Source organism: Oryza sativa, chromosome 4, assembly GCF_034140825.1.
Source record: "Oryza sativa Japonica Group chromosome 4, ASM3414082v1".
NCBI classification, from domain to species: Eukaryota; Viridiplantae; Streptophyta; class Magnoliopsida; order Poales; family Poaceae; genus Oryza; species Oryza sativa.
In genome coordinates, this window is record NC_089038.1 from 10,206,740 (window position 1) to 10,278,828 (window position 72,089).

General features: G+C 44.6%; 2 protein-coding genes, 2 long non-coding RNA genes, 1 other non-coding gene and 1 pseudogene across 5 annotated transcripts; 3 read left to right on the forward strand and 3 right to left on the reverse strand.

The window, feature by feature from the left end:
- The first annotated feature begins 18,029 nt into the window (after positions 1-18,029).
- On the forward strand, positions 18,030-34,900 carry LOC107280732 (uncharacterized; annotated as a pseudogene).
- Positions 34,901-38,698: 3,798 nt separating this feature from the next.
- LOC107280610 (uncharacterized) lies at positions 38,699-39,550 on the reverse strand. Its single transcript, XM_015779266.1, has one exon. It carries the CDS (start codon positions 39,548-39,550, stop codon positions 38,699-38,701), a length of 852 nt encoding a protein of 283 aa, XP_015634752.1.
- Positions 39,551-43,881: 4,331 nt separating this feature from the next.
- On the reverse strand, positions 43,882-43,987 carry LOC112938869 (small nucleolar RNA R71). Its single transcript, XR_003242189.1, has one exon. It is a non-coding gene; the product is annotated as a small nucleolar RNA R71 (small nucleolar RNA).
- A 5,988-nt stretch (positions 43,988-49,975) lies between these two features.
- On the forward strand, positions 49,976-53,249 carry LOC4335317 (4-hydroxy-tetrahydrodipicolinate synthase 1, chloroplastic). The gene is made up of 3 exons (XM_015777990.3): positions 49,976-50,185; positions 51,402-51,482; positions 52,088-53,249. The coding sequence occupies exons 1-3, from the start codon at positions 50,052-50,054 to the stop codon at positions 53,013-53,015; spliced, it is 1,143 nt and encodes a 380-aa protein (XP_015633476.1). The 5' UTR covers positions 49,976-50,051; the 3' UTR covers positions 53,016-53,249.
- Positions 53,250-56,686: 3,437 nt separating this feature from the next.
- Positions 56,687-61,023, forward strand: LOC112938574 (uncharacterized). The gene is made up of 2 exons (XR_003241700.2): positions 56,687-57,288; positions 57,639-61,023. It is a non-coding gene; the product is annotated as an uncharacterized lncRNA (long non-coding RNA).
- LOC107280536 (uncharacterized) lies at positions 60,983-63,269 on the reverse strand. The gene is made up of 3 exons (XR_001545056.3): positions 63,025-63,269; positions 62,836-62,950; positions 60,983-61,038 (listed from the first exon to the last, which is right to left on the reverse strand). It is a non-coding gene; the product is annotated as an uncharacterized lncRNA (long non-coding RNA).
- Between the last annotated feature and the right edge of the window lie 8,820 nt (positions 63,270-72,089).

Below are 72,089 nucleotides of genomic sequence, written 5' to 3' on the forward strand. Positions count from 1 at the left end.
ACGACTTCACCGCCGGCTTGCCTCCGTCGCCGCCGACTGGTGTCCTCGCCTATACGGTTGGTTGGTCACACCACCGTTCATGGGCGTCCACGTCTTCGCCGACCGGCTGGCCTTCGCCGCCGCCGACTGGTGTCTCTGCCTACACGGCTGGCCTATTATGCCGCCGCTGTTGGGCGTCTACGACTTCACCGCCGGCCTGCCTCCGTCGCCGCCGACTGGTGTCTTCGCCTATATGGTTGATTGGTCACTCCGCCGCTGTTAATGGGCTTCATCATCTACACCACTGGCTTGGTTCCGCTGGCGCCGACTGGTGTTTTTGTTACCATTGATGGACTGCTTTATTCCCACATCGGCTACTTTTGCTGTCATCGAGGGAATACGACAAAGCTAAGTCATCATTTATTTTATTCTTTATATGATATTTTGCCTTTTCCTTTGCCTCACTACCTCAACTGGTTCGCCGTTGACTAGTGAGTCGGGGGCTATAGATGTTATATCGTATTTTTTAAACAATTTTCATAATATTTATCTTGATTGCTTGCGACATAATCTGAGTACAAAAGTACCTATCGAGTTATGGAGTTCTATCTTCCTATGCTTTCCGTTTGGTTTGCCAATGGATGGTTGCCTTTGGGCCGATTCCTAGCACCCGGGGGCTCGTTGGATGGACCGAGTAACGCAAGGTGCTAAGTATTACTCGGAAGAAATCAAAAGCATAGAGATAATATAATTTATTTTCTGCTCTTAATAATTGCAAAAGTACCTGAGTAGTAAATTCTGATCCGTGAAACTTTGTTCCATTAATGACGAACTCATGTCACTCATATGCATGTTTGGGAAATGCCTAGGCCGACTCCCGATGCTTGGGGGCTATGACTAGTCGGACAGAGTGTTTAAACGTACAGAGTCATCTGCTCGGGGAAATCAAAATTGACAAGAGGAGAAATATATATTTATAAATATTTTAAAATACCTGATTTTTTTTCGAGTATTATATTTATATCAGATACTACTCATCCTATATGTTTGTTCTGCAGGATCCAGATCCAGATATGCATAAAAGGGATTCATGGCTTTAAGCTTATCTCTTACGCTCCAGGAATGGATCAGTCAGAACACCACCACCGGCTCGCCTCGACCGCCGCCGACTGGTGTTTCCGCCTGCACGGCTGGCCTATTATGCCGCCGTTGTTGGGCGTCTACGTCTTCACCGACCGGCTTGCCTTCGCCGCCGCCAACTGGTGTTTCCGCCTGCACGGCCGGCCTATTATGCCGCCGTTGTTGGGCGTCTACGTCTTCACCGACCGGCTTGCCTTCGCCGCCGCCGACTGGTGTTTCCGCCTGCACGGCTGGCCTATTATGCCGCCGTTGTTGGGCGTCTACGTCTTCACCGACCGGCTTGCCTTCGCCGCCGCCGACTGGTGTTTCCGCCTGCACGGCTGGCCTTTATGCCGCCGTTGTTGGGCGTCTACGTCTTCACCGACCGGCCGCCTCGTCCGCCGCCGACTGGTGCTTCCGCCTGCACGGCTGACTTATTATGCCGCCGTTGTTGGGCGTCTACATCTTCACCGACCGGCCGCCTCGACCGCCGCCGACCTTGCCTTCGCCGCCGCCGACTGGTGTTTCCGCCTGCACGGCTGGCCTATTATGCCGCCGTTGTTGGGCGTCTACGTCTTCACCGACCGGCTTGCCTTCGCCGCCGCCTACTGGTGTTTCCGCCTGCACGGCTGGCCTTTATGCCGCCGTTGTTGGGCGTCTACGTCTTCACCGACCGGCCGCCTCGTCCGCCGCCGACTGGTGCTTCCGCCTGCACGGCTGACTTATTATGCCGCCGTTGTTGGGCGTCTACATCTTCACCCACCGGCCGCCTCGACCGCCGCCGACTGGTGTTTCCGCCTGCACGGCTGGCCTATTATGCTGCCGTTGTTGGGCGTCTACGTCTTCACCGACCGGCCGCCTCGTCAGCCGCCGACTGGTGTTTCCGCCTGCACGGCTGGCCTATTAGGCCGCCGTTGTTGGGCGTCTACGTCTTCACCGACCGGCCGCCGCATCCGCCGCTGACTGGTGTCACCGCCTGCACGGCTGGCCTGTTATAACGCCAACTGATGCTATCTTCTTCACGACTGGCTACATCGCTGTCACTACTAATAGGCATCAGTATCTTCAACACAAGCTGCCTACGTTTGCCATGGCTGCCGACTGGTTTCTTCACTTCCATGGCTGCATGATTCTGCCAGTGTTGATTGGCCTTACCATCTTCATCGCCGGTCGTCTCGTCTGCTGCTGACTAGTGCCCTCGCCTCTACATCTGGTTTATACAGCTACCACTACTGATGGACATCATCGTCTTCCGTTGCCGACTGGTTATGCCGCCGCCGACTAGTGCTTTTATCTTCACAACTGCGCGTCTTCGCTACCAGTTTGCTTCTGTTGCCGCCGACTCGTGTTCACTTCATCACGGCGATGCAACTTTGTCATCATGGTGGAGCGACTTCATCTTTATTATCTTCGGCACTGGCAAACTCTATTGCTGCTACTTCGCAAGTTTTACTACTTCACCAACCACGACGTCTTTGTGAACCTCGACATCTCGGCATGCAATGCCATGTTATTTTACTACAACAAGTGACTCTCCAATATTCAGGATTTCTACTTGGACATCTTCAACACATATCTTCAATCAAGCAATGACTACTCGACGACAAGAAGCTATAATTCTCGACTCTATGTTCAGTTGTTTCCCAACTAACCAAAGAGTCGGGGGCTACACAAATATAAGGCTCAAAATTTGACAAATTTTATGTCAAGCTGAAGAAATCAATTAATCAGCCAATGAGTCAACTCCAGGAGTCATTATCTTCATCTTTGCTTCGGAACAGACATTCTACTTCAACAACTTCAAATATTTCGGTTTAGACGAGTTGGGCAACAACATCAACTCTCCTCCAATTATTTGTCTTCACGGTTGGCCTACTACGCAACTGCCGATAGAGGATCTCATCGTTATCATCGGCTGCTACATCGCTATTGACTGGATCACCGACATCGTCATCTTCATCAACATCTTGTCAAGCCTCTTCAACATAGCCTACTCTGCTGCCGTTGATGGGAAACTTCGTCATCATAGTCGGCTATCTCTGTTGCTGCTAATCATCATTACCGTCGGATGCGTTTGTCGCCGCCGATTATTTTCTTCATCTTCATGATTGGTGGATTTCGCCATCACCGTTGATGCGCGTCTACGTCTTCATCGTCGGTTTGCTTTTGTCACCACCGACTGTTCTTTCGTTGTTGTTGGGCGCCTACATCTTCACTGCTAGCTGACCTGACTGTTGCCGACTGGTTTCTTCGCCTCCATGGTTATGCAACTTCATTACATTTGATTGGTGGCATCTTTACTACCACTGACATCTTCCGTTACTTCTGATGAGCAATTTCGTCTTCATGTTGGTCATTTCATCTCCATGCCGACTGCGTCAGCTATTGCCAATAGACAATTTTGACTATGACAGAAGGACAAGCTATATGCTCAGGGGCTCATCAACTCAAGCGTGAGGATTATATCTCCAATTTGGACTTGTTCCGGATACATTCCACATGGATTCATAGTCATGAGTCTATTTTCTATGCTCAAAGACTGGACCAATTATTATTCCCCGTAAGGGCTATCAACTGAATACTTGCGCCAGTCGGGATTCAATTATTATATTTATTTTGGAGTATCCCATAAGGGATAATCATTCAGATCAGAAGCTATTCATATGAGCTACACTTGGTCTATATTACCCAGAAGATTTATTACTCGGGAGCATGTTACATGCGTCATCCTTTAAAGGGTGTCGAAGGCATATTTTTTGGCCTAGGCCTAATATGTCTGCAGCCCATATTTTCAGGTGTGGCCTGTCACGTTCTTTTAGGGACTTAGGCACTTTTTGCTTAGGCCAAAGTGCGCGTGATCAAGTGCCCAATACCTTAAAATCCTTTTATACCGCAGTTACTTAACTTTTTAGGAGTTGGTACAATGCATCTTAAAAGGTGTCAAACAGTAAAGCTTTATATAGCTGTCCCGCTGACTTTTTTATATAGTCAAGGTGCTGTTTGGGTTTATCAAGCAATTGATTGGATACAATATCATTGCTTTTTGCCACGTAAGTGTGCATTTTTATTGACCAATATTATGGCTTAGGCTGATTATATATTATGGTCATTTTTCAGGCGGTTGGTAAATCCTTTATGAGTTTACTTACTCGGATGTTATACCACATATGCCATATATTTCCAGGTGTGGTGAAACCATGTGTCTTTTAGGGACTTAAGCACATCTGTTGAAGCAGTGTGCGCATGGCGTATGCCCAATACTTTGGAAATTTCTTTATTCACAGCATTCAAGCTTCTTTATAGTTGTTTTGCTATGTGAACTTTCAAAGATGTTGTCAACTTTAGGTTGTACGCATCATATTTTACAAAGCAGTTGGTATATCACTCGGATCATGTTATTTGGAGGGTTCACACCGCATATGCTATATATTGATATCAAGTCACTTGGTTGATTACGATTATCAAAACCACTCGGTTGGTTGGATTATTTATTCCTTGACTATATGCTTGGTTTGTTCAATTAACCACATTGTCGGGGGCTACACCTATTAGGTGCATCTAGTCGGTGCACCTGACTTTATTTTCCAGCCCTCCACAGTCTTCAGATTTGGTAAAAGTACTCGGGAGACCATGACAAAGATGATTGAAGCACTCGGCTTTGGAGTAATCTGGTTCGAGAGAAGATTATCTTTTCGACTGCGAAGGTCTCAGGGGCTACTGTGGAGATTATGGGTACCCCATACCCACACGGTATGGTTATCCGACTAGTTATAGGGGATAACTTATATCTATGTAATATGTAACAGATCATGACTTGGGTGTTATGTTTCCTTGTATATTACGGAACGGCCTAAAGTCCTGGTTTGATAATATTGTAAAGTAGATTTAGGAAACCGATACCGTATTGGTTAAGGTTTCTATCTTGTAATCCTGCTCCCCGTCCTATATAAGGTGGGCAGGAGGCCCTCTAGGGGACAGATGAGACAACCTGATCGTCAGATCAATACACACTCGGTGGATTCAAATCCCCAAACAGGAGTAGGGTATTACCTCTCATTGAGAGGGCCTGAACCTGTCTAAATCCTTTGTCTCCACATCCATCCACTTTTAGGTCTCGTGCGCTACCCCGTTTTATTATTGCCGAATTCATGTTTCGACAATTTCATTAATGCTCTGCTTATGTGAAAACTATGTCAAAATAATATTTGTCAGTGATTGATCGAGTCGTCTCCGCCATGTTGCTGCATGCATGCACTTCGCCACTCCCGTCGTCGGCCGTCCATGCTTTGTAGCACGAGGTGCCGTACAATTTTCATCAAATACTGCTGCAAGCAAACAAAACCCTGCACATATAGAAGCTCATTGTTTAGTTAATTTAGGGCGCTGCTACAATCTGAAGAAAAATGCATCTGACTGAACACAAATGCAAGCAAATGCAGTTGAATTAACAATTGGTATAGGCCAGTAACTTTTGTGACATCCATGTAAGTATAATCCTCAAATTATATTTGATCAGTATATTCGTAGAATGAGTATCTGATTTGACAAAAGTTAATTTCAATCTAGGAGAACAATTCTCAACTGCCTGGCCTGAATGATCCTGAAGCTGAGAAGCAGCAACAGCTATGATGCTTAGTAATTCTGAACTTCTTTTCAAGCAGTATCACAATTCGTTGAACTTCTTTTCAAGTAGTATCACAATTCATTCAGGTGTCACGCCTTAACATTTTTTTTCTGTATTTTTCCGAATATCCAGGAGCTGTTGATCAAGTGCATATCTGAAGATCTGGGTTTCTCTATTGGAAGGTCTATTGCTGCATACCTCATCTACCGTTGCCTGATCCACTAGAAATCATTTGAAGAGGACAGGACAATAGTTTTTGATCGCGTTCGTGAACACAAAGTTTTTTCGCGAACACGATCGCATTATTCAGAAGATAAGTGCTGCAATTGAGGTATGTGGCAGTGATTTGGGAAACAATTTTTTTTCTTATCGGGCGTGATGATTTAAGGGAGGAGCTTTGCATCTCCATCAAAAAATTGGGAGATATCCCTATGAACTATACCAAGTGATGGCTGTGTGGGGGATTGCCAGTGTAGGAAAATCAGTACAGGAACTTCAAGCTTGAAAACAATGTGGCGCGCGGCACCCTGGATTGGGAAGATCCATGGAGAAGAAAAGAATAAAGTTGTTTCTCTGAAAATACCTCGAAGTGAATCAGTAAAAGCGCATGTCATCGTCGAGGCAACCTGGATGGACGGTCGACGGCGAGGTGGTGGTGCCCTGGACGGGCGGCCGGCGGCGCTGCCCCTGGATGGATAGCTGGCAGGCCGGCGGTCTCCCGGATAGGTAGCCGGCGGAGCCCTGGACGGACGGCACCTGGATAGGCAGCCGACGGCGCTCGGGACGGAGCTGGCGCGAGGAGCCCCCAGAACCCTAGCCTGGCGGCGTGGGCACTGTTTCTTGCGAGAAAGAAAACGCCGCGAGGGAGGCGTGAGAAGGAAAAGGAAGCAGGCGTAAAAAAAATTGGCGCGGACCGTAAAAAAAATTGGCGCGATTAGTGGGATTGGGAAGGCGTACCGCTTCCCAAATTCCGATGAGATTGGCACCGATTTTAGGAGGGGTAAATTTTAGGACTGTGATTGACAGTCTGTTGGAGGCCTAGTTTTAATCAAAATCCCAAAAACTAATATTTAGAAACTTGTTTGGGCCTCTGTTGGAGATGCCCAGCGCCTAGCCAAATGTCTCCAAATTAAAATTTGGCTAACTTGCACAAAAAAATTTACTCCAACAGACTAGCCAAATGCCTCTCCATGTCATCCGGCTGGCTAAATTCCCCATCAGACTAGCCAAAGTTAGCTAGCCAAAGCCGGCTAGCCATATGTGGGACCCACGCCTGTTTCCCCCTCTCTCCACACGGCAGTGCGGCTCGCACCTGCGACGAGGGCGTCGTTGCCCCGTCATTGTCGCGGCCGGCCCCCGCCGTCCCGTCGTCGCGCGGCCGGCCACCGCCGCCTCGTCTTCGCGTGGCCGGCCACCGCCACCGCCACCGCCGAGCTCCGCTGCCACCCCCCTCTAGATCCGCCGTCGAGGTCGTCGCGAGCTGCCGCCGCCGAGCTCCACCCCGAGCGGCGTCGAGGTCGTCGTCGCGAGCCGCCGGCGTCTCGCCTCCCCCGCCTCCCCGCGTTGCTGCACCACCGCGCGCGGCCGCCCGCCTCCTCGCGTCGCCGCACCACCGCCGGCGAAGAGAGCGGCACCGGCGGGCGGAGCCCGAGCTGCGGCGGCGGCGGTGGATGGGGACGCAGCCCGAGATGCGGTGGGGATGGGGATAGGGCAGCGGTGGCGGATGGGAGAGGAAAGGGGGGTTTGGAGAGAAGGGGAGAAAGATGAGGGAGAAGGATGAGGTGTAGAGGCTGACATGTGGGCCCAATTGTCATAGAATAGAGAGGACGAATGGAGAGGCTGTTGGAGTAAAAGACAGTTTGACTTGCTAAATGAAATGGAGAGTTGGCCAAATGGACATTTGGAGAGTCAAATTTGGAGAGACTGGTTGAGATGCTCTTACATGTGGACCCGCTCTCTCCATAATTATCCCCGCAGCCGGTCCACAAGCGCCAAGACAATAACTAGTTTGCCTAAATCTATTATTTATGCGTGGTGAATTATTGGCATTGCTTAGCATTGCTTGTATAAACGATTATACACTCCATGCTTATTATATGGATGTGATGGAGGTGATCACTCATGAGTGAATGTCGGAAGACGGGTGGAGACATTAGCGCCACCCGTAAAATAAAACCTTTGCGAAAACCGAAAACCTAATAAAACAAAATGATTTCAACTGGGGCGGCATGAATAGAATATGGGTAGTTCTAGAAATGGCAAGTCACCGACCCCGATCAATTAAGGACCGAGTCAAGAAGCTATGCAGGAAACGAAACGAGTACGACTGCATTTCTCGAATAGGTATAGACCCGACGGACTAAGAAATCCTTGTGGGGCAGCACCGCAGTCGTGGTGGTTCTGAAGTGGTGACGATTGTGTCGGAAGTGTGATGGATCGATTGGATCGATCGTTTGGATGCCGCGGCAAAAACCTAAAATGCACCTAAGTATATTATCATATATTATATAAGCCCCTAGAATCTCGGGAGCGCCAGGACTCCCCTCACTGCCAGCTTGAGGTGGTGTGTTGTGCCAGGAGTGCAATGGGGATTCATAGTTCTTGGAGCGGGTGCCGCAATGCGAGGATGACTGAAAAACCGGGCCGCGACAAGTCTCATGTGTTGGGACTAGGCTCATGTGTTGGGCAAGTCGCGGAGTGCAGGATTAAAAGCGTACAACCACTGCAGTGTGAGTAAAACAAATCTATTCGAATAGCCGTGCTCGCGATTAATGAGCGCCGGGACTTATACTACTCTTGGCTAGCCTCATAGATTTTAATCTTGCTTAGATTAGGAAATGAGGTGTGACCTTGCCCAATGAGTGGGAAGGTCGTAGTGAAGGAAAATGTGGGAAAACTGGTTGCGAGGGTAAACCGGACCAAGCGGGGCTTGGGGAAGGTGGATGAACCCTCGCAGATTAATGACAACTTCAACAATAATGTTGTTTTCAGTTAAAGCTGCTAAGTCATAGGTTTGTGAAATGATTTGTGAAATCTAGCTTTATTCAAAAGAACCAAGCCATCCTTGAATCCCTGTGAGCACTATATGCATTGTGCAGTGGTGGCTTGCTGAGAACGATTGGTACTCACCCTTGCTTATTTAGAAGGAGAAGTCGGAGCCGATCTGTATGTGTGCCATGCTGGTGAAGAGATGTCGAAGACGGTGGAGTAGGGACCTAGGTTCACCAGTCGCTGCCTGTGGAATAAGATGGACCGTCGCTGCTTCGATTCGACTACTGTGTCTACTTCTTAGGATTTGTGGTCTTGTAGATGACCATGCTTGGTCTATTTGGGTGCCACTCGGGCGACCCTTGTACTATTGATGTATTGTAAAGCCTGTATAATGATGTCAGCTTTGTGATATACAACGTGGCCATGTGTATGCCATCTACTGATACAGGGAATGGTATTGTAATCACATGAGGTTTTTGGTGTACAAAACTGGGGGCCTACATGGCGCGTCATGCCTCGGCGACACCTAGAGGTATCTGTCACACCCCAATCTGGTACCGCCGTACAACGGCACCTGACAGGAGCGTGTCGTAGGAAAAAGGGCGCGAACTGCTTCCTATGAAATCGCGATCTCAGTAGCAGTCCCAGGACATAGCGCTGGTACCCACGGTGACAAACATGAATCATCGCAATCCTTAAAATAAATAGAGGACTTATTTACCTTAATTTAGGTTGCAGCTCAGAACAGCCCGAGAATGCAACCGATGACACGGACGAGGCAAACACCAACAACAGCAGTAGGAGCGGAACCAACGGACTAACACCCAACACCTCAGGCGACAGCTGGGAACCAGGACGAAACCCTAATCTTTACTTCACTTCATCTTCAACTTCAGGGGGGAGGAACTATATATATTTATATAGAATAAGGGTGAGTACTTTTGTACTCAGCAAGTCACGGGAATTTAGGTGTTTAATGCAAGCTTGGAAGAGAGGCAAGGTTGTTTTGAATCCTTTGTTTGAAATCATTTTGGAATCACTAAGAGCAGGTACAATAACAGGCTATTAGCTAGCTGTAAACATATTTTAATGAGATAAAAGATGAGAGAGAAGAGGAGCGGGCTACAGATCTGTAGCCAGCTGCAGCACGGATTTGAAGACGCAGTGTGTGTATGACAGGTGGGACCATATATTAATAGTATAGTAAACAACTATTGTATGAATTGCCTATTAGATTGGCTATAGATAAATTGGAGCTAGTAGTGGGCTATACTATTAAACTTGCTCTAAGTGATTTATTTCTTTTCAGGTTTAGGTCGAAAAGGGACTTGTGTCTCGATTCGATTTTAAGAGATGATTTTCAACAACTCAAATGGTAATGTACCGACCTCCCGGGTCAGATCATTACTTCTCGGCTCCTAGAGCCATTTCACTTGATTAGAGCTTTGTTCATTTTCTCGGACTCCTAGAGTCCAGCTGCCCAGCAACACAACAATCTGCTTCCACCCGGGAAGCCTAATCTATGATGCCTGCAGACATCCCGAATCACACAGATCCGTTTCTGACCACTCAGGTCGTCCATCTACCACATAGGCTGTTTCTGGTTACGATTCCCAATCCACAACAACTTTTCACAAAGCACAGGCAAACAAATCTATGCAACGGGAAACACCTCACGTTCGCCCATGTCCATGGGCACGACTGTTCGAACAGTTAGTTAACATTTGCAGAGGGGTACACTTTATCCACAAGATACGAACTTATTCCAAACACCCGTCGGTATCGGAGGTTTGCAACAAAGCCTTTCCCAAGCCGACCCAGGGTTACCTCATGCCACATAGAAGGATCAAATCCTCACATAAATATAGGCCATTTTAGGCTTTCACAAATCAACTCCAACCACCTCGATCGGTAATTTAGCAAGTTTCTCGTCCTTGCCTTACTAGGAACCCGGTTTGGCTCCAACCGACCCCGCCCCGACGTTCCCCAACCAATGGCATGCGAGATTTCCCTAAACCGACTAGTTACCTAGCTAGGGTGTCCCATTCCACCTTGTGGTTGCACTTTGTTATGCTCGATGAATTTTCCATATGAATCGGTCCTTACATGCGAATGTGTGTAGGCGCCACGCAGGCACAGCACCCGCATCGCGAGTTTTCACAAACTATTTTATTTTCAAACACGCCGACACCACGTGTCGGGTTTTTCAAGGCTTCTCAAACCCATTTCCCAAGTTTTCGACAACCAACGGTGTATGTGGGATATTGGGTATACGCGCTTAGAGAGCACGAATACCTAGGTACCACAAGGGTGGAGCGACAAGGAATCAGGTTATGTCGGCCTACATGAATAGTGCGACTACTGGGTAGGTCCGTCGGTTTGGCACGCAAACCGAGGCCAAGCAAGTTATGTGTGTGATTCTAATAATGCAAGTTGCAGACAAAATAATAATGATTTTCCAATTATAGGAGAAATTGGTCAAATGGTGACTTGCCTTGCTCAAGGTCTTCACAAAGCTTCACGAATCTTCGAGAAATTCTTGATTGACGAAAAATCCGGTAGCCAGAATTAGGCTAATTAATAGTGACATTTGATAGATCTCAATTTTGCGGAATTACTAGAAGTGGAACGAGGTCAATCGGAGCTACGGATCGATAGATATGAATTTTGGAAGTTTATTTGAATTTTTTGGACAAGGAAATGATTTATCGGATATATCTGGAATACGAGAAATGGTTTATGGAATTTATAGAAATAATATTCCCAAGAATATTATTTACAGTCACTAACGTGCGGGACCAAGGGAAATAATTCATGGAATTTTGAAATAAGGAATTGATTTATGGAAAAGGGAAACAGGATTTATTAATTCCTTTGGTAAAGAATAGGAAGGAGGGATGTCATTCAAACTTCCATTCGGGCGGCTTGGCGCGGCCCACTTGATTTGCGCGGCGCGGCCGAGGCAAGCGGGCCGGCGCGCGAGCGAGACGGCCCAAGGCCGGGCGTGGTGCGCGAGAGGGAGCCGGTGGACCTCAGGATCCCGGGATGGCGCCCACTGGTCAGTGGCGAGGCTCACGGAGGAGAGGACGCATGCGAGATGCGACGCTAGGGTTTGGTGGATGCGGTTCGGCGTGAGGTGCACCGAGAAGGGGCCGACTGGGCTATTTTGACCCGGTCGCGCCGACGTGGCGCCTTTGTGGCAGCCACGTGGGCTGGCAAGAAGAGAATGAAGGAGGCTGGCAGGAGAACAAACGGTGGGCGGCGGCGGCTTCACGGGGGCATGACGCGGCGACTACAGCCAAAGAGGAGCACACTGGATCGATGGTAGGGACGAGAGGGAGCGAGCCAACGGCTCGGATTCACCGGAAGGAGCCCAACGGCGGCCACCGGCGGCGAGAAAAAGGGAAAAACACGAAGAGACGACGAGGGTCCGATTCAAAGGGGTGGGAGCATCTCCGGGGTTCAAGGAATCCGTTTCCGGTGTCGGATTGGGCGGAGCAGCACCAAGAATGGCTGGCGACGAGAGACGGCCTCTAGGACAGAGCAAGATGGCTGACGAGCCTAGGCGAGTGGCGGCGGGGTGCGACACAGCATGCGGCAAGAGGGATGGGTACAGCGGGGAGCTCACCGGTGAGAGGAAACAACGCAAGCGGTGGTGGAGAGAAAGGAGAGCCAGCGGCGGAGCGCGACCAACTTTCATAGAGGCGGCGCTCCAGGGACGGCGCGGCACCGAGAGTGCGCATCGGCAGAGCGGCCGGGAAGAGGAGAGGGAGTGCGCGGACGAGGCAGTCGGCATGGAGTTCCATGGCTCCTCGCGCTTGTCGGCAGAAAGAGCGGCGATGGCGGCGAGCAGCTAGGCGGCAGAGGCGGCAATGGCGTGGTGGGTGAAAATGAGAGGAAAGGCGGTATTTATAGGCGCCAGGCGAGGCTTCGAGGATAAGGAAAGGAGCATGGGCGCGGTCAAAGGGACGAGGCGGCATGGTGGTCACGAGCAGCAGAGGAGCTGACGCCGACTGAGGGGGAAAAAGGCAGAAAAGGGGAGGGGAAAGGAGCTCGGCTCCTTGCCGATTTTGGGTGAGTAGAGGGAGGAGGGAGAGCGCGTGAGAAGGAGGAGCCTAGGCTCTACGTCCGTCTCTTGAACGCACGCGCAGAGGTGGGGGCGGGCGGCAGCGCGGGCACAGGCGGGGCCAGGGCTAACAGTGACCGAGGGTGACGACGGCGACGTCCAGGCGGTCGGCCATGCGCGGGAAGCGACGGGCGCGCGGGTTCAAACGACGAAGGCAGCACGGTTTCAAGAGGCGGCGGTGGAATTTTGGTGTAAAACCCTAGGTAACCACATACCTAGAGTGCCACACTAAAAAACACTCGAAACCACTAACTCTCGAAATTACTATAAATTTCAGCAGATTCTCCCCAATAAATACGAATATCCACGACGGGCAGTTATGTGACATCCCGGCCCAGGGCTTAATAGGATTACTAGATTACTCATATCAACAATTTGCATCTTCTTTTTCGGAAGCTGATATCGAAAGGACTCCAGGGTTAAGCGTGCTTGGCCTGGAGCAATTTGGGATGGGTGACTGACTGGAAAATTCTCCCGGGTGCGCACAAGTGAGGACAGAGTGTGCAGAAAAGACTTGTGTTGGTCTGTGAGGACAAAGTGTGCAGAAAAGACTTGTGTTGGTCTGTGAGGGAGGCGGGACGTTACAAAATGGTATTAGAGCCGACTCTCGCGGTTTCACGGGCGCGTGTATTGCAGTTGCGCAGGCATGGTGTGCATGGATGGTGTGGACCCGGAGTGGTCACACAGCATGGCACATGCGCCGCTGGCATTGGATGCACGGACGTGGCCAAGAGGGGACGTTCCTGGCCTGGGGTTGACCGACGAGGATGTCGGTGTCTTAGGGGGGTGAGGATTGTGACATCCCGGTCCAGGGCTTAATAGGATTACTAAAATACTCATATTAACAAGTTGCAACTTTTTTTCCCGAAGCCGATCTCGAAAGAACTCCAGGGTTAAGCGTGCTTGACTGCGAGGACAAAGTGTGCAGAAAAGACTTGTGTTGGTCTGTGTGTGAGGGTAGTCTATGACCTATGGAAGCTGCCAGATGTAAGCGGGCTTGGCCTAGGAGAGGCGGGACGTTACAAGTTATAAGATTAAAGTAATAACAATATCATTCCCACAATACGATCCATCCTTATAATCCATGGGGAAGAAACTATTAGAAATCTAAAAGATTATTACGAGACCAAACCAGGATATAATTTAAGTGTCATTATGGACCTAAGCAAATATAGTTTGATAGTGTGCAAATAGATGTGTATATAAGGGTGCTACTTCCCGCCCATGCATATCGGTCTCAATGCGTACTTAAAACCAAATAAAACACAAGGGTGAGTATAAAAATACTCAGCAAGTAAATATGGAACTAAAAAACACATATACACATCATTGGCAATAAAGCATGAACATAAGGCTTTCTTTCTTTGATAGGAAACACATTTTCAAACACCAAGTCAAATAGGATAGTACTCCCTCCGTTTCATAATGTAAGTCATTTTAGCATTGCCCACATTCATATAGATGGTAATGAATCTAAACATATGTCTATATCTAGATTCATTAACATCTATATGCATATGGGTAAGGCTAGAATGACTTACATTATGAAACGGAGGAAGTAGTTCCCATCTCGGGCAGGCATGAATTGAAATAGTAGTTTCCATCCCGGACAATAGTGAATACATCCTAGCATTTGCTGGTAAAGCCGAGTAAGCGCGATCAGCGCTTACCCACAGGATCATGAATAGAAAACCAGATAGCACATCCATGACTCGCATGGCACCTGAATAATTGAAACAAGAAACAAAGAACCAAATTAAAACCATATTACACATCCATGTCAAGCATGGAACTTGAATTATTTAACCAGATCCAGAATACGGAATATTGAAACAAGAATAACATCGTAAACATAATATGAACTCAAAATGTAAATATCGTGAACAATAATCTGAACATAAGTAATCACTTATCACATAGAAATATTTCGGAAATGAACAGATAGAGTAAATAATCTATGAATCACACAATTAGTTCGTCATGCACTTGCCTTCAACGAAGGATTGGTATCATGCACGATCTTATGGACCACCACCTAATCACAAATAAAACCTCAGAAAACACATTCAAACATGCATATAAAACAATGAAAAAGGTGAACCTACTGCTCCATCCCATCAAAACTCAATAACAAGGAACGCCACTTGGACTATACACAGACTGCTGCTTTAAACCTTTATATCTTGAAATATGAAAAGGCTATGACTGAAAATGTATACATTTTGAAAATCTACAAAACAATACCTACAAGTTAGATGTAGAATGCATATTTTTATTCAACCATTTAAATGGTCTAATTTGCGCTTGAAATCAGGCTTCAGAATCAGTCCAGAATTTCACCACACTAAAACAACCATAACTAGAGTTTTACTCGCCCAATCAGGGTGTACTTTACCAGTATGGAAAGCTAAGAAAAACCTCTACAACTTTGTCTATAGGCGGCGTGGCTGATTCCACTGTTTAACCCCTCCAAAAATGGTTCAATCTACTACTATCCAGATTATGACAAAAAACAACACTCATAATAAAAAACATTATATCTCCTAAACCACTTGAGTTAAAATTGCGCCCTTTGGTCAGAAGATATATCCAAACATTATCTACAACTTCCTATTTATACAATTTTGCAGAAAATAACATTTATAGCCCCGAAACATCGAAACACTGAAGCACTACAAATCTGCCCACATGCAGAACTGCAACAAACCAAACCGCAACTACCCAAACTCCTTCTCTAGCCTTCCCTAACCACGAATTAAAGCACTAAAGCCATGCTAGAACAACTGATACTAAGCCTCACCTAGGGTTTCTTTAGAGAACTTGTGAGGAGAGAATAAGGGAGACTCCGATCTAACCCCTCCTTTTACTCCTCTCCTCCTCCTCATTCCCTTTTTTTTTTGCTACGCTTCTTGATACAAGCTATGAAGGTAGAGATCTAGGTAGAGCAATTTGCTGTAGAGGGGAGAGATGCGAGCATAGGAGGAGGGGAGGAAGGAGACGCCGGCCAGGGAGAGGGGTGGCGGCACTATGGGGGGAAGTGGGATTCGGTTCCCTCTCTCTAGGTTTTAGGGGAGAACTAATGGGCTGGGTTTATGGGCCTTCTCATGTTGGCCCACTTCTAAAGTTTTTATCTATTTATTTATATTAACATCTTTATTTTAACAAGTCAACCCAAACTAAAAAAACCTAAATATATTTTAATATACGGGGTATTACATTTGGCACTGAGAAGCGGGAAAATTTAACTATTTGCCACTCTTATGAGTGCCAACTCTCCATATGCCACTATTAGATTTGGCCTAACATATTTGCCACTAGAGAGAGATTACATCCTAATTTTTTTGCCACTTTCGCTGAGTTGGAGCGCCACATTAGCATGCCAACGTGGACTGGCCTGGCGAAATTACCTTTGTGCCCTTGTGTAGAAACGAGAAAACAGAGGGAAACAGAAACGCATCGGCATCCATCTCTCTCTCTCGACCACAGCTCCTCAAACCCTACCGCCCCCGCCGTGAAACCCTACCGCCGCTGCCGCCGCGCCTGAAACCCCCGCCGCTGCCGCCGCGCCTGAAACCCCCGCCGCCTCCGCCGCCGCCTGGATCCCTACCGGTGCCGCCGCCTGGAACCCTACCGCCGCCGCCGCCTGGAACCCCACACGCGCCGGCCGGCCGGCGAGGCCGCTACTGCGCGACGCAGAGCAGAGTCCCGTCGCGGCCGGCTGGAGCCTCACGCGGCCGCCCCGCTGCCGGCCCTGACGCCACTGCGTCGCGGCCGGCTCTCACGATGTCGTCTCGCGCCAGCCCTAGCCGGCAGCGGCAGGGCGAGTCCCCCCGCTAGCTCCTCCCCTCCCCCGCGCCTGCACGCGACGCCAACGCATCGGCCGGTCATCGGGGACGTATAGCTGGTGGCGGTGAAGTGGATCTGGTCGTGATGAAGCCCTCGGAGTGTCCTCCTTGGTAAATTCATTCCCCTTCTCTTTATTCCCCTTCTCTTGACTTTGTGTGAGGTGTGCAGCATGCTGTTAGAATTGATCCTGGCTCCATTTTTTTTTGTCAGGATTGATCCTGGCAATGCTGTTAGAGTTGTTGTTAAATGTGCTTCATATGTAGCAAACTTAGAGTATGGACTGCTATCAATGTCAGAGCAAGAGCATGATTGGTGGGTTGATAAATGCAAAGGTTATAGTTTAGATAAATTCTGTGATGATATGACTAGCAAGGTAATATGGGGCCCTAGCCAGGAAATTGTAGTGTGGGGATTAGACTTTGATAGTGGGACTGAATGGAAGGTAACCAACAATGAACAGTTTGAGAAGTGGTTTCAGTCTGGGTGGAAAGAGAAAGTGGTATATCTTGGGGTAGAAGTGGTTACTAAAAAGGGATACAAAACTGCTGAAAGCTATGTAGATCGAGTTGAGTCAACAACTCAAGTTGTCACTAGTGTTTTAAGTGTAGATCTTGATGTTCCATCAATTGCTGAAGGTGGTGTGATAAGTGCAAAACCAACTGGTCAGTCAATTGCTAGATGTGGTGTGATAAATTCAGATTCAATTGATATTTGCTCTCCAGTTCAAATGACCAATGAAGAAGATACTGGTGACACTTGTAACCATGCACCAAATGTAGAAGACTCAGCTGCTCTTGTGGACTGGAGTAAGTTGGCAATCATTTTGGATGGCTTAGATGGTGATGCTCATGCATTGTTGGATGAGGATGAACTATTTGATGCAATGGGTTTCAAAAATACAGATGAGAGAGCAGCAGCAACAGCAATACAAGAAGAAGCTGCACTCCCTGTTATTCCAATTGAGATTCAACAAGATATGATAGATGCAGTCATTGTAGTTAGTGATGAGGTACCTGCTGACCCAGAACTTGTTTGGGATAGGGATGATCCACCAATGGAAGTAGGGACAAAGTATCCATCAATGAATGAGTTCAGAATGGCAGTGAAACAGCATGCAATTGTTAGTGAGTTTGAGCTTGAGACTGAAAAATCTGATCCAGATAGATTTCGAGGAAAGTGTTCTGCAAATGGTTGCCCATGGAAAATCAGAGCAAAGACGCAGGCTGATAAAAGTGTCAGGGTATTATACTAACTATTTAATTGTTGTTAAATTGTACATTATGCTGTATGCATTGATTTTGTTTACCTAATAAGTTGCTAATATGGTTTGCTTGTGCAGATCCAAATAAATGAGGAGGATCATCACTGTGCTTCAAGAAGCAGGGTTCTTGGGAAGATGGCATCTCAAGCTTGGGTGGCTGAAAGGGCTATTCCATTTTTGAAGAAGAAGAAAGACATGGGTGCAAAGGAACTTCAAGGTAAGCTACAGGAGACATACAAGACCACCATAGGCTATCAGACAACGTGGTATGGTTTGCAGAGGGCTAAAGATAAGTTATTTGGAAAGTTTGATGATTCATTTGATTGGTTGTATAGGTTCAAGGCTGAGATAGAAATGAGATCCCCTGGTAGTGTAGTTGAGATTGACATAGTTAGAGTTGGAGATAAGGTTCACTTTAACAGATTCTTTTGTGCTTTCAAAGCTTGCATAGATGGATTCTTAGAGGGCTGTAGGCCATACATTAGTATAGATTCTACTGCTCTCAATGGAATGTGGAATGGACACATGCCTGCAGCCAATGCAATAGATGGGCATAATTGGATGTTTCCATTGGCTTTTGGTCTTTTTGATTCAGAGACCAAAGATAATTGGGTTTGGTTCATGGAGCAATTAGGTAATGCAATAGGGCCAGTAGAGAATTTAGTTGTGCATACTGATGCTTGCAAAGGCCTAGAAACTGCTGTAAAAAAAGTTTTCCCATGGGCTGAACAAAGAGAGTGCTTTAGGCACTTGATGGAGAATATGAATAAATTGTTTCATGGGAACATATCTACCCTATAATTCACCAACTACACTCCTACACTCCTCATTCATCAAATCCGACGATCCAGAATCATCGAATCCAATGGCTCGAGATCGTCCCACGTCTCCCCTCCGTACGCACCCCTCTCCCCTCTCTCTCTCTCTCTCTCTCTCTCTCTCTCTCACCCTCCTCTCGGTCGCTCCCCTCAACCGCAGCCGCCTCCTCGATCCACGCCGCCGCCACCTCGAGCCACGCCATCAATCATCCGCGACTCTGCGTGACCGCCTATGATCTAGGCAACGGAGATCCTCCTCGGCTCCTCGCGCCCCGGCGGCTGATACTCTGCGGTCCGCGCGTCCGGCGTTGTAGGGAGAGGATATCCTCTGAGGGGACATTGGCGGCGGTGATCCTGCACGCTTGTACGAATGACTTCACACCTAGAATTACTGACGACCACGTCCGGCCACCGTGTACGGATGACTTCACACCTTGAATATGGATCTGCTGCTGCAGTGCTGCCCAAACAACTGTCATCTATATTGCCAGGTAACGAATGATTTACGCGTCGACATTGTCCATGTGGACATGCTGCGGTCGAATGTAGCAACACAGAGACCCAGAGCAGACATTGCTCTGCTATATATCCTCCTGAATAGGTTACTGTATTAGCCCTTTGCACTGTACGTGCTTGTGAAAATGCGCATAAGCATTATAGTAATAGATGGAATTTTGGTGCACCTATCACTCTGTTAAGTAATAGATAGAACTTTTCTGATGTGAGAGTTAAGTTGATTTAGTTTGTGTACTTTCTTTCTACTTTGGACTTTTAGGCAAAAGAGAACTGTGTTAAGCTGTGTATGTGTCCTATATAAACTGCATATATGATTTTGACTGCTTATTCATTCAAAATATCCATGTTACTTGAAACAGAAATCTGCATGGGATTAGTGATGTTTGTTGATGTACTTCTAATATTTTACTCTAGAAAAGTGAAGCATACAAGAAAATCTTACTGTTTAGTAAGAATTTTCTGATTTGTGTTTTGGTGTATGCTACAATGTAACATATATGCAGAGAGCGGAAGTCTTTTATTTTCTCTATCACCTGATCTTTTATGTTAGCTACAGTTCTATATTTTTTTTTTGTTGGTTAGGAGTTGAAAGAATGACAACAGTGATCGATCATACTAGGACATACAAAAATAGATTAACATGGAAACGTTGTTCATGTGGGCATTTCATTCCACTGCATGGGATGGACAACTGTTTGGCTTCCTCTGCTGCTGTTGCTATGCTGAGTTTGCGATTCATCTGCTGTTGGTGCCTCAATTCCTCATGAACCATTTGTCTAACAAGTATAAATTGCTCAGGACAATTTGAGATTGACTTACAAAGTGTACAGATGCAGCCTACTGATCATTTTTAGGAAATAGTTCTGTCATTACAGATTTCTGGGTAGATTTGAATATCATAAAGTGACTGTAATTACTACTTGCCTACCTTTTCTTTTACGGATAATCCTTTTACATCTGTTTGCAACTACCGGTGGCAGGTCTTTTGTTTGAATCTCTCTGATTTCATTAGATAACTGAAACACTAATCTCACAATACATGGAATGTTTATCTACAAATGCTATACTTTACTGTCCTGAAATATCTCCGCAGGTTAGATAACCTTTCAAATATGTACAAGTCATCCATGCGAATATAAAAGTGTATTTTCATGTAGGAGGGTGGCTGATCTAGCTACAATAGATTTGATGCTGTATTTTTCCATATAACACTACAACCCCATGCATCTTTTTCTTTGTGATACTGATATTACACAAAGTCTGAGGAAAAAGCTTTCATGGATGTTCAGCAGCTGTTGGCAATATATGTGTTTAGCTGGACATCAACAATTTTCTTTTCTTTTTTTAATAATGGCATACAGAAGACAATTCCAGTTCACATCTCTTGGTTACATGATTTCAGTTTCAGATAAGCCAACACCTGATCTTGGAAAGGATTCATTTAGTCTTTGTGCATCCATTTTCTTATTATTTAGTCAATCCGCGTCGCCAAGGAACCATGACTGCTGCGAGATGAAAATTTTCATTATGTATATAAGAGTAGCAAAGAGAACTTGGATTTGAACGCTGGTGTTATACTTCTCTTGATCTGGCATTTTTTTATTTCTTAAAATTAATCTCATTTTATATATTGTCTTTTGGTTGCTTAATATAAATATTACCGTAGCGTTACCACGGACATGCTACTAGTATGGGAAAAAGATGTGGCCTGCAGCTAGGACATACATGCTTCAGAAGCATCAAATGTGGATGGATGAAGTGTTTGAATATAGCTCAGATGTCAAGCCATGGCTTGACGAACATCACAACCTACTGTGGGCTAGAAACAAGTTTTCATGTCAGAGCAAGTGTGAATATATCAACAATAACATGGCAGAGTCATGGAATGCTTGGATCAAAGGTTTGAAGGACTTGCCAATCGATGCTCTTGCTGATGCAATTAGGGAGAAAACCTTGATTCTTTTTTAGAAGAGTAGGATCTCTACAGCCCTCAATGGAGTGATTCTTCCTGTGGTGATTCACCAGTTGAATGCAGCCTCAAAGGGGTTAGGCCATCTAAAGGTCACTAAGGGTGATCCTTACCAAGCTGAGGTTACAGAGATACATAATGATGAGGAGCTAACAAGGCATGTGGTGCACCTTGACAAGTGCACTTGCACCTGCAGGGAATGGCAAGTTACTGAGAAACCTTGCCAACATGCATTGGCAGTAATCACAACCGTGAGGCAACCAAATATGGAGAAATATGTTGATAAGGCTTTCTCTGTGCTCAGATTTCAAGCAGCATATGCATCAACCATCCCTAACATTACAGACAAGAAGCAATGGCCTCAAGTTGAGAAAGAATTCAAGCTTCTTGCTCCTGTGTCCAATGTCATATCTTGATTTTCGTTTTAGGATTTATAAATTATTTAATAAATTATTATTAGAATTTATATTAAATGTTCATTAATTTACAAGTAAAGTTAAATGTGGGAAATAAAATTTCCTAAATATAAAGTATGGCTGGATTTAATTTTTATTAAATTCGCCATAGTTAATTATACTCTCTGGATTTTTTTTTTTGATTTTTCGGAGCTCAATTCTTAATTTTAATAATACAAAGAACCTTTTAGTAATTATCCACATATTAAATTAATCATTAAATGGTCTGATTATAATATTGTTAAGTACTTTGAGTGTCCAAGTATTTTCAGGATTTTTCTTGAAATTATTTGAGCATTGGAAGTATTTTTAACAATTCAAAGATCATTTTAGTGATTAATTTAATTGGAAAATTAATTAAAATTCCCCTTTTCCTTTTCGGGCTGAAACTGGAAAAGTCTATCTGTCATCCTCAGCCCATCTCCCTCTCTTTCCCGAAGTCCAGTTTCTATCCTTCCTTCAATCCGGCCATCAAGAAGAAGCCCAGCCGGAAGTCTGTTTGTCCTCCCTGTCGCTACAGTGGCATCTTCAACCTCCAGCCAGCCATCCAGAGCCCCTGTTCTTCCCGATCCGGCGCCATTTTCCGCCATGTCCATCGCACCTGAGCGACCCCATGTCCAATTAGTTGAGGGGAAATATTCCACCTATCTTCCTCTTGCTTTTCTCCTAAGGAATTGGATTTTATCCCTTTGATTCGAGTTCAAATCGGCCGGATAAACTTTATCCCAAACCGGCGAACCTTAACTAATCCGCCGCCAAATCCTCTCGGGTCCGAGCCGATCTTCCTCCAGCTTTGCCTATAAATAGAACCTCCAAGCCCTCCTCTTTCGTTTCCATCCCCTAGCTCGAGTTCCCGTGCCCTAGCCGCCTCTCCCCGCGCTAGCCATCTCTCTCCATCGCCGGCAGTGATGTCGTCATGACATCGATAATCCTTTTCTGTATAAGGCTAAAATCAGTTTAATCTTGTAAAATTCATAACTAATTCATATGAACTCGGAATGAGGCCGTTTAAATCTCTAAATTCATCTAAAATCATGATCTACATGTTTGTTTACTTTTATGTACTGTTTATTTGGTTTTTATTAGTTTTTTTCATCATTTTGCGTGTTAGCTTGTCGTTTCTGTCGTTGCGAAGGTTCGTGAGTGCGTCGGAAGTGTTCAAGAAGATTAATTGAAGACCGATTATTGCAAGCCAAGTCACGCAGATCCCAAACACAATCCTTTGAGCATATTGATCATATATTTAAATTCTCTATTTATTTCAACTGTGCATTTATTTTCCAATGTCACCGTGTGGTGTGAACTTATTCCTTTGGTGTTAGTTCTGTGATTTTTGGGAGATATTTTAATCGCTACTTTAATTGGATTTCTCGACTAGGGACAGTCTAGGGTTTTAGTGAAATTTTATTTGGAGTTTATTCGATAGTCAGTCGGGAATCTATTGGGTGATATGCACTAAGTCGTGTCTATGTTTGATGGGGCAATTTTATGCGCATCATTTTAACTATGCATCTATTTTATGCATTAATTTATTGTTTAGTCAGTTGCATTAGTGTCTATATCTGGGTTCATGAAAAATGTTCTATGCATAAAAATCATCATGCTTGGTTATTCTTTTGAGTCTTTTGTTGCTTTGTTTAATTTGGATTTGAGCATGCATTGATTCCTATCCCTTGCCTACTTTAGATATCAGTCCTATCCCTCGATCGCAAGCACTGCTCCGAGCTTCAGAGTCGCCGCCCTTAGCTTTATCGTCTTCTTAGTTTTGTTTGCTTGCTAGTTTCCGTGCTTAGGTTTGTTGCTTATGGGTTAGTCGGCGGTCGATATCATATGTCAGTGGTATGGCTGCCTCAATTAGAAGTTGTTTGCTTCCTTTTCAGTGTTTTAATGAAGATAAAGATAATTGCACTTTAATTTATAAGAAAGATTAGTTTCTAAGCCCCCTGTTTTTCCTCCATTTCTCATATTTCTACCTATCCCCCTTTAGATGGTGAAGACAAGGAATGGTTCTCGTGACTTCACCAACGTCAGTGGCAGTGAAGAGCATATCAGTTTAGCACGTGCCAGCGATACATCTAACGACAATTCATCTCCACCGCATGAGAACCCAACGATCACTCAGGTGTTGGACAATCAGACTCAGATGATGACAATGATGATGCAACAGATGTAGCAACGGTACCATCAGGTGTTGCAACAGGTGCAGCAACAAGCACAGCAGCAGCAGCAGCAGAACCTGCGGTTTGGTCTTCCACCATCCCAGTCCAAACTGCTAGAGTTTCTCCGTATCAAGCCACCCACTTTCTCAAGCACCACCAACCCAATCGAGGCCAACGATTGGCTCCATGCGATTGAGAAGAAGTTGAATCTTTTGCAATGCAACGATCAGGAGAAGGTTGCTTTTGCTACACACCAGCTGCAAGGTCCCGCTTCTGTTTGGTGGGACAACTACATGGTGACCCGTCCAGCTAGGACGGAAGTTACTTGGTCAGAGTTTTGTCAGAGTTTTAATAAGGCACAGGTTCCCGAGGGAATCATAGCACAAAAGAAGAGAGAGTTCCGTTCTCTGCAACAAGGAACCAGAACAGTTATAGAGTATCTGCATGAGTTCAACCGCCTCGCGCGCTACGCTCCTGAGGACGTGCGCACTGATGCCGAGAGGCAGGAGAAGTTTTTGTTTGGTCTTGATGATGAATTGACCAACCAGCTGATCTCCAAGGATTATGAGGACTTTGAGAAGCTGGTGGACAAGGCTATCCGTCAAGAGGAGCAGTGCAACAAAATGAACCGTAAGAGGAAGGCAGCTCAGCTCAGTACTTCCCAGGGGATCAGTCAGAAGCCTCGCTTCATGATGGGACATTAGGGTGGACCTTCCACCATGATTATCCGGCAGCATCGTCCTTACCACCTGGGAAATTTCAACGGTATCAACAACAGTGGCAGTCACAGCAACAGTGAGCAGCACAGCCTCAATCCGACTCCAAGTCCACTAATGATTCCAGCTCAATCAGTTCAGCCAGCTCTGCCAGCCCAGCCAGAACAGCCCAAGGAGTTTGGAGAAAGGCCCGAACTCTGCTTCAATTGTAACGAGCCCGGACACATGGTTGGTACGTGCCCGAAGCCAAGACATGCCGGACTCAAGTTCATTCAGGCCCGTGTCAATCATGCATCTGTAGAGGAGGCGCAGTGAGCACCAGAGGTTATATTGGGCACATTTCCCGTCAACTCGACACCGGCAGTAATATTGTTTGATTCTGGTGTAACTCATTCCTTCATTTCCAAGCGTTTTGCTGGTGCACATGGGTTATCTTTAGTGAAGCTTAAGATACCAATGCGAGTTCATACTCCTGGAGGTGGCATGACCACAACTCACTACTGCCCATCAGCGACAGTTGAAATTCAAGTGGTGATTTTTCCAGCCAACCTCATTCTTCTCGAATCCAAGGACCTAGATGTCATACTTGGAATGGATTGGCTGACAAGGCACAGAGGAGTGATTGATTGCGCTAGCCGCACCATTAAGTTGACCAGTGCGAAGGGAGAAGTGGTAACCTTCTAGTCTCCAGTACCGTAGAAGCCAGGGATCAGTCTGAACCAGGCCACAGGTGAAGAACAAGAGGTAGCAGTGGAGAAAACCACTAAGAAGTTGGAGGATATTCCCATAGTCAGAGAGTATCCAGAGGTTTTTCCGGAGGATCTGACCACAATGCCACCAAAAAGGGATATCGAGTTCCGAATTGACTTGGCACCGGGAACTGCACCGATCCATAAGAGGCCGTACAGAATGGGAGCCAACGAGTTGGCAGAAGTCAAGAAGCAAGTTGATGAACAGCTACCGAAGGGATACATTCGCCCGAGCACGTCGCCTTGGGGTGCTCCGGTAATTTTTGTGGAAAAGAAAGACAAAACCAAGAGGATGTGTGTCGACTACCGCGCACTCAATGAGGTTACTATTAAGAACAAGTACCCTTTGCCAAGGATCGATGATCTGTTTGATCAGTTGAAAGGAGCTACTGTGTTCTATAAGATAGACCTGCGATCAGGCTATCACCAGTTGAGGATCCGTGAAGAGGATATTCCAAAGATAGCATTCATCACTCGTTATGGGTTGTTCGAATGCACAGTTATGTCTTTCGGACCCACTAGTGCACCTGCCTTCTTCATGAATTTGATGAACAAGGTGTTTATGAAATTTCTGGACAAGTTTGTCGTGGTTTTCATCGACGATATACTGATTTACTCCAAGTCCGAGGAAGAACATGAGTAGCATCTTCGGTTGGTACTTGAAAAGTTAAAAGAGCACCAGCTATATGCCAAGTTCAGCAAGTGTGACTTCTGGCTTAAGGAAGTTCAGTTTCTCGGTCACATCGTGAATGCTCAAGGGGTAGCTGTGGATCCAGCAAATGTGGAGTCAGTCACCAAGTGGACCCCACCAAAGACAGTCACTCAGATTCGGAGTTTTCTAAGGCTAGCGGGCTATTACCGCCGGTTCATTGAGAACTTCTCTAAAATTGCGAAGCCAATGACACAGCTATTGAAGAAGGAAGAAAAGTTTGTCTAGTCTGCTGAATGCAATAGAAGTTTTGAAGAACTCAAGCGACGGTTGGTATCTACACCAGTTTTAATTTTGCCAGATCAGGCGAAAGATTTCCAGGTATATTGGGATGCATTCTGCCAAGGGATGGGGTGTGTGTTGATGCAAGATGGCAAAGTGGTTGCTTATGCTTCACGTTAGTTGCATCCTCATGAAGGCAACTACCCGACCCATGATCTGGAATTGGCCGCAGTTGTTCATGCTTTAAAGATCTGGCGGCACTATCTCATTGGTAATCATTGTGAGGTATATACGGACCACAAAAGTCTAAAGTACATATTCACTCAACCTGATCTGAATCTCCGACAGCGAAGATGGTTGGAGCTAATCAAAGATTATGATATAGGAATACACTACCATCCCGGCAAGGCTAATGTGGTTGTAAATGCCTTGAGCAGGAAGAGTTACTGCAACGTCGCATGGGTAGAGGAACTATGCTGTGAGGTTCAACGTGATTTGGAACATCTAAACCTTGGTATAGTTGAGCACGGATTCGTGGCTGCCCTAGAGGCACAACCCACACTGGTGGAGCAGGTTCGCATAGCTCAAACAAGTGATCCTGAAATAGCAGAGCTCGAAAAGAACATGAGAGTTGGAAAAGCCTGAGGTTTTGTTGAGGACGAACAAGGAACAATCTGGATGGGAGAAAGATTGTGTGTACCTGAAAACAAGGAATTAAAAGACCTGATACTCACAGAGGCTCATCAAACTCAATATTCAATTCATCCCGGCAGTACTAAAATGTACCAAGACCTTAAAGAAAAATTCTGGTGGGTCAGTATGAGAAGGGAAATAGCTGAATTTGTCGCACTCTGTGATGTCTGTCAGCGAGTAAAGGCAGAGCACCAAAGGCCAGCAGGTTTGCTACAACCCCTTCAGATTCCAGAATGGAAATGGGAAGAAATCGGAATGGATTTCATTACGGGTTTGCCCAGGACGTCATCGGGGCACGATTCTATTTGGGTAGTCGTTGATCGGCTCACCAAAGTGGCTCACTTCATTCCGGTGCATACTACCTACTCAGGGAAGAAGTTAGTGGAGCTTTATTTGGCAAGAATTATGTGTCTACATGGGGTACCTAAGAAGATCGTGTCTGAATGAGGGAGCCAATTCACTTCAAAGTTCTGGCAGAAATTGCAAGAAGAATTGGGAACCCGTCTGAACTTCAGCATAGCCTTCCATCCGCAAACTGATGGCCAGACTGAGCAAGTTAATCAAATATTGGAGGATATGTTGAGAGCCTATGTGCTTGACTTTGGTGGAGCATGGGACAAAAGCTTGCCATATGCCGAGTTCTCTTACAACAACAGATACCAGGCTAGTCTGCAAATGGCACCGTTTGAAGCACTGTATGGACGGAGGTGTCGTACTCCGCTCTTCTAGGATTAGACAGGGGAACGCTAGTTGTTTGGTATTTAAGTTTTAAATGAGGTAGAAGAGAAAGTCAGAGCTGTCAGGGAAAGATTGAGAATCGCGCAATCTCGACAGAAAAGCTATGCAGACAACCGCCGAAGGGAGCTCGTTTTCGAAGCAGGGGATTATGTGTATCTCCGTGTCACTCCGCTCAAGGGAGTACATCGCTTCCAAACCAAAGGAAAGTTGGCACCACGCTTTGTGGGACCATATCGGATTTCGGAACGCAGGGGTGAAGTTGCTTACCAGCTTGAGCTCCCCTCCAACATGCTTGGCATTCATAATGTGTTCCACGTCTCTCAGTTGAAGAAATGTTTGAGAGTTCCTGAGGAACAGGCAAGTCCGGATCACATCGAAATTCAGGAAGATCTGACGTATGTGGAGAAGCCGACCGTATCCTTGAAACCAACGAGATAAGGACCAGAAACAAGGTAATCAGATTCTGCAAAGTTCAGTGGAGCCACCACTCAGAGGAAGAGGCCACTTGGGAAAGAGAAGATGAATTGAAGGCCGCCCATCCGCACCTCTTCGCCAGCTCTTCCGAATCTCGGGGTCGAGATTCCGTTTAAGGGGGGTAGGTTTGCCATGCCCTGAAGTTTCCCTCTTTTTCTTGCTTTTGAAAAAATGGTTAAACAAATTGCCCGAAGAAATTGTTTAATTAACCTAGAGCTAATTCCCTAATTAATAAATGCATTCAATAATTGAAAATGGCATTGTGGGATTTTTCTTGGGTTCCACATGTCACAATTGATTAATAGGATTTTTAGTGGAATTTTCAGAGCCCTATAAGTAATTTTAACCAATTAAAATTCATTAACCACAATATTTAATCCCAGGAAAATCTTTTTCCTTTTTCTCCATTTCATTCCCTTCTTTTTCTTTGTTGGGCCGTCGGCCCAACCTCCCTCCCGCGCGCCCTCCTTGCTGGGCCGGCCCGAGGCCGTGGCCCAAACCGCGCCGCCCTTCCTCCTCTCGGGGACGCCGACAGGTGGGGCCCACCTATCGGGGTCATCCCCTTCCTCCAGCCGACTGCGCCTGGCCGGCAACCGCCGCTCCCACGTCGCCGTCCGTGTCTCCCGCGCCCACTCCGCCCCACTCCGCGACCTGCGCCCATGTCGCCGCCCCTCCCCCACCACTTCCCGCTCTCGCGCGCGCCCAAAAATGGGCGGGATTCGATTTGAATCCCGTCCCCAACTCTCTCTCCCCACTCCACCATGTCACTGGCCAAATCGGGGGGGTTTCCCGGTCGTGTCCGCCCCTCCCGAGCCAGTATAAAGCTTCGCCACAACCCCTCTCTCGTTTCCCTCACTCGCCGGCCTCTCCAGAGCTCTCCACCGCTCCCGCACCGTACACCCACCCGCCGCCGCCGCCTCTTCCACTACTCCGGCCGCCTCTAGCAGCCGCTAGTGCCGCCGCCGTCGGGTTCGCGCGGCCGAGGTCCACCTCGTCCACCTCCCCTCCGTCGAGTTCCGCCACCGGAGCCCACTTCTCCCCGCGCTCTTGTGAGGTTCCACCATTACCGCCGCCTTCGGCTATGCTTTCGCTCGCCGTGGACTCCCTCTCTCACTCTAACCTCTCTCTTTTCCTCTCTTAGGGTGTCCCGGAGCTCGGTCGCCATTCGCCGTCGCTCTCCGGTCGCTCGCCGTCGCCGTTCGTCGTCACTTCCTCCCGCGCCGGCCGAACCCCGGTGAGGCACCCCCTTCCCTGTTTTTCCCCTTCCTCTCCCTCCTAGCGCCGAGCCGCGCCGCCGTCGCCGTTCGGCGCTTCGCCGTCGCACCGCCGCGTCACCGGCCGCCGTCGTCTTCTCGCCGGTCGCCGCCGTCGGTGGCCGATTGCCGCCGCCGCATCGCCTCACCGGCCGACCGGTTTGAAGCCGAGCCAAGCCGACCGGGCGTCTGCCCCTCCCCTTGAGCCACTGCCCAGTGGGGCCACCACTAGCCGGTGCCACCTCCTCCCCCTTTCGCTGATGTCAGCCCTGGGCAATATTGCGCAATAAATTAATTAAGGACTGTTTCTTTATTAGGAAAAACACAGTTTATCTTCTAAAATTCATAACTAATTCATCCGAGCTCCGTTTAAGTCCATTCAAGTGTCAGTAAATTCATAAAAATCCCTAGAATCCATTAAAAATGGTTTTGTTTCCTGTTTCAGTAGTCTTATAGCATGTTTTGCTTGTGTGCTTTGTTTGTCGCGTAGATTTCGGCGGTTTCGTCGATCCACGGTTTCTCGAAGACGTTTGCTGAGGTCTCATCAGTGCGAGAGCAAGGCAAGTCATGCATTACAATTGATCATATTGTACCCAATTTACAAATATCCCGTATTTCTATTAAATGTTGCATTCTTTTACAATGTCATGTGGGAGGGGTCCCCTTACTCAGCCATATATTGTTTACCGTATGCCATTGATAACTTGGGTATCAAAATGATTAGATGTTGGTTTAGGAAATGCTTAGCCATACTTAGTTTAACTAGTACACAAATGGGGATCACATTATTACATAGATTTTGACTATTAGCATAGCTTTGGATTTGTACCACCGCAATGGTGTTAGTTAATTAAAATACACTGAAACACCCATGGCAGTTAAGGACCGGTTCACGGAAAACCCTGGGAGACTTATCGTGCTTACCACAAGCGGGAGTGGGTAACTGCTTGATCTGAAGTATAGCTCGACCCTTTCCTAGGCACCGGTGGGGAGGGTGGGCGTGATGGAGTTGGGTCGGCCAGGGTGTCCGATTGTCCAGCTGCCGGATTCACCGCGGTGCAAGAAGGGACCGCCCACTGCCCGTTGGGGGTGGGGGTGAAACCTTAGCATGGTGTGGATGGTTAGGGGAGGGTTATGCGGAGGGTCTTGTCACGATTTCCCCCTTTGCAGTATCATGGTGATACTTCGGGGCATGGCGACATGTGTGGAATCGTGTCTTGTGGGTACAGTTGTACACCTCTGGCCAGAGTAAAACTATTCGAATAGCCGTGCCCGCGGTTATGGGCGATCAACCAGATTCACCGTGATTAGTCTCACCCCTAGTTTAGCTTAATGAACTGGTGTAGTTCAGGTGGTTGGTTGGGCCTGTTGCAACGTGGTGTAGCGTTGGACAGTGATTGGTTAATATTGATTAATTACTACAACTGTTTTACTGCTTTCCACTTCTGCTTTTAAATGCCTGCTTTATGCAAATGAACCCTTAGCCTCCTTTAGTTATATCCTGCATCATACCTCCTCTTCCGGTATGACTTGCTGAGTACAGTGGGTAGTACTCAGTCTTACTCTCTTTCCCCCCACACCAGAGCTGAAGATCTTCCTAGTGGGAGGTGTCTTGTCGAAGTTGGTTTCGTCGCTGCCGTCAAGGATTGCCTGTGGTGTGGAGTCGCCCCGCTGTAAAAGTCAAGCGTCCAAGTCTAGCTCGTTCGATCTTTCCGCTGCATTTGTAATCTTTTATATTTTTGTAAGATGTAGATCTGTATGTTAATAATTGTCGTTTGTGTACCTTGGCTGGTCCTGGACAGGGATTTAATGCACATTTATCGTAGAAATTCTAGTTCGTGAATTTCTGGGCATGACATTCGCCATAGTTAATTATACTCTCTGGAATTTTCTTTGATTTTTCGGAGCTCAATTCTTAATTTTAATAATACAAACAACCTTTTAGTAATTATCCACATATTAAATTAATCATTAAATGGTCTGATTATAATATTGTTAAGTACTTTGAGTGTCCAAGTATTTTCAGGATTTTTCGTGAAATTATTTGAGCATTGGAAGTATTTTTACCAATTCAAAGATCATTTCAGTGATTAATTTAATTGGAAAAGTAATTGAAATTCCCCTTTTCCTTTTCGGGCTGAAACTAGAAAAGTCTATCTGTCATCCTCAGCCCATCTCCCTCTCTTTCCCGAAGTCCAGTTTCTATCCTTCCTTCAATCCGGCCATCAAGAAGCCCAGCCGGAAGTCTGTTTGATCTCCCTATCGCTACAGTGGCATCTTCAACCTCGAGCCAGCCGTCCAGAGCCCCTGTTCTTCCCGATCCGGTGCCATTTTCCGCCAAATCCGTCGCACCTGAGCGACCCCATGTCCAATTAGTTGAGGGGAAATATTCCTCCTATCTTCCTCTTCCTTTTCTCCTAAGGAATTGGATTTTATCCTTTGATTCGAGTTCAAATCGGCCGGATAAACTTTATCCCAAACCGGCGAACCTTAACCAATCCGCCGCCAAATCCTCTCGGGTCCGAGCCGATCTCCTCCAGCTTTCCCTATAAATAGAACCCCAAGCCCTCCTCTTTCGTTTCCATCCCCTAGCTCGAGTTCCCGTGCCCTAGCCGCCTCTCCCCGCGCTAGCCATCTCTCTCCATCGCCGGCAGTGATGTCGTCGTGACATCGTTAATCCTTTTCTGTATAAGGCTAAAATCAATTTAATCTTGTAAAATTCATAACTAATTGATATGAACTCGGAATGAAGCCGTTCAAGTCTCTAAATTCATCTAAAATCATGATCTACATGTTCGTTTACTTTTATGTACTGTTTATTTGGTTTTTATTAGTTTTTTTCATCGTTTTGCGTGTTAGCTTGTCGTTTTCGTCATTGCAAAGGTTCGTGAGTGCGTCGGAAGTGTTCAAGAAGAATAATTAAAGACCGATTATTGTAAGGCAAGTCACGCAGATCCCAAACACAATCCTTTGAGCATGTTATCCTTTATTTAAATTCTCTATTTATTTCAACTGTGCATTTATTTTCGAATGTCACCGGGTGGTGTGAACTTATTCCTTTGTTATGGCCAATTTGCATTGAATACCCTATTCCTTGATACCTTAGGTAATAAATTGATTAGCTTGAACCTTATATATTGGTTTGGTTTAGCTAAAAGCTATATATATATAATTGCTTAGCCATGCTTAGAAACATGAGCTCATTAATGGGATGAATTATACTACATTGTTATTTATGGTTATGTTTAATGGTAGCTCACGATGGTTAATCGTGTTATGATAATTAATTGATAATTAAAATTTGACAATGGTGGGTTGTGAGCACATGGTTTTGAAGGTCGTGCTCATGACAATTAAGGACCAGTTCGCGAGCCACTGTTGTGAGACATTAACCGTACCAACCACAAGCCAGCGTGGGCAACGGCTTTACCTTTTGTATAGCATGATTCATTGCGGGGCACCAGACTGAGAAGCGGCGAGAAGTTCGTGGGGGTCGCTGGGGAGTCCATGCCTCTAGTTATATTTTTAGAGGGGGTGATTATGATCCAGAAATGGTGCACTGTGGTGAGTTGTGTTGTGCAGAGGGTATTGTCACAGCCTCTATTCGGGTACTTTCCAGTATCGCGACGCATGGTAGACATGATGTTGAGGCTGTGTCTTGTGGGTACAGTGGTACATCTCTGGCCAGAGTAAAACTATTCGAATAGCCGTGCCCGCGGTCATAGGCGGGTTGAGCAATGTTTTTCGTGATTAGTCTCACACCTCTCACAATAATTATTGATGCTATAACTGGTAATAATTTGCTTAGCTCCTGGTTTGGAGTTAGATCTGTACAGCCGGGTATGGTTGTTCAGAATGGTTGGGCCTGAGCAGCATGGGTGGGCTGTTCAGTGTTGATTAAAATTGATGATTAATTACTATACTGTTTTACTATTCTTAAATATTTGCTAAATGCTGCTTTTGCAAATGAGCCTATATTATGCCATCCTTTGGTATCCTTGTACACTTGCATATTTGATGTGTGGCTTGTTGAGTATGTCATATGCTCACCTTGCAATAATCAATCAACCTCAGTTGAAGAAAAAGGATCCAGAAGGATAAGACGTTTGGCTTATACTCCAGTTTAGCTGCCTGTGGGAGTGGAGCTGAAGCCATCGCTAGACCGTTAATTCCGCTGCTGTTTTCTTTTCTTTTGTAAGTATGTAATGATGTTATTATGATGGATTTGTATATTAAATTATCAGTTTGTGTACCTCGGCTAATTCCTGGACGAGGGTTTTATGCACAAATAAGTTCGGAAATTACTAGTGAATTTCCGGGTGTGACATCCAAGAAAAGAAAAGTGGGTAGGCAAAGAAAGAATAGGATGCCATCTGCTCTTGAGAAGGGCAAGGGGAAGGCTACAAGGCAAATTAAGTGCCCAGAATGTGGTGTCTTTGGACACTGGAAGGGAAGTGCTAGATGTGAACTAACTGGCACAAAAAGAGGTGTGCTGCATTTTCATCTCAATTATTATTCATTTTCTTGCTGTTATATGCTAACTGTTTTTCTTTTGGCAGGAAGAGGAACAAGAAAACAACAACAAAGGTGGGAAGGAAGAAATCAAAGGGTGTTAGTGATGAACAAGTAACTACACCAAGAACAAGAGCAGTTGCAGCTAGAGAAGGAGCTGCAGAAACACAAGTGCAGCCATCACAAACAAGCAGCCCTGGACCAGTCACTAGGAGGTAAGCACCATTATGCTCTTTTCATTTTTCTCCGGCTTTCATTACTTATCATTACTTATTATGCACTGAACTAAACTTCTTTTATTATTTACACCATCACAAACACCAGGAGGTTGGCATTGGAGCTTGACCAAAGCTCTCAAGTGCAGCCATCACAAACAAGCAGCAGCCCTGGACCAGTCACAAGGAGGTAAGCACCATTATGCTCTTTTCATTGTTCTCTAGCTTTCATTACTTATTATGCACTGAACTAAACTTCTTTTATTATTTACACCATCACAAACACCAGGAGGTTCGCATTGGAGCTTGACCAAAGCTCTCAAGTAGCTCCAGCTATAGTGGAGCCACCCAAGAAGCTTACACCCAGAAAGAAGCTCGCAAGCAAGAAGAAAAGTGCAACACCACCTAGACTTTTGGATTGAAATTTGTCAACCTGCTAGTGAAATTGGTTATTTGTGGTCTACTATGGCATGATATTTTGGAAAAACTAATTGCAAGTCATGTGCGATGATATGTGCACTTTGGTATGGCATATTTTGCTATGTGGTGTGAATATCTTAAGTGTATGGCCTAACGAACTTAAGTGTATGGCCTGATGTTGCTATTTCTATTATTGTGCTTTTGTAATGATGTATGGCCTTGCGTAATGGCATGAAACTTGTTATGTATGGCCTTCACAGTAACTCTGAACTTGATAGTGGTTATGAACTTGGTAGTACTATTTCTAACGATGAAGAAGTTATTCTAGGATAAAAATTGATTTTTGTTGTGCATGTGTGTTAATGATGCAGTATGTTATGTGTTGAGAACAAAGTTGTTCTCAAGTTATTATGTTTTATCATTTATTCATGTGTGTAGTTAATTTAATTGTATTATGTTGGCTATTAACCACTTGCGAATGGAGGGGTAAAATTGTCATTTCACTAGGCTGGTCCATGCTGGCATGCTGATGTGGTGCTCCAACTCAACAAAAGTGGCAAAAAATTAGGGCGTAATCTCTCTCTAGTGGCAGATATGTTATACCAAATCTAATAGTGGCATATGGAGAGTTGGCACTCATAAGAGTGGCAAATAGTTAAATTTCCCCGGGAAGCGAGAGAGTAGAGAGGAGGAAGAGATAGAGAGAGAGAGAGAGCGAGCGCTCATTCTCTTGCTCAGAGCGGCGCAAGTGTGAGGCACGCGAGGTGGGGGAAGGAGACGGGCAGAGGGAGGAATGGGCCGGGGGAGATTTGGCCCACAGGGAAGAGGGAGGATTTTTAGACTTTTGCCGAAGGGGTTTGGTTTGGAGAGGATTTGGATTGGAATTTGGAATTTGAAATTGAATTGGGCATTTGGAAGAGATCAAAAGGGGGAAATTTGGATATTTTTGTGGAATCGAGACAAGTTGTTTAGCGAGGATTCGAAGGGATAGATTGGACGTCGGAGTTTGATTTCGGAAGCTTGATTTGGAAAGGGAATTTGATGAGGTTGTTTTTTTATGTCAAGGAGAGGGAACAATGGAATTTGAATTGATATCCATGGCACGACTTAGACTCCCACTCAAAGAAAGAAATTTTCACAGATAGGGTTTTGCCGAATTAGTTTTTAACGTCTCGCAAAAAGCGCGGCGTTACAATATCCAGCTCGCCTTCACATTGGTGGCGAGGCGGTGCCTCAGCAGTGCGACGACGGGGCCTTCTCACTCATCCACGCCACCAACCTTAGCCCACACTCCTCCCCCATCGGTTGTGCTCCTCGAAGGGGAGGACGCCGGCCATGCACTTGAAGAGAGGAGGTGAGCGAGGGGAAGTTGTTGCTGACATGTGAGGCTTACGTGGGTTCTACGCTAGCTCAGCTACCACGTTGGACAACACCGAGAACAAAACCGCCTAAGGACCTAAAGTGATCCGGTTTTGTAAGTTGAGGATGCTATATATCTGGTTTTTCGTTTGAGAAGCGATTTTGTAATTTGGTGACAAGATGAGGGACCTTCTGTGTACTTTTTCCTATTTTTTGGAAGGAAAAAGTTCATTTTATGTCCCTCATCGTGACATCGAGTTTGGATTCGTGAATGTCACACCCGAAAATTCACAAGTAATTTTCAAACTAATTTGTGCATTAAATCCTCGTTCAGAAATCAACCGAGGTACACAAATCGACAATTTGAATATAAAATACTAAATAAACTAATATGATAAATACTTACTGAAGAGGCACTTAGTCCTCACAATGAAGAAAACTGCAGCAGAAAAGAAAATCTAGCGAAACTTCAACTCCACTTCCACTTGCAGCTTAACTAGGATCTAGGCCAAAGGTCTTCTTCTTCTGGATCCTTTTTTTCTCCAAATGAAGTTGATGATTATTACAAGATGAGTACATGGAAAACTTAGCAAGCCACATAACAAATATGCAAGTGGACAGGGATAATAAAGTATGTCATAATATATGGTTCATTTGCAAAAGCAACATTTAGCAAATATTTGAGAGTAGTAAAATAGTATAGTAATTAATCAGCACTTAACAACATATCAATGCTGCACAGGCCCAACCATCTCTGAACAACCAATCCCAGTTTCACATATCTAAACTTCATAACAAGAGCTAACAAATTATCACCATCAATTATTATCATTAATGAATAGTGTGGGACTAATCACGGAAAAAATATGTAGGCCCGTTCATAACCGTGGGCATGATTATTCGAATAGTTTTACTCTAGCCCGAGGTGTACAAATTATCCACAAGACACAACCCCACAACATGTCACTATGTGCCTCAATACCACCACAGTACCTCGAAAAGGAATTGTGACAAGACCCCTTTGTATAACACGCTCAACAGAATGGTCACCCGCCAAGTCCCTAGTAGATGTGGCCGAACCTCTAGCCAAGTTCCCTTGGCTCCCAATACGGACTTATTGACATAGCCATTATGGATTTAGTGACATTACCACCTATCAACTACATACCATGGCACCTCTTGCTGGGACATGCTACACTACAGATCAAGCCGTTGCCCATTCAGTGTTGTAGTTAGTGCGGTTAATGCTTGATTAAATGTGCATCCATCCTTTCATTTGACCATTTTTCCTGACATTTATCATTTTAAGGGTTATTTCTCCCCTGAAATAATGCTTCTTATCGTCAAGGAATTTAGGCTACGTTCGTACCTCTGTTAAAAATTTCCAATTTTTTCTAAGGGAGCCCTGATGGTCGTGGAGTATGTACGTGTGTCAAGTCAACACTAGTATTCTTTTAAGTGGACAACACATTTCGAATAGTCCAAATATTGATAATTCGCTGCCTTTGGATCTACAAGTCTGTTCCAGTGGCGGGAATTTCAATAATGATGCAGTGGACATTTTTAGTCCTATTCTTGTGGACGTCCAGTACTTAGTGTTTTTCTTAATATGCTGATGCCAACATGCATGATCTTGCAGGGTTGGTTTGGGAAGAGCGTAGTGTCGATTAGACACAAATTGCAACTTTTTCATAAGCGCAGTATGTATCGGATGATCCATTTAAAGGGCTAAATATGCATGTGAATTCATGTGGTATGTGCGAATTCATTCCGGTATACCTTTCAAGGTATCTCGAAATTCATGTGGTGGTCGACGTTTTGCACGCATCCGATGTTCGATGGTATGTGCGGCCAGAGTGACCACTGGGTATGCAGCCGGTGCAACTGTGGCGCATGGTAGGAGTTGCATGGCGCGTGCTAGCGCGGCATGATTTGTCCAGTCCCCCAGTACAGCGAGGATGCTATTTGGTGCATAGTACGGCATTTAGAGCGCGGCGCTAGTAGCGGCCTTAGTGCGCATCATGATGCTGTAGGATGGACGCCAATGTCTGGCGCAAGTTTGGTGCGAGGCGCTCAGGCAGTGCGCGTGACAAATGTCTCATCGTTGCGATACAACAGATGATGTGACACTATTTGTGCAATATTCATTTGCAAGATACTAAATTCTAAGAAAAATTGACTATGAAGTAGTCTACTTTAGCCTACATTTCTTAGTGAGGACATTGATCTCACATGCTTAGGTGATGAGTATGCTTCTCTCATCTTCTAGTTCCTACAAGGGAACTTTTGTGCGAGAGTTTGCAATTCTCAAGAGATTTGAGGTGTAATCGCTTTTCTACGAGAAAAACAATATCCTTTACAATCATTGCGTGCGGTTGTGAAGGTAGTTCACGTCTTTGCATAGACTGAACTTGTCTCATGTCTCTCAAGATTACACTTTGTGGTGCCTTTGTTCCAGAATGTTCCTCTTCACCTTAGGCTATGCATATTGTCTATGTGAATAAAGTAAAACATCACTACTTCAAGGCAAGAAGTAAAACTTTATCATATAGCAAAATGCAACATAATATTGGAAATAAAGTCTAGCCATGCATGGCGAATCACGAAATAAATGTTATGCTCTCATAGAGCTTACAAAACCATTATTCAAATTGTTCCTAAAGCAACTTAGTTCATGAAATAAAGTAGGGGCATCAAATACTTAAATGGAATCAACTAGAGTATCGAGCTCTGCAAAGATCTGCTCCTGTGTGACGTCCTTTTCATTTGCTGTGCCTACTGCAGCTGCAGGGGCGTCAAGTGGAGTAGTGGTTGGGGAGTGGCCGTAGTGTGAGCATCAACCATGTGTGCTTCTGTGGATGCCTTGGCCTTCCTGCTGGCCTGGTATGCGTCGACGACGTGCGGGGGCTCCTCGCAAATACAACTCCAGTGGCCCCAAATGCCACACTTGTAGCATGTCTGGTCCTGCTGGCCATATGGCTTGTCATTGCGAGGTGGCTTGGCTTCCTTCTTGCCCTTGCCTCCCTGTGCTCCCTGGGTAGGAGGAGCTTTTCCCTCTGACTTCTCGGTTGCCTTCTTCTCACCACACTTGCCCCTCTTCCTCTGGACGGGCTTGCGGACCTTGTAACTGCTAGCATTGACTTCAAGGCCAACACTCTTGCCAGGTGGCTGGGAGACAAAGTTCTTGCGGAGAACCTCTTCATGAGACTCAGACACCTGCATGATATCGATCATCTCGTCATACTCCTTGTATGACGCCTGCCTGTAGTTACGAGCGCTTTGCATGGCGCTAGGGTGGAAGGTGGAGAGCGTCTTCTCAATCATCTCCTCGTCCGTGACAACCTTGCCACAGAGGGAGAGGTTGGTACAGATCTGATGCAGTGCGGAGTTGTACTCGGCGACGCTCTTGAAGTCGGCGAACCTCAGGCGAGCCCAGTCCTGCTCTGCTTGGGGTAGGATGGTGTACTTCAACTTCTCGAACCGCTTCTTGAGTGCGGTCCAGAGAGTGATTGGGCTCCGCAATCCCATGTACTCATTCTTGAGCGTGGCGTAGAGGTGGTGTCGCAGGAAGTGCAGCGCCTGATCGTTCTCATCAGGGGTAGGCGCACGGTCCTGCGGGGTGCCCATCCCGATCGTCTGGCGGAGTTTCTTGGCTCCAAGGACGATCTGGACGTCAGATGCCTAGGTCAGGTAGTTCTGGCCATGGTTCTGGCCATGCTGGGCCAGTTCGGCAAACTCCTGGTACGTGATCCCTGACGTTCTGTTGCAAAAGTAACAAAATATTCATAAGTTACTACTAGTAACATGGTTGCAAATATGAATGCAACTTTTTTCATGATTTTCCAATATTTCTTATGCAAAGGAATTGCTAATTATTCAAAGAAATGAATGTTATTCATAGTAAATGCAATTTTCAATAAAGAAATACTAGATTTCATATTAAAATGCATACAAATATTCATAAAAAAAGGTGCAAAGGTTGCATATATTCATATAAATACTGAAAACAAAAATTCAAAATATCAATTAACATTAATTAATGTTTCATGAAATTCAATTTCAAAATTTATAAGACATAAACAAAATGCTTAAATAAGAAATGCATGCGAAATGTGCAAATACAGGGGGCCCTTTACTAAGTTTCCATGCGGTGGAGGGATGAAAATGGAAATTTATGAAATTCAAGGGTCTGTGCCCAAGGAATCTCCATGCTGAGAGATATGCGCATAATTTTCAGAAAAGCCAGGGGCCCTTTTGCAAAATCGCCAATCTCTTTCCATCTTTCTTCTCTTTCCTTTTTTTTCCGTTGATGGCGTATGGCTGCTGGCGATGGGCTCGCGGCACGCGGTGGCCTTCGTGCGGCACTGCGGCCTGCAGGCAGCGCGGCGCGGCGGGCTCGGCAGGACGCGGCGGCCTGCGGGTGGCGCGGCGGCTCGGCCAGTCGCGGCGGTGTGGCGCGACAGGCTTGTTGACGGTCGTTATCTACCAGTTTCGACCGTCAATACTACCCAATATATGAAGACTAGCTATGCTTGCAATGCATTATTTCACAAATAAAACATTCTATTCCACTATGTGCTTGGAAACTAATCATGTAGGAGAAGCTAACAAAACGGAGGAGAATCGACAGCACAACAATCGATCAATCAAATAGACACTGTCGAGAATGAGACTTATGGATGGATGGGCCAAGAACTCAGAAATGAGCAATCATTCTGAGCCAAAACATGGTGTAAAATAAAGTGGGGCCCACATGTCAGCATCCTAAAGAAGGCTATGGGCCAGGGGAGCCAGCCAGGGTTCGGTCGAACCCCTGGTGGTTTGGCCGAACCATTAGCTGGCCCAATCCAGCCCATTTTCCACCGGCAGTTATCTACACGTATCCTATGACAGTTGGGAGCAATTCTACCGGTAGAAACCGTCATGAAAGTGGACACTTGTTAAGAGAAGGGTGAAAGATGCTCTTTGGATGCTTGACCATGCCACTTGTCATGAGGAGAGCAAAGATGCCCATAGGATGCTTGACCATGCCACTTGTCATGATGAGAGCAAAGATGCTCATAGGATGCTTGGAGCATTTCCACTCTCCCAAGGCACCTCATGGCCTATAAATACCCCTCTTCTCATTCATTCCCTCACACACCTCAAGAAGAAGATCAAGAGCTCTCTCAAGTACTGTTTAGTAGTTCTAGTGCTAGTGGAGTAGGAAATAGAATAGTCTTCATAAGTCCTCGAGTCTTCAGGAGATTTCGGTTATGGCTTTAATAGCTTTCCTTTCTTCTTTTGTAAGACTTACTGAATTAATAGAATATTCTTCTTTATACAAGTTCGGTAATTTATTCCATTCATATTACTTGAGTGCCGACTTTACTTTATACTTGAATCAATATAGTCATGTAACTAGCTTTCCAGATAGGTGTATTGGTGTGGGTTTAGTGTCCGATTATTCGGTTGTTGTACGTCGGTTGAAAGGATGTAGAGTAGTATTTAGTAATGTAAGCGCGGTGCTTAGATTATTATATACCATTAATTGGGGTTATATGCTGCAGATGAGAGGTGGGCCGCTGATGGTGACAGCTCAGTACGGGTATTCCTCCGCGTGTGTATATAGTCCTAAGTTAATTTCCTGGGGAGGGTACTCCTCCGTATTTAGCCCCGGTTGTATGGTCATGACAGGCTGTCGTAAGGAACTCGGCAGTAAGGGGTGGCTTCTCAAAACACCAGGAGGACACTGGGTACGGAGTATTGGTTACATGACAGTATAATAGCAAGTATAGACTAAAGATGTATGTATACTAGAAGTACATGAATGATACTTTTCTTATTCTTTCTCCAGTTAGCTTAGACTATATTTTAGTGAGAGTAGTTCTTAGTTCTTTCTTTTGTGTGTCAACCTACCCTTTGAACTGAACTAACCCATACGTAGACTTTGACGTATATAAGTAATATATGAATTGTTAGCATAGTACTCTCTTATCATATCTTCCCTTGGGATAAAATAAATACGATACCTTGGAATACTCCCGGGTGTTGGTATTTGATACGGTTACAGATAAAATTCGCAAGCGCACGGATATACCGATGTAGTACTTCCCCTACGGAGTATTCTAAGGGTATCGAATCCAAGGGAACGTGTGTGGTCAGATCTTCTTCTGGTTCATCCAAGGACACGAAGCTAATGATAGACTAGGATAGAGAGGATTCACTAGTGAGAAATAGTGTCTAGGGAAAGCTTAATTTTAATCCTAACGCAATACTTCAGGCACTGGCAACCCGCTGTTCCCAGATGTCTCTCTATTATGTACCCGGACAGGGAGGACTTAAGTGATCTCGAGGGCTGTCACCACCTCTACACCCACCTCAAACGTACTGTGGGATACGCAGCAATTACTGGATAATAATTACCTAAACACCACGTCTAAGCAATTAATATCTACTTTAGTGTTTATAACTCACCAAAGCAATCACTATATTTTGGTTGATTATAGTGAACAATAATCTCGTATGCTAATTACGAACTAACCAAGAGATAATTCTCACAAGATAAATCTAAATTACTCAAGAAGAATGTTATATTGAATTCAGAGTAATAAACAAAATAAAAGAAATAGGAGAAGATTACCGACAACTCCGGAATTCTTCCGACTCCTTCTACTCTACTCTCTTCCTATTCTAGTATAAAATATAGTACAATAGAGCCTCTTATAATTTAGCTCAAGCTTGGAAGTGTGTGTTGACGTGAGTGAAGTGAGGTCTTTATATAGAGGTAGGTATGACGGTTGTACTCTGCGAATTGTCGGAAATGCCCCGCAACCGCCATCAGGAGATGATCAGGACCGTCCACGCCAAAACCTGGATCCAACCGCGTTTACCAGGGTTCGGGCGAACCTGGGCTGGGCCCTCCTGGCCTGGCCTTTGGCCCATGTCCTCCCCTGGTCCTCCTCTATCCAATTCTTGGTATTTTGGGCTGATTTACTGATACCTCGATGAAGTTCACAACGTATCCTTGTATGGATACAGAATTCTCCTCACTTTAGTCTAGATTTCCTCCCAACTTCGGGGTTTATCACCTGCATACAAATACACTTGTGGAATACGTGAGATTAAACACCTATCACTATGTTGGATGTTTTATTATCTGATCTTTATGTAGCCGTTGGCGGTATAGAATCGGCATTTAACAACCGCCAACACCGGTTGAAATGCTATAATAGTATATCCGTGCGCTTGCGGATCACATCTGTAACTATAATATACCAGGATTATTTCTAGTGCTACTGCTGGGAATTATATTTCCAGTAGTGTCGCTAAGAAATACCAACAAGCATTTCTGGCGCCGTTGCCCGGGGAAGATAAATGATTAAGAGTTTACTACTTTCTAATAATTTTATATTTACCTCTGTATAAGTCATTGTCCTTTGTAGGCAAACCTTGTTTGTTTTCTCTTTTATGTGAAAATAGGGTAGTACAGGATTGGTTCTGATCTGCCGACCAATTTCATATCTGGAGTCACTGATGAAGTGAAGCTGACCCCTATCGTTCATCCTCAAGGTTACTCTATCGGCAACTAGACCAGCCAATTTCGCGCCACCAGAATTGCACGATATGGCTGAGAAGACCCTTTGCAAGTTCGCTGCTCCCTCTGCTGGTAACATGCCAGTTGGAACCCAAGTCAGCAGGGGAGATGGTGACTTTAATTTGAAGACCAGCTAAATTAACGATGGCGCAGGCTTGCCTGTTCTGTGGCAAGCCTAAGGAGGATGCAAATGCTTATTTGCAGCAATTCCTGTTAAGTTGTAGCACGTATACCGTCAAAGGACTCAGACTCCAACTGTTGTCGTTCTCCCTCCTCGGGAGAGCAAAATAGTGGTTCTACATCAACCGTGCAACGGTGAAAACCCGGAATAAGCACTCAACGGCATTCCTCTCATGATTCTTCCCGATGGGCAAGACCAACGCTCTTCATGGAAGAATATTTGGTTTGCAGCGAACGAGGGATGAAACCATTCTTGAAGCTTGGGAAAGGCTGCAGGAATGCGTCACCGCCCGTCCTCATCATGGGATGGACGAGTGGCTCATCCTGCAGAATTTCTTCAACGGATTAACAACGGATTAACACTCTCGTCCTGGGATCAACTGGACGCTGCTGCTGGAGGAGCACCCTTCTCAAAGATGGTCAGAGATACCACTGATCTGATTGAGAAGAGGCTCTCAAATATGGGTTGGAGCGAGAAACAACATAAACCCGTCAATGCGGTATGCACACCGTCAATGAGACGGAAATGCTTGCCGCCCAGTTGGATCTCCTTATGAAGAGACTGGACAACAATGAGAAGGACGCCAAGCAGGGTACCATTAAGGCCCTGGGCTCTCACATGGCATGTGAGGTCTGTGGCAATGACGGCCACTTTGGGACGAATTGTCCAAAAACCTGTGAGAATGTCAAAGCTCACGAACAACAACAACGGGTATCATCCACAAGGAGACCAAGGATGGAGCATTGCTTCATGGGGTAGATCAGGAATGGACCGAACCCACAAGGAGGTCAAAGTAAAACACTGAAGGACGGATAGCCTCAAAACTTTCATGATGAACTTCTTGGAGCGGGAAGAAAACGAGGAACCGTCAGTACCTTAAGCCGGCATCCTAGAAGCCGGGAATACATGTCGGTCAACCTGCGTTCCCAGTTATGAAGAGGCCGCTGCCTGCACCTAAGGCAAAGAAGGTGTGGCGGATTAAGGAGAAGACACCTGTTCCTGTACTTCCGGAACAGGGTGCCTCATCGAGCTAAATGCATCGGAGGTACGGTCGTGCTCGTCAGACCTAAAACGACGTCGCCCTTGCCAACAGGTAAATTGGTAGCTATCTCATATTTATTTCCCATTGCATCAAAGAATGTTTGAATTCTCAAAGCATGCATTGAGGTTCGAATTTGAGGCAAATTCTTCAAATGAATTTTTGTGAGCAAAATAAAATAAATTTTTTGGCAAAAGTTTGCACGGCCACCACCACACTAGTCGTTGGAATCCAACAGCAAAATATGGGGACAATTGGGTCCACCGGGGGTTCGGCCGAACCAACCGGCCTGGCACCGGCTGGCTGCAAATTTCTGCAGGGTAGCGGCTAGTGGGGTCCACATGCCATTACTAGCAGTTATCCATGCACTATATATGCAGCTCGGCTAGGAGAGGGAAGTCACACCATTTTAACTCATTTTCACTCCCTCTCAAAAATCTTGCTCCAAAATTCATTCAAAGTTTTGCAGGCTTACCTCAAATTCACACAATTCGCTGCATTTAGTTTAGACACTTTGCATATACAAGTTTGCTTTAGTTCGGTGCAAGGTTAATCGGCGGGTACTTGCTTAACCCCCGTCCGAGTAATCTTGTATTCTTGCTCTTTGTTGTAGCTATGAAGAAACGACTTTCGGGCATATTCAAGAGACGGTCAAGCTCACGGACAAGCCGACACGATAAGCCGAGTGCACCTTCTTCCGCGGATGCATCCATGGAGGAGGCTTACGTTCCACCAAGGCAGTACGACAACTTCAATCTCGACCTCGTGGGCGACCGGGAAATGCAAGCCTATCATATGCTGAAAGACCGAGCGTGTACTCAGACCTGATCATACGACTCGACCTTCTGAAAAGGATAGGGATGGATGCTGAGTTTCATACTATTTGGCGTGCTTTAGGATGGGATAAATTTGCATGTGTAGATGAGCCGGGTTCCCGTTTGCTTACCATGCAGTTTTTATGTGCCTTGCTAGAGGTAGGCGATGGTGTTACTTTCCGGTTATTCCGCAAGGAATATCACCTTTCTTGGAAAGACCTTAGCTTGCATCTAGGCTTTGACAAAACATGCAAAGTTAATTTCAGGGACACATTTCTTGATTTTAACAAGCGCATGTTTTGGCAAAGTATTTCGGGTCTCTCATCCTATAGAAAGCCTAGAACTAATGACATCCATAATCCTACCTTAAGGCTGTTGCATAAGTTGCTTGGTTTCACGTTGTTTCATAGAGCTGTTATCCGGATAGTGCGAACTAGTCCTCTTGTATGCCATGGTTAAAAAAAAACAAAGTTTCACCCGTTCAACCCATGATCAAGCAATGGTTAGAAAATGTGAAGTTGTCTGGTCCTGTTTAGTGTATTTCTTTGGTGACTCGTTTAGCATGAAGAGTTGGGACTCTGCTTTATATGCAAGTATTCCTATTACCCGCTCTTATGTTGATGAGACCTATTTGGTTCAATGCCACATACTCAAACATGGTCCAAATGATTATCTTATATTTTTGTTTCCCGGCTATACAAATGAGATTCTGTTACCTAACCCGGAGTTTCATTTGTATAATTGCCGAGAACTAACCATTCCACTCCAAGCGGAGTTGCCTCGTGATGTCTCACGCAGGGTAACATGACGGATGGCGAGAGAAGCACCTCAGGAGGCGTCTTCCTCTTCACCACCAGCAGATGTACAGGGACAGTTGGGACCCGACCACGGATGCCTCGGTTGGATCCAAATCCCAAAACATGATGCCAGAGGATCGTTCTGATAGAATGCTAGCAACAACCGGTGGCATGAGCCGCAGAAGCTGCACTGGGAATACTCGCGCTCCTTCAGTTCAAGTGGTCTACCTCCATCATCTTGGATGCATTGCTTAGTCTCCTCTTAAGGGTATCTGGGAGAACTTACCCGGAGGATGGATACACTTGAACTGCAAGCGGGAAATGTCCAACACACCTTGGAGGATTATGTGGTACAATCATTGGAACGGTAGCAGTCTGTTGATACACAGCTCGCAAACTTCAACACAATAGTGCAACAGCAGCAAGCTGACTGGCAAGCGTTTCACCGCTACCAGGGATTTGATCCCCGCCATGAGCTATAGCAAGAAGCAAGCTTGGGGGGAGATGTCTCTCCCCCCACTAAGTTAACTTGTATCACATTGCATATTTCCTTTTCAAACTGCATGTTTAAATTTTTGCATTGCATTTATAAACCTAAAAACAACATAAAAATTTGCAAAACCAAAAATACCAAAAAGATAGGTTAGATTTAATATGCTAGGTAAGACATGCTTAGTTCTTCATATTGAAATGATGAATAGTTGCTCTGTTTGATATCTCTCATATATGGATTCATGGTTAAGTATTGTCTCAAAATTTGAATCAGAGAAGCCAAAAATTATCCGGGAACCTGAGGTAAGTGAGCTGCACTTTGCTGATCTGAGTCTAGGTTGTTGCGAGATATGAGATAGTAAAATAAGAGTTGCTATGATCATGTTCTAAGTTTGACTTGAGTTCCGTATGTTTTATTTTCCAAAATGATAAATTTGAAAGTTCCTCATTTGATATAAATTCCTACCAAAGCCAAAAATATTCATATTGATTAAACCATATACATTCTGGTTTCTTGTAATTCCATTAAACTTTGTCAAATCCTTGTGACTTGTGTAGATACTTTTCATGCTCTGTGATCAAGATCATACACCCACATATGCTAAGCTTCTACACTAGAAGATAGCATCCGTATCATCCACCATATCCATGTTATCATTATCCACGAATAAGCTCTCCATCCATGTTTCCTTTCCAAAGAAAAATCCTTTGCAAAAAAAAAGAAAAAAAAAGAGGGAAATGTATGGCTATGAGAAAAATAATAAATTCATATTTTGGAGGAAAAGCATAAGCACAAAGGAGAAAGGAGAAGCATTTTCTTTATCCACATTTTATTTTCCATCATAGTTTTCCACCATATTATTCACACACACTTTGCACGATCTTGATCTTGAGTATGATTTATCATCTATTTTAGTCAAAGTTTTTAACTTAGTAATAAATGTGAATACAAGTATGCCATGTTTGATCCCTACCGAGCTCCATATATCAACCTTAGAGTAGGAATCAAAAAGGCAAATTTGGTGAGGAATCCATATTCATACACTTTGAGTGATCGAGAGAATCATTTGAGGAACTTGGCTTTCTTTTGCAAAATCATTTGAAAACTTCCGGAATGATAGTTGAATAAAGATTGGGTGATTAGTGCTCTAATTGATGTTCTGTCTCACAACCGCTCAAGACAAGGAGAGGCAGTGTCTCATGGGAATCAGGGGTAAGGGTAAGCCACCGTGTCAAACTTATTTGATTTTAGAGAGAGTATACATACCTTGCATCTGTATCTTTAAGATATACAGCGTTGCAACAACTCCTATCAACAATCAAGTCTTTATTCCTTTCGTCCTTTACTCGGGACGAGTAAAGGTTCAAGCTTAGGGGGTTTTGTTGACGGTCGTTATCGACCAGTTTCAACCATGAATACTACCCAATATATAAAGACTAGCTGTGTTTGCAATGCATTATTTCACAAATAAAACATTCTATTCCACTATGTGCTTGGAAAACTAATCATGCAGGAGAAGCTATCAAAATGGAGGAGAATCGACAGCACAACAATCGATCAATCAAATAGACACTGTGAGAATGAGACTTATGGATGGATGGGCCAAGAACTCAGAAATGAGCAATCATTTTGAGCCAAAACATGGTGTACAATAAAGTGGGGCCCACTTTATTGTACACCATGTCGGCGATGGCGGTTTTCGTCGGGAGTCACAAAAACGGAACGAGCAAGATGCAAGGATTTCATTTTTGCAATTTAATCTACGAGATGCAAAGAGGATTGTTGAGTTCTTACCCTTTTTCAACCTTGGTCTCCGGTAGAGCTTCGTGCTGATAACGTATTACACAACCCTCCAGCTACACGAAGTAGTCCAAGAGGGTCCCGTAATCGTATAAAAGTGGAGACACAAAGTTTAGGGATGAGATTCTCTTTTCTATTCAATCCTCCAATCAATTGTACAATGAGTAGCCTCCTCCTCTCTTTATATAGTGCAATCCAATATATAGAAAGTTCGGTGATGGGCCCAATAAGTGTATTTGGGCCAGGCCTTCATGGGCGAAGCCTAAAGTTTCTTAACAAATCGGTCGCTCCCCGCCCCCCCACGTGCGTACCTCCATTGGACCCACCCAGTTGTCTCCCCTTGTTCCACAAAAAATATTTCATCTAGTGTATTTACAATGTTTCATTATTTATAGATCTAATGTTGCAGTGAATTAAAATATTTTTTGCAATAAAAAACCCACATATTTTGGAAACCCTCTATTAAGGGAATTTGGTTTATTTTTGTTCCACGAAAAATGTTTCACCTAGTGTACTCACAATATTTCACTATATATAGATCTAATGCTGCAGTGAACTGAAATATTCCATTGTAACAAAAAAAACCCACATATTTTGGAAACGCCCTGTATTAAGGGAATTCGTTTCATTTGTTGTTCCACCGAAAAATGTTTCACCTAGTGTACTTATAATATTTCACTATGTATGGATCAAATGTTGCAGTGAACTGAAACATTTTTTTGCTATTTACTGAAACATTGTTTTTATATAAGGTGAAACAACACCTGATTAAAACGAGTAAAACATTCTTGATCTACTTAGTGAAACAATTCCGATATACCCGGTGGAACATCGTGCAACATTTAAAAATAATTCAATAATAAGCTAATTTTTTTCGTCGGAATATATCCATGTGTGGTCTTGTTTTGAAGATTTAATTGCAACGAATTTATGGTGCAATCAGATCATAATTTGGATAAGTAATTAAAGAGAAAAATCAGTTTTTAAAATAGTTTTGCATGTAAATCGGGTGCTAACGTCATGCTAACGTCAGTGTCCAATTTTAGCCTCCTTCCATCGGGTGCCCGAGCCGGAGTCGCGTCCATTAAGTTTTGCAGGGATTTATTTCTAAATTTAAAAATTAAAAAGGTTAAAGAAAAAAAATAGAAACTCGCTTCTGCACCGCTCGCTTCCCGTGGAATTTCCCTACCGAGAGTCCGAGACCCACCGGAACCGACCGACGACCGCGGTTTGCAAATTCCAGTTCCACCTTACCACCACCAGTAGTCCAGTACGATCACAAGTCCGACCTAAACTGCTAAACAAATCTTGCGCACCGCTTATTGCCGCCGCGGCGCATCCCCCATCCCCCATCCCCTCTGCACTCTCCCCTCTCCCCACAGCGAGACGCCAAAACCCTAGTCCGTTCTTTCTCCACGGAGGCGAGGATGGCGTCGCTGCTGATCGCCAGCACGGGGGGCGCCCACCGCCTCGCGTGGAAGGACGCCGCCGCCCTGGGACCCGCTCCGCGGCTGGCGCGACCTTGGCCCGCCGCCGTGGCTGCACCGGCGCCGCTGCTCAGGTCGTTTTCATCTCTCTTGGCTACTGCTGCCCCTTCCCTTTTGATTTTTATCCATTCCTCACTGCTGCGCGGAATGATCGACCGGGTGAGACCTGGATGGATGGGATGTGCTTTTTTTTTTTTTTTTGAGGGAAGGTCCGGAGACCCGGCTTCTATTTGAAAGCCATCACGGCAAACTGCTGGGGATGCCAGCGGATGGGATGTGCTTGGTAGTGTTGATTGGGGACTTATGGAATACCATTTTTGGTTGATTTGATATAGATTGCTTCAGCTGCGCAATACAGATGTTGGAGCTTGAGAGTCTGTATGGTTCTTACGGAATGTGCAGTTATTTTCGTTGATGCGCGGATTGCGACTAAGTTTCCCAGAGATTATCCATGAGTTAAATATCAACTACATAGGGCTAATTCTAAACCTGGACCGCTGAGTAGTATAGATTCAAGAGTTATTGTGCAATACTGAAAATAGGGGATTTTTATATGATTGTGCATTCTGTAGCAATTTTAGAGGTATTATTTTAATTTGGGAGCAAACACTAAAGGAAGTACATTTTAGACTAGCAAGTACTAGTTGGCTTGAAATATGTCTTGCAATCTTACCGCACAGAGTTTTTCAAATGGTAGGGAGTATAATTTGGATTAGCATCTACTACCTCCATTTCATATTATAAGTCATTTTTGACTTTTTCCCTAGTCAAATATGTTCAAGTTTGACTAAGTTTATAGAAAAATATAGCTGCATTTTCAATACAAAACAAACACACCATCAAAATATATTAAATTTTAGTTTTAATGAAACTAATTTGGTGTTTTAGATGCCGCTAAATTTTTCTGTAAGCTTGGTCAAATAAGTTTCACTTGGAAAAATGTCAAAGCGACCTATAGTATGAAACAGAGGGATTACTTGGCAATTGCAAACCTGTTTTTATGAGGTATAACCTGTGTGCATTTCTTGTTAGTCCAAGAAGGCTACATTAGTCTTGGTATATTGCACTTATTTTTATTCATGATGCCTTATGCTTTGTAATGCGTGAATTATCCAACCAAATATATATGCTACCATCTCAATTATTTAGGATTTTGTACTTCTGACGATTTGTGCAACTTCTTTTCTGTCATTTTAAGGAGTGATGAAGGATATTTAGCTCATCAACTCCCCCATATTCATTTTCTACTTTCATATGCAACACACTAACACAAGAAGTACTTTCATACAGGATTAGCAGAGGAAAGTTTGCATTGCAGGCCATCACCCTTGATGATTATCTTCCAATGCGAAGTACTGAAGTGAAAAATCGGTAATCTTCTCAGTTTGGAAGGAAAGAATTGGTTCCTTGTTTTATTTATGTTTCCATAAGCTTAGCTGAACATTAAGATGTCCCGTAAACTACTTTCAATTGCCACTTTTCAGTCAGAACTTCACATGTCCACATCCCGTTCTAATTGAATTTTTGTAACCAATTTTACTTTATCATGTTCCGAAATCATTTATTCCCCTGCTGAATTCAATGTGTACCATGCCAGCACCAAATCTCTTCATACCTTGTACCAAAATCCGAAATTGCTACTTAGAGCCATACGTTTGCTTGTGTGCTGTTCACTCGGGTGATGTGTAACGGTATAAGTTGGATACTGACTTACTGAGGACATGCTTCATGTGTATCAAGTTCAGGTCTTATCAGGAATAATCATTCACGCGTTAAAGAGAAATAAGATGTTCTTGCTATTTCCAATTTTGTGAAATGAAATAATCCTGTATAATCTTTTGGTAAATGGTAACCCAATTTTGTGCTTGGTAAATTTGTAACTTAATAATCATGTGATCCCTTTTTTGCACATGGGTATTTCAGTGCTTGATACCTATCTGCTGCTGAGATATGATCTTCCTTTTTCTGATCCGCAGGACATCAACAGCTGATATCACTAGTCTCAGAGTAATTACAGCGGTCAAAACCCCATATCTGCCTGATGGAAGATTTGATCTTGAAGCATATGATTCACTGATAAATATGCAGATAGATGGTGGTGCTGAAGGTGTAATAGTTGGAGGAACAACAGGAGAGGGCCACCTTATGAGCTGGGATGAACACATCATGCTTATTGGACATACTGTTAACTGCTTTGGTGCTAAAGTTAAAGTGGTAGGCAACACAGGTAGTAACTCAACAAGAGAGGCTATTCATGCAACAGAGCAGGGATTTGCTGTAGGTATGCATGCGGCTCTCCATATCAATCCTTACTATGGGAAGACCTCTATCGAAGGGTTGATATCTCATTTTGAGGCTGTCCTCCCAATGGGTCCAACCATTATTTACAATGTTCCATCTAGGACTGGCCAGGATATTCCTCCTGCAGTTATTGAGGCTGTTTCAAGTTTCACAAACTTGGCAGGTGTGAAAGAATGTGTTGGACATGAGAGGGTTAAGTGCTACACTGACAAAGGTATAACCATATGGAGTGGTAATGATGATGAATGCCATGATTCTAGGTGGAAATATGGTGCCACTGGAGTTATTTCTGTGGCTAGCAACCTTATTCCTGGTCTCATGCACGATCTCATGTATGAAGGGGAGAATAAGACGCTAAATGAGAAGCTCTTTCCCCTGATGAAATGGTTGTTTTGCCAGCCAAATCCAATTGCTCTCAACACTGCCCTGGCTCAGCTTGGAGTGGTAAGGCCTGTTTTCAGATTACCATATGTACCTCTTCCTCTTGAAAAGAGGGTAGAGTTTGTCCGAATCGTTGAATCTATTGGACGGGAAAACTTTGTGGGTGAGAACGAGGCACGGGTTCTTGACGACGATGATTTTGTGTTGGTCAGTAGGTACTAATAAGTGAATTATGCAAGTCCCATGTACGTTGATGAACATCGTTTAGTTACATTATGATAGTTTGCAGTCTTCCTTGTAGACATTTCAGCACTTTTTGATCACGCTTGATCGGTTATCAGTGTAATGGGAATCGTAATCGGGCTTATTTGTACCTTAAATGATAGGTATATTGAGAATAAGCTAAGAGATCATGTACATTATCCTTATTCGGAAATGCCCTATACCCTTGTACCATTTGTATATGCACCCGTTTCTGGTTGTGATAAGGGTGTCGCCTACCGGCGGTTACTGCGTGGTAATTGAGTTTATTGTGGGGACATGGTAGGTGAAACCGTCGGTAGGGTTCAATGAATTTTGTTTGAATTCAATTTTGGAAAAAAATAAAAATATATCTACAAGTATGAACAAAGTTTGTGAAAATGGTAGAGTTTACTTTATATTCTGTAGCTCCATAGAAATTGAAAAGATGTTACAAAACGAGAGAGAGGTTGGAATTTGATTGCTACTTTGTTTAATTGTATACCCTATCTGTTCTTAAAAAAACCAATCCTAGCTACGAACCTGGACACACATATATCCAGGTTCGTAGCTAGGGTTTCTCTCAGGTTCGTAGCTAGGGTTTCTCTCTTTTTTGGATGGAGTAGTAAGACATAAGAAATGTTCTGCAAAAAAAAGTAGTATGTAGTCCTGAGACTTTCAATTTTTTTTTGGATTTTTTAGAATTATTGCTGTTCTTTGTATTTTTTTCTTTTTATCTTCAGCACACCGTTAATACCATCGTTTACCGTGCGGAGTTTAAAAATTTGGACAAAATTTAGGATGTGAATTTATCGTGGTTACGAGAGAAAATATGTACTGTAAACTAGATATGCAGTGAAAAATCTGAAAACTACTGTTGTATAAAAAAATGGAGGCTTGTGATTAATCCACGTCACCGAAGTAAAATTTTTCATGTGAGTAAAATTTTTACTCATGGTTGAATCCGGGAGAAATTTTTAGTCTTGATAGCGAGATTTGTCTACATTGAATGTCTAGATTTCCAATACATACGTACATATTTAGATATTGGCAATTTTCCCTGGTTACCATGATGTAACCATGCTGCCATCAAGGTATATTCATAGTACACTTCGTCCTCGTCTGCCGAAAGAAACAGAGGCGCTCCCATGCCTTTACCCATCCCTTATTTCATGCATCCTAAAGAGCAACTGCGACATCCTCTCCAAACTAAAATTTGGCTACTCTATTAAAAAAAAAGTGCTCTAATAGTCTCTCTAATAGGATGGCCAAGGCATCTGGCTGCCCAAATCTCTTCACTCCTAGCCAAATTTAGCCACCCAACATCACTTCCCAATCGTGGGTCCCACAACTCTATCCCCCCCCCCTCCCTCTCTAGACGAGGTGATAGGCGGTCACCGACGGGGCTCCATTGCGCTAGGCCTCCACTACGTTGGCCTCTGCCCGCGGTTGGAGGGGATGGGGTGAGGGCGAGAGGGTGAGATGGCGGTGCAGTGAGGGAGGATCGAGAACACCGGCGACAAAAAGGGCAAGCGAGGGTGAGACATGGCGAGGGAGGGAGGGTGCCACCTGCAAGATAGCTTAGTGGCGCCCTCTGTAGCTCCGACATCAACGGCCATCGTGCCTCCGCCTCCCCGTCGTGCGAGCGTACCTCTGCCGTGGCTGAGGTCATTGCTCCTTCCACCGTTGGCTGATGCAGATCCACCTCCCCCATCACGTGAATCCACCGCCATCACAACTAGTGTTGTTGTTGCCGCCATCTTCTTGTCCTCTTGCCACCAGCCGCTGCCATCGGCTATCCATCCCTCTTACCGCATGCCACCATTGCCGACTTCTCCCCTTCTTGTCACTGTTGTTGCTACGGGAGGAAGGAGGATAGAGGATCAAAGGTAGCGTAGTTAGGAGGATGGTAGAGATTGACATACGGATCTTAGTGTCGTATACTCAGAATAAAGAGGGTAGATTGAGAGGTTGCTGGAGTTAGCTATGAGTTTGACTTGCTAAATCAGATGGAAAAAAAACTATATACTCCCTCCGTCTCATTTTAAGTGTAGTTGTGGGTTTCCGTGTCCAACTTTTGAATATTCGTCTTATTCCGTGTCCAACACCCTAAAATGGTGTTTGAAAAGCCTGATTTGAATTGTATATATATTGGATCATCTTAATTCACCAATCCAACGACCCAAAATCATCGAACCCAACGGCTCATATCGCTCCTCCTTCCCAACGCACTCTCCTTTGCCGGGGAATTTAACTATTTGCCACTTTTAGATTCGGCAATTATCCAAATACCCTTCTTAGGTTTGGAGTTAATTTTTTTGCCCTTTTATAGAGGTGGTCTCTTAACTATTTGCCATTTTTGCCTAACTATTTGCCACTTTTGCCTAAGTGTCATATGCCAAAGTGGCAACCCAAGGTGAAAAATGGCATGGGGACCACTCGTCAGTCTCTCCCTCCTCTTCATCTCTCCAGCCCTGTCGACGCATCTCCTGCACCCCATCGACATCGGCTCTCGTGCTCCTCATCGCCACCCACAGCGCCGCCGGGGTGTACAGCATGCCACAGCTAGCTCGGCGCCGCCACCGCCGGCGGGAGTGGAGGTTGGCGAGGAAGAAGAGCCGGAGGAGCACCGCCACGCCGCCGCCCCTCCTCAACGCCGCCGCATGTGAGTAGGAGAGTGGGAGTCGAGGACGACGAGAAAGATGAGCTGGAGGAGCACTGCCGCGCCGCTGCCCCTCCGCAACGCCGCTGCCCCTCCGCAACGCCGCTGGCATGAACACTGCCGCTGCGCACCGAGCTCGTTGCACTAGGTTGTACACCGCGACGGCACTGTGGGTGGCGACGAGGAGCACGAGCGCCGACATCGACGTGGTGCAAGAGATGCGCGCGATGGAGCAGCGTAGCAGTGCCGGCGTCGACGGTTGCGTGCGGTGTAGCAGGGGGCGTCGCCGGCGTCGACGGGACTGTCGAAATGAAGGGGAGGGAGAGACTGACGTGTGGTCCCTACGCAATTTTTCACCCTGGGTTGCCACTTTGGCATGCTACATAAGCAAAAGTGGCTAATAATTAAGAGTCCACTGTCACATCCTAATTTTCGTTTTAGGATTTATAAATTATTTAATAAATTATTATTAGAATTTATATTAAATGTTCATTAATTTACAAGTGAAGCTAAATGTGGGAAATAAAATTTTCTAAATATAAAGCATGGCTGGATTTATTTTTATTAAATTCTCCATGGTTAATTATACTCTCTGGAATTTTCTCAGATTTTCCGGAGCTCAATTTCTAATTTTAATAATACAAACAACATTTCAGTAATTATCCACATATTAAATTAATCATTAAATGGTCTAATTATAATCTTGTTAAGTACTTTGAGTGTCCAAGTATTTTCAGGATTTTTCTTGAAATTATTTGAGCATTGGAAGTATTTTTAACAATTCAAAGATCATTTCAGTGATTAATTTAATTGGAAAAGTAATTAAAATTCCTCTTTTCCTTTTCGGGCCGAAACAGGAAAAGTCCTCTCTCTTTCTTGGCCCAATCTCCTCTCAGCCTGCAGCCCTCTCCCTCCCTCTGTCGAAGTCTGCTTTGTGTCCCTCTTTCAATCGGGCCAAGAAGTAGAAGCCCAGCCGAAAAGTCTAATTTTCGTCCTTTGCACTGTTCATCTTCAACCTCTGGACAGCCGAACTGAGACCGAGTGGGCTAGGTTTTTCCCATCCAAATCCGGCCTTATCTCTCGTGTATTCCGAAAATTAGTTGAGGGGAAATATTTCCTTTATCTTCCTCTCTCGTTTTCCTTAAGAATCGGAACCTAATTCCTTGTATTTTATCCGAGTCAAACTCGTTTTTGAGTTTACCTCTCCAAACTAACCCTCGGATTTTCCGGTTAAAATCCTCTCGTTTTGAGTTCGATCTCTCTCACCCGTGCCTATATAAAGCATCCCTAAGTCGTCCTCTTCCGTTTGCCTCAAGTTCCGAGCTCTACCGTTGCCCGTAGCGCCGCCACCGCGTAGCCCTAGCCGCCGCCTTCGTTGTCGTCGTTCCAACCGCGTCGCGCTGGGGTTGTGGTCGCCGTCGCCGCTTACCGTCGTCGCCGTCGGGTTCGCGCGGTGGAGGAGCACCTCGGCCGCCCCTTTTCAGCCGCCGAAGACCGTCGGAGCGCCGTCGCCGAGGTTGACCCGAGCCAAGCCGCCGTTGGAGTTCGTCGCCGGCCTTCGTTCGTCGTCGTCCGTCGTTGTTTTTCGCACCGGTGAGTTCGCGTCGTCGTCCTCTTCGCATGGGTGTCCTCGGAAGACCCGGCCATGTCCTCTAGCTCCGGCGACATCATGGTTCAGAGCCATGGCCGGCGATCTCATGGTTCAGAGCCATGGCCGGCGATGATGTCATCGATGACGTCATAAATCCTTTTATTAGTTTTTCTGTATTAGATGAAATATGATTAAAACTTCGGAAATTCATAACTAAAATATCGTAACTCGGATTTAAGTGGTTCAAGTTTCTAAATTCATCTAAAATCGAGATCTACATGTTAAAAATATCCACATGTACTGTTTATGCTTGTTTTTGTACTGTTTTATTGATTGTGTTTATTTGCTTTAGTTTCTAACGTTCCGGAGGAGAGCGTTTACGTTGAGGAAGGTTCAGAAGCGTTTGAGGAAGCTCAAGGCAAGTCACACAGATCCCAAACAACTCTTTGAGCATGTTGAACCCGTTTAAAGCTAATGTTTTATTTTAACTTATGCATTATTTTCGAATGTTATCGGGTGGTGAGCCTTTCCCATTTAATTATGGCCAACAATGACTTTATTTTCCTATGAGTAATAAATTGATTAGCTTGAACCTTATATATTGGTTTGGTTCACCTAAATGCTATATATATAATTGCTTAGCCATGCTTAGAAACATTAGCTTATTTATGGGATGAATCATATTACATTATTACTTATGGTTAATGGTAGCTCACGATGGTTAATCGTGTTATGATAATTAATTGATAAATAAAACCTGATTAATGGTGGGTTGTGAGCATGTGATTTTGATGGTCGTGCTCATGGCAATTAAAGGACCAGTTCGTGAGCTACTGTTGTGAAACATTAACCGTACCAACCACAAGCCAGCGTGGACAATGGCTTTACCTTTTGTATAGCATGATTCATTGCGGGGTGCCAGACTGAGAAGCAGCGAGAAGTTCGTGGGGGTCGCTGGGGAGTCCATGCCTACCTCTTTAGAAGAGCAAAAAATTAACTCCGAACCTAAGAGGGGCATTCGGATAATTACCAAACGTAAATGTCGTAGGCTCTCCGGACCTTCCATTATAATTGAGAGATGAAATAAATAATTCAAGTCAACAACAAGCATAATGAAATATCTGACGCCTCGAGAGAGGAATATTGGAGATATTGCTGGGCCTATAGCCTGCCAGTCAACTTTAGCCTGAGATGTGCCCGTCAAACCACTCGAAGGCGGCGACCAGTTGTGTTACACATTCAGGAGACTTGACAAAAATGGCTAAAGATCTACAACATCTCAAATATTCTTAACTCATACTCATGTGAATCTAGTTCCCAGGATGTACACTAGATTCACACTTTCATCTCAAGCATGGAAATACATAGAAAAATACACTTAAGACGAAAGTGATTCTAAATTACAACTACTTCATAGTTACATAGGCCGACCAGCCAAATAAATATATAGAATAGCGGAAGCTTGACTACCCAATCCTCAAGCACACCGACTAGGGATTTACCCCATTAAGTTCAAGTCCTAGAAGAAGCAGTCGATTACCCGCATCACTCAAAGACTAAATCTAAAATATGCAAGCAAAAGGTTAATTCAACAGCAAGAGTCAGTACATTATTAGAAATAATGTACTACCAGCATCACTAAAAAACTAAATCTAAAACATGCAAGCAAAAGATTAATTTAATAGCAAGAGTCAGTACATTATTAAAAATAATGTACTGGCAAGCACCAACACAAGCCTAACACCCTATTTGCAAGACATATAATCAAGGAAGGCATAATATGTCTCTTTTTATCATAAAGCAAGTTTTATTTGCATAAAACACATTCAAATCAGATTTTGCTTTCAAATAAATTTCAGCAAGCTAGTACTTAGCATATGGGCACATTAATCATGTATAAGTATGCAGCTCATTGCTATCCATGGCAGCAAGGAGATCATTCTCAAATCTCATCACATTTTGAAGTTAAATTTCAGCATTTAGAAGAATAAACATAAGTCTGCAGAGTTTGTACACTTTCCCCACAAGATGCGAAATAATAATCATGCAAGAGCATGGCACGTGATACATAAGTACCCGATTTATTACCCGCAACAAAGCTGTTCCAAAATTCATGATTTAGCCTTACACCAGCACGATACGCGATACATAAGTACCCGATTTATTACCCGCAACAAAGCTGTTCCAAAATTCATGATTTAGCCTTACACCAGCACGATACGTGTTACTCCATCTTAAGCCATACACGTTATATGACCTAGAACCGTTAAGTGGCGGGCCCACGCCTTAAACTTAACGCCGTGGTGGCGGACACAACGGCAACCCACCACGAGGCACAATACTGTTGTATCACGTCGGGGTAAATAGGAAGCTCTTCTGAATTATACGAACTCATATACACCGGCCTACCAGAATGTAAGGCTAAATCATAAATAATTTTCTAAGCTTGGGCTATCCCGTACTAGCACATGTGGATGTGGTTGCACTGTATACGAAATGAACTGACATTGAGTGAAGTCCTTAGGTCGGTTTGGACGCACTCTACCCCTATCGGTACACAACAAATCACCATATGTGCACCACTTGAGGCCCAAACCTAAAATCCATATTTTGCTCCATTTTATTTATCAAAATCATAAGTATTCAAGTTCTGTCTAGATTATTTCAGAAACAATTTTCATGTTTGTAATGAGCCCATAATGACAAGGAACACCATTCTAAGCATGGCTAAGCATTATTGTAACCTAGTGACATCAAAACTCGTATATATAAAGTGGTATATGTCAGGGTTATGGATACCACATACCTAATAGTAGTTGACTAAATCTCGGTAGGACCCACCACATACCATGTCTTATATGGAAACAACCTTCGGATATAGGAAGAGTTCCGCGTAAGGAAGGATGAATAGAGTTCTACATGGAAACGACAAGGACTACTCGGATTGTATCCATATTAGTTTCCCTAGTTCTACTTGGACAAGGAGACACCTATGGGTATAAATACAAGGCCCCCTAGGAGGAGAGAGGACACGGAGCAATAGATCAACATACAAGCCAACATACGCCAAGACATGCCGCCGGATATCGACTTTAGAGATAAGCATGGCTAGTCCCCTACGGTGTCTACAGATGCTGTCAGGAGAGACATAGCGCTGTCTTTGATCTCGCCGGGCACGGATTCGAGGAGGAAGACTACTCTGTTATCGACTACGGGATGGTTTTATGGCTGTCAAGTCGGCAACAGTTAGATAGGCTACCCCAAATATTGTACTGGTGTGATCATGGTGAATAAGAGCAACGACTGGCTTCGACCGACAAGAGTAGGGTTATTACCTAACAATTCAGGGGCCTGAATCTGTATAAAAATCCTCATCCCCATTTCTTTTATTACAATTTCGCATATATCCTAGTACCAACGATCCCTATACTATGCAAATACCGGAATCACGACATCAAATACCGGAATCGCGACATCAAACGTCGACAGTATAGTCATATTGTTCCTAAGTTTAGGAATGATGGATATGGATATATGTGGGGTTAAGGTGATAATGCAAATAATAGGAGTTTGTCTAACAAGTTTAACAAAATTTTAATTTATTACTGTACAATTGACATGCAAGATTTGCAAACATTTTCAATAACCTCCAAAACATAGGTTCAAAGTGATTAAAGAGAGGGAGGTGGGACTTGCCTTGCAACTGGAAAATGTCAGCACCTAAATCACTTCTTCACCGTCTAAGCAATCATCTATACAAAGTACATGTTATGCAATTAAACACCGAAATATGCGAAAAATCCAAAATGCTTTAAAATGCATGATTTGTGCACAGTGGATAGGTATTGGTCTAAGATGAATTTAGGTGAAAGAATTTCTATTTTATCTCTTTTTATTTGGGAGTTATGAATTTTAGAAATTTGCGTGGTATAATATAGGATTTACTTAGGTACTATTATGAAATGCTATTGTAAGGTGATTCTTATTAAGTTTATATTTGCTGGGGTGAAGATATGTGTTTTCTAGGACTAACATATTTGGTTTCATAATTTTTAGAGTTAATATGAATTCTTTATGTATTTTACAAGTTATAACATGTTATAGGTGTATAGTGTTATATAGGTTCATGGCTTTAGAGGTTTAGGTCCAGAACTTGCCTCATCTAGCCAGTGATGTATAAAATGAGTATTTTAGTTAACTAATCTAATCTTAGTTCATAATTTTAGAGTTTATATTATTTTACTACACATTTTATAAATAGGGATGGTCTATGTTAGTTACTTAACATACCAACCTAGAAATTGTTATATGAGTTAAGTTTGCTAAGTCTTTGGGAATTAAGGCTGGAACTATGACCTCTCTGGTCTAACAAGTTTTATTTTGGTTTATTCATAGCTAGAGTGCATTTTAAATACCTTTACACATATATTTTGCTTAATCATTACTAGGTGATTAACTCCTAGGTTATCTATTTAAAGATTAGAGCTATAATCTGTACAGAAGGTGTCATATTTTATTTTACTATGATGAAGCTCACTGTTTGCTGGTTCTATAGAAACTTGGTTCATTCCATTTGAAATAAAAATGAATTTCTACAAATTTTAGAATTTAAAGGCTGCTCTATGTTGGTTATTACTTACATAATTTTTTATAGGCTTTTATCATATAGTAAGTATATAATTTTATTTTATAACTTGGAATTATATGTTTTGGTGATTCTACAGAACTTGTGTTTACTCAAAAAGGACCTAAGATGAATTTTATATCAATTTCTAAATTTCAGCTTAACTTGGAAGTAATAGTTTTAGAGGCATTTGATGTAAATTGTGTATATGTTTTATTTTACTTTGATTTTAGAGAACATGTTGGTGGATCTGTTGAAGCTAAGTTTGCTCTAAAATGAGTTGTAATGAGTTTTCTATGCATTTTATAATCCTGTGCATATTTTATGTCTGATTTTTCTTAGATGAATTTTAGAGATAGATTTTTGTACTTTATGTGTCACTTCTTATTTTATAACATTATAGTGCTAAATTTTGTGAATCTATAGAAATTGGTTTCACCTAAAAAGAGTTTAGATGAATTAGTTAGGAGTATGCAATTTTGAAGTTTAAAGTAGATTTGAACAATTCAGCACATGTTGAATAGCTGTTTTCATTAAGAGTCCTTCCTGTTTTCAATAAATATGAGTAGGTCCTGCAACAGTGCTGTGTGTCCTGTGCTTTTGCAGAAAGGACCCTACATTAAATTAAATTCTTGTAAGGAGGTCCCTGGTTCGAGCTGAAGCAGGACAAGCTATGGCCGAGCTCGATCTCAAGCTCGCCGGCGGCAAACGGAGGCTCGGATGGTGTCGGAATAAAAATAAAAAGTGTGTCCCACGTCAATGCAATCCTAGAGAAGGTGAATATGCTGTAAATGGTCAACCATAGCGCCCGTATGTTGCAGAATAGTGGAGAAGGTTTTCAGATGGCTTTGCATGTTGCGGTGGAACTTGATTTTGGGCTAAAGGAATGCATGCATTCGATCTTTGGGAGGTTTAGGGTGCTCACCGGTCAGAAGCACGGTGTTGGCGAGGCTTGGACGGCAGCAGCAGCTCGCGGAACGGCTTGAAGGCGGAGGATGATGTCGGCTTCACGGTGACAGCACGGTCCGGTAGATGGAGAGCTAAGAGAAGGTGTACAGGTGGTTAGAGAGGTCTCAAGGATGGTGTATATGTGAGGAATCGACACGAGGCTCACCAGAGCAGCGGGAATTGAAGATTGACGCCGGCGGCCGGAGTTGAAGAAGAAAGGCTCGATCTCTTTAACGACGGTGCCTCAGCTCGTTTCCTTCGGTGGTCTTGCTCCTAGGGTCTTGGTGACAATCATGGCGCAGTGGCTTAGTCTGAGATGGCCTGGGTCGACGGGAACGGCGACGCGAACCCGCGGCTGCGCACTGGACACCGGGAGCGACGACGAGCTCGACGCAGGTGTTCGATCCATGGAAAATGAAGAATATTGAATATGAAAATATTAGGTATGGTGTGTAGATTACGTTGCCATGGTTGAAATGCAGCGAAGCTCACCAGAGAAATCAAGCAATGGATTAAACATCTTCGGTTGAAAGGATTGAGGAGGATGTTCTTGGCTCTACAATAAAGTTCTTGGTCTAATTCTTAGTGAAACATGATGAGGAAGAAGAGTTGAGTTTGCTGGTGAAATGGTTGACCAAATAGTGATTGTTGTGCTGGCAAGGGAGAGATAGGTGGCATGATATGGCATGGACACGATTTTTATGAGTTAGAAACTAATGAGGCTATGTCCTAACTTGTACTCCATCCATGTTTAGCAAGAGAGGCTGCCTAGTGGCCTCATGTAGATGTTTCCAGAAGATTGAAGAGGTATGGTGAAGTTTTGGGTGTAATTTGGACATAACTCTCTCTCTCTCTCTTTCTTTTTTTTTTTAAGTAGAATTTAGGATCAAAGAGGTGATTCGCCAAGGGTGTATGGCTGATGAGTGAATGTCAAGTGGGTCCATGTAGATACATTCTAGGTGAATGAGAGAGGTAGAGTAGTAGCTTAGGTGTGATTTGTATTTTATCTCCATCTCTCTCACCTTTAGAAAAATGAAAAAAAAATTAAATAAGAGAGGTGTAGATGATGTGTGGCTGTGGTTGTTTGATGAGTGGGCTCCACAAGGACTTGGTCCCATAAGTAAGATAGTGTTGGCACTATTACACTATACTATATTACTCTCTTTCTCTAATCCATTTAATTTTAGAATTTTGGAGAGATAAGGTTGCTACAAGGTGTACAAGGATTTGATAGTTCAATGTTCCAAGTTCTAAAGTTTTATTACTTTTTGATTTACCATGGTAATTTAGTAAAGTTGACTAGTTACACTATTGACTGCAGTCAGGAATACTGTTTATACATCTTGTAGTACATATTCCATGTGGTTTCTCTTCGAATTCAATTAAGCCATTGCAACTGATGGTAGAGTACAACAGGTTTAACATTCTGACCAAGTGGTTTAGCTAGATGAGTTATGATTAAATTTTGGTGAAGGCGCAAAGTAGTCTAAGTGATATGCTGTTTTCCAGATTTCTAGCTGAGTTGAAGGAATTATTTGAGCCAACATTTGATGTGATAAATTCAAGCTAAAATTACTATGAACTTAGGATGTTGTGTAGTATTTATGAGAATTTCGGTGAATTTTATTGTTGCTTAATTGCTTTTTAGGAATTTTCTTTAGGCATGACATGAATATGAAACCTATCATGAGATGCACCAAAAATATCCAAAAACAAACCTAAGATACTAAAATGCACATACAACCAAGTGTATTTATTTTCATTTAGGTTTTGCTTAGAGAAGTTAGCTTTTATTCATGTTCATGAGACCTATTATGCAATGCCAACAAAAAATAAAATGCACAAAAATGACTCAAGTTATACAATGTCCCTAGTGAGTATGCATTCTTTCAATCGGGTTTGCATTTTTGTCCTAGGTTAGAAATGTAAAGGTTTTAATTTTTTCCCAAATTTTATTTTAGTTCAAGTTAGGTTGACTACACCTAGGTTAAAAATGAAATTTTATGGTTCACAAAATTGAAGAACTTTCCTTTTAACTAGTTTTGATGGAAATTCCTTAATCCTAAAATTTCGGTATCTTACAGTAAAAGTAGCAAATATTTTAATTGGACCCCTCCTTGGCCCCACCCCCAAGGCTCCAGCCCGCGGTGCCGCTATCCCTTCCATCGCCTGCTTGCCCCCTCCTTCGCCCAACCTTTAGGGCGCCGTCGTACGCACTCCCCAAGCAAACCCTAATCGCCGCTGCCACCTCTTCCTCCATCCCCTGCCACCACAAGCGCCGCCCACTCCCCCGGGCAAACCCTAATCACTACAGCCACAAGGGCCGCCACCCAGCCGTCTCAAGAGTCGCCGTTGTTCCTCCGTCGTGAAGGACTCCGTCAAGCACTGCTCGGGAAGGCATCCTCGTGGCCCTGCCGATCCCGAACGCCGTTGCCGATTCACCACCGCCACGTCGCCGTCGCGCTGCTCGAGCCAACCATCATGCCTCCTTGTGGTACCCTCCGCCCGTCGCGCCGCCCAACTCTATGTCTTCCCGGTCCCCATTGCCTCCAATCCCGAGGGTCGACGCCATGAAGATCTACATCGCCCTCACTCCTTCACCCAATCCCCATCATCATCACGAAGCCACCGATCCCGAGCACCGTCACCTGATTCATGGGATGGGAATACAATGATTGTCCTGGGATTAACCGAAGGTATTTATTTCTTTAATTAGCATGGTCAATGTAATCTCCTTACTTGTAAGTATCATATGCGCCCAGTATTGTATTGTAACGATCCAGTGTGGGTGCTGGGGGGACTCGAGTCCCCCCTACTCCGCTAGATCCTCATTGATAGAAGGGGAGATGAATGGGAAGAATGTATAGGGAGAATAATAAGGAATGTTAGGTCCCGATCTTCCGATAGGTTTTGATAAACAGTCGATTTGGACGGAGTCGCGACACAACTCGATCCGTTCTGAACGAACACGCTACTGAGCCCCGCAATCGCAGCACCACGTCTCCTTTGGTTATCAACCATGCCGAAACCTGGTTGACCTCGTCGAGAAGGCTAATCCCTGCATATGAATCGAAGAACACAAGCAAGAACAAGATAGATTGCGATACAATTGCATATGAATGATTAAGCACTCAAATTTGGGGATCTACAAACCGATCTAGCGGCGAAACTGTTCTTGACAGATTAATCTAAGCAAAACCCGACTCTAAACGATGACGGCTACTGAATAAATATGATTAGGGACATCCTAGGTTGCCCTTGGGCGCACACCCTTTTGGGCTAAGCCCACGATACAATTACAAGGCTCAAAACCCAAACCAGATTCGGACTGGATAAGATACGTGGCTTGTTTTGCAGATTCCCGGCAGCTCGGTAGGAATTTTGATGTGGGACAAAAACCATCTGAAATTAGACTCCATAACCTTTCCAACAAGTATTTATGGGCCCCGAAATTCCTTCTAGATCAGCGGCTAGGTCTGTTTGAAGTTGATGCTATCAGGAGGCCCGAATCCGAATCCAAAACGTGTGAAACTTGACCATTTATCTTCTATGGACCAAAAGTGACGTGGTAAGGTAGAAGTAGACTTAGAGAAGGTCTTGGTTTGGTCCCTAATCAACTTATTTAATCATGCGTGCATTCCTTACGCTCGGCCTCTTTTCTTTCGCCCAAGCAAGTACCTCTGCAAATGAAATCACATAAAACTCATTGTGTAGCAACGTTTTTTCAAATATATAACAAGTAAATCTAATATAGAACATATGCACCTTTGGTTGATTAATATATAAGGTAGTCATGGTTATATCCGAGCTAGTTATGTCTTCATCAGAGAAAATGAAGAGTAGGGGGACTGAAGAAGGAAGAAGGAGATGATTCCGCCCTTAAATCTTGTTCTGGATCTGCCCCCGTCTAGAGTTGATTGGTTAATTATGTAATTCCTCCGTCCCCTAATATAAGGGATTTTGACATTTTGCTTGCACTCTTTGACTATTCGTCTTATTGAAAAAAATTTGAAATTATTATTTATTTTATTTGTGACTTACTTTATTATCCAAAGTACTTTAAGCACAACTTATCGTTTTTTATATTTGCACGATTTTTTTAATAAGACGAGTGATGAAACAGTGCAAGCAAAATATTAAAATCCCTTATATTAGGGGACAGAGGGAGTATAAAAGAAAGTGGTGTACCTTAATGATAATTATATTAATGGTATTTGCATATGGTCGGGTTGTGACAGAAAATGATGGTCAGTTTTGATGAACCCTGAGTTCCTTTCGACACTCAAGGCTGTTGTTGGCCCGATCTTTCGGTGAGTTGTGATAACTACGATTTGGGAGAAACGTTGACGATCCGACTACAACCGTACGAGACGTTGTGTTGCGCCTTAGCGATCGATACACATCTCCGTGGGTTGTTGATCTTGCCGGTGCAAATCAACCTTATTCCTGCAAGCAAATCGAAGAAACAAGCAAGAACAAGATAAAAGCAATCTGAATTGCAAATAGGAGTTAAATACGAATGATAAGTTGGGGTTCCAAAGAACAAGCAGACGGACGGTCTAGCCGACACGCGCGCTGCAAGCAAGTAGCAATGGCTAAACTTTAATCTATCAAAACCCAAGAAACCCTGAAGGGGTACCTAACTATATAAATAGGGGTGGGAGGACGACCTAGGGGTGCCTAGGGTCGTGCTCCACCTGGCTGGGGCGCACCCCACATGGGCCCCACCTGGGCCGGGGTCCCAGACGAAGTTACAAGCCCATAGGCCCATTATAGGTGACGCAGCACCTTGTTGCTTCAATTGCGGCTCAATAAGATGGAATTTCGCAATGAGGCTGGATCCATTGGAAAGAGGACTCCAAGAGCTTTCCATCAAGTACTCACGGGCCGAAAACGGAGGTCGTATGCAGATTCGGCAGCCGTTTGAAGTCAGCAGTGTAGTAGGTGGCCGAATCGGATTCCAGCACTTGGAGGATTTGATCTTGATATCTTCTTGTTCATCCATGATGTGAGCAATGGTTGCATCTGTGGTAGCCATGGTCACATCATCCTCCCCTTCTTCACGGAAAACCGTCCTCGGTCTTTTGGAATCATCGTCTTTTTCGCTTTGGAAGTTCGTGGATTCGAGGTCGAATCGGATCGGTCTCTTTCCTCCGAACCCTAACCTTTCCTTCTCGTCGCCGGTTGCCGTGGGCCTCCGTCGCCGCTCGCTAGCCCCTTTAAAAGGACCCCCGGTGTCGCCGCTACCCGCCGCCACCCTCGCCTTCGTCTCTTGTCGTCGGAAGCGCCCTAGCACCGTGAGACCTTGTACCGCAGTCGTCGCCGTCGCTCCAGCCGTGCTTCGCCGTCGCTCCAGTCGTCGCCGTCGCTCGGGAAGGTTGCCATCGTGGTCGCCATCGCGTCGCCGTCCTCGTCCGCCCCTTCGCCGTCGCTGAAGACCGCTGGAGCACCGTCGCCGTCGTCAAGCCGAAGAGTGCCGCCGCCTTTTCCTCGACGCCGTCGCCGTCCGTTGCTCCTCCGCCGCTTCTTTGGTCACCGGTGAGTTCGCCGCGTCGCCCTCTACGTGCAGGTGCCCTCCGTTCGCGTCGCCGCGCCGTCGTTCGCCGGCGAGTTTGCAAGCCCGAGCCGCCGCCAGTGGTGACGTCACCGCTGACGTCATCGGGACCGTCCGTCGTGGCCCGGTCGTGGATCGGTTGATCTCGGCCGTTCGTTTGGGATAGGTTCGATCTCGGCCGTTCGTTCCCGTGAGCCGCCGCCGTGCACCCGGTCCACCGCAAACCCTAGCCACTGACGCAATAATTCCCTTTTCATTTTCAAAAATAATTCATTATTGCGTCATAATTCAATTAAAATCCATATAAGTGTTTTAATCCGATTTAATCTTTAAAAATTCATAACTAATTCATTGTAACTCAGTTTTATGTGGTTCAAGTTGCAAAAGTTGTATAAAATAAAGATCTACATATTAAAATTATCCATAAATTGAATTAAATTTATTTAATTCTTTTTAAATGGGCTTTAATTAGATTTAATCTAGTAAAATTCATAATAAATTCATTTGAAGTCAGAATGAGGCCGTTCAAGTCTCATAATTCATCTAAAATTATGATCTACATGTTTGTTTACTTTTTATGTATTGTTTATTTGGTTTTTATTAGTCTTTTTCTTCGTTTTGCATGTTAGCTTGTCGTTTCCGTCGTTGCAAAGGTTCGCGAGTGCGCCGGAAGTATTCAAGAAGATTAATTGAAGACCGATTATTGCAAGGCAAGTCACACAGATCCTAAACACAATCCTTTGAGCATGTTGATCCTATGTTTAAATTCTCTATTTATTTCAACTGTGCATTTATTTTCGAATGTCACTAGGTGGTGTGAATCTATTCCTTTGTTATGGCCTGTTTGCATTGATTACTTTATCCCTTGATACCTTGGGTTATTATAACTTGACTAGTTGAGCTATATATATTGGTTCAGCTAGATATTAGATATGATTGCTTAGCCATGTTTAGAAACATTAGCACATTACTGGGATAACTTATGACTCACTATTATTTAATGATGGCTTAATGATAGTTCACGATGGTCAATCGTGATTGGTAAATTAATTACTTGCCAACTAAAACTTGATAATGGTGGGTTGTGAGCACATGGTTTTGAGAGTCGTGCTCATGACAATTAAGGACCGGTTCGCGAGCTACTATTGTGAAACATTAACCGTGCCAACCATAAGCCAGCGTGGGCAACGGCTTTACCTTTTGTATAGCATGATTCATTGCGGAGCACCAGACTGAGAAGTGGCGGAGATAAGCCCACGGGGGTCGCTGGGGAGTCCATGCCTTGTTTATAAGGGGGTGATTATGATCCAGGAAAGGTGCGCTGTGGTGGATTGTGTTGTGCAAGGGGTATTGTCACAGCTCCTTTCCGAGGTACCGTGGTGGTATTGAGGCACATGGTGACATGTTGTGGGGCTGTGTCTTGTGGGTACAGTGGTACACCTCTGGCCAGAGTAAAACTATTCAAATAGCCGTGCCCGCGGTTATGGGCGGGTTGAGCAATGTTTTTCGTGATTAGTCTCACACCTCTCACAATATTTATGGATGTTATACCTGGTAATAATTTGCTTAGCTCCTGGTTTGGAGTTAGATCTGTACAGCCGGGTATGGTTGTTCAGGATGGTTGGGCCTGTGCAGCATGGGTGTGCTGTTCAGTGTTGATTAAAATTTCTGATTAATTACTCTATTGTTTTACTACTCTTAACTCTTTGCTAAATGCTGCTTTCGCAAATGAGACTATATTATGCCATCCTTTGGTATCCTTGTGCAATTGCATATTTGCTGTGTGGCTTGTTGAGTATGTCATATGCTCATTCTTGCAATAATCAATCAACCTCAGTTGAAGAAAAAGGATCCAGAAGGAGAAGACGTTTGGCTTATACCCCAGTTGAGCTGCCTGTGGGAGTGGAGCCGGAGCTTCGCTAGATTTTATTTTCCGCTGCAGTTTTCTTCATGGTGAGGACTAAGTGCCTCTTAAGTAAGTATTTATCGTTTTAGTTAATTGGATGAATCTGTATATTAAATTGTCAGTTTGTGTACCTCGGCTGATTCCTGGACGAGGATTTTATGCACAAATAAGTTCGGAAATTACTAGTGAATTTTCGGGCGTGACACGGGGTAGAGGCTTCAGGCTTCTGTCATGCGCTCAACTCTAATGCCTTGTCTTATGTGTAAATATTAGATGTGATCACTAATCAGAGTTTTGTTTTTGCTAGGCTGATTATGTGCTGGGCATCAACGTGATAAAGATGAGCTACCTCGTCAGGTACGGTGACTTGTACCCGCAGCTGGTGCACCATCGCGGCGCGTCCATCCCGGTGGATGTGGACACTGGTTGCAACAGACACGAGTGCTCTCCGCTCTCCTCTCCACCTCCTTTCCTTGCACAGTCCTTGTCATAAGCATAATGGATGGTAGGAAGATGTATCATGGAAGGATAGAAGCAATCAGGGTTTCTGTGGCAAGGCTGGCGAAGAGCAAAGCCACTTGGGGATTGTTAGCGGCAAAACGAAAACTGTAGCTAATCCGGCAAAGCGGAAGCGGAGCAAACACGGAGTATTTTGGCGCTGCGTTAATTGGCAGCTTTTCTGGATTAAGACTCAAGCTTAAATAGCAGATTACAAGAAAGAACGAAAACATGGCCATAGTGGCCTCCTAAATGCACACGTCACACCCCTTGCCGCTTCGTGCCATCCCACGAACTGGATGTCACGTCCTGATAAATTCATCCCGAATTAAAAATCATTCTCTAAAAGGAATAATAGAATTAATTACAATTCGAAAAGAATTTGGCAAACATTAAAATACGTACAAGAAAAATTCAAATGTGGCCCGGAGAATTTTTGTTAAATTCTCCTTGGTCTAAAAGGAGCCCTCAAATTTTAGTGGAATTTTCAGAGCACAAATAATAATTATTAAGAAATAAACAAAGTTAAAATGATTTTATAAAAAGAAAAACCCTAAAAGTCCTTTTCCCCCCCCCTTCCCCCTCTTGGGCCGGCTCGGCCCATCTCCCTCCCTCTCTCTCCTCCTCCCCGCGGCCCACTCAGCCTCTCCCCGCGCGCGCGCCGCTGACGGGCGGGCCCGCCCGCCACCCTCGCTGACGGGTGGGGCCCACCTGTCATCCCTATCCTCCCGCCGCTCCCGCCGCCTCGCCCGTGCCCTAGCGCCGCCGCCGCCGCGAATCCCGCCGCCTCCCGCCGTCCCCGCGCGCAATAAAGAGGGGGAAATCACTCCCCGTGATTCCCTCTCTCTTTCCCCCCATTTTTCCCTCCCTCTCTCCCTCGGATTCGGTTGGAAACCGCTCCCCTAATCTCGCCGGCGCCATTGATGGCGGCCGACCTCCCGCGCCGCGGTTTCCTCCCTTCCCCGGCCACCCTCCCTCGCCCCGGCTCTATTTAAACGCTCCCCGTGCCTCCCTCCTCCGTTTCCGCCACTCGTCGCTCTCTCTCCCCGTCGGAATCGAGCTCGCGCCGTCGTCCTCTCTCTCCGCCGTCGCCGCCGAGCTTCGGTTCGCCGCCGTCGTCGCCCCGGACCTCCTCCCGCTTCGGCATCGCCTCCTTCGGCTTCGCCGCGTCCCCGTCGACCTCGTCCACTCCTCCGTTTCGCCCGCCGACCGCCGGAGCACCGCCGTCCTCGTCGACCCGAGCCGCGCCGCCGCCTCTCTCCGCTTCGGTCGC

Bases quoted from the DNA above. Each gene is read 5' to 3' on its own strand.
- LOC107280610 (XM_015779266.1), bottom strand. From the start codon at position 39,550: ATGGGCACCCCGCAGGACCGTGCGCCTACCCCTGATGAGAACGATCAG.
- LOC4335317 (XM_015777990.3), top strand. From the start codon at position 50,052: ATGGCGTCGCTGCTGATCGCCAGCACGGGGGGCGCCCACCGCCTCGCG. The intron at 50,186-51,401 runs GTCGTTTTCATC...ACTTTCATACAG, and splicing joins GCACCGGCGCCGCTGCTCAG to GATTAGCAGAGGAAAGTTTG. The intron at 51,483-52,087 runs GTAATCTTCTCA...TCTGATCCGCAG, and splicing joins AGTACTGAAGTGAAAAATCG to GACATCAACAGCTGATATCA.